Source organism: Leucopleurus acutus (assembly GCF_964270905.1).
Source record: "Leucopleurus acutus genome assembly, chromosome: 1".
NCBI classification, from domain to species: Eukaryota; Metazoa; Chordata; class Mammalia; order Artiodactyla; family Delphinidae; genus Leucopleurus; species Leucopleurus acutus.
Genome location: NC_139142.1, coordinates 73,331,448 through 73,390,978, shown reverse-complemented (window position 1 = coordinate 73,390,978; position 59,531 = coordinate 73,331,448). Strand labels below are relative to the sequence as shown.

Genomic DNA, 59,531 nt, shown 5'->3' with positions numbered 1-59,531 from the left:
GAGACAGATGTTAATTCTAAGGGGCACATTGACCTTCACACAGAAGGTGATGTTTAATTTAAATCTGAAGGGCAGAAAGGTTCACAGAAGTGCTCTGGGAACTGCAGAGTTTGGTATAGGCAGCAAGTAGGGAGGTGGGGGTGATACCACTGGATAAATGGGAACCAGATTATGAAGGACATCAGTTGCCATGTAGTAGGAAGCCTTGAAGGAATTTTAAGCCTAAGAGTGATATGATCTCATTTTTTCCTTAAGGACAAATCAAGGAGACAGTATAGGATTGCAGTGCGGCGGGGTGGGTGGGGGGACTTGGTAGTTAGAGTCAGAAAGACTTGGATTCAGATTCCATTTCTCCTGCTGATCAGCTGTGTGACTTTGAAGAAATGACTTAAGCTCTAAGCCTCAGTGTCCACATCGGTAAAACAGGGCTATTGTGAAACTGAATGAGATTATGCATGTAAAGCTACTGGCTCAGAGCCTGGCACCTGGTGTCCATACAATAAATATCCCTCTCTCTTAATTTTCCAAAGTGAGCTTATGCGCAGAGTTTGGAGAATAACTTGGTGGGAGGGAGAGGGGGTGGCATTTGGAGAGGTGGGATGCCAAGGTGCTTGGGAGCTATTGTTTGATGCCAAGTGAGAGATAAACCCTGAACTAAGGCAGTGGCCAGGGGGAACAGACACAGACTTGAGACCTAATTGTGAAATACAAATCCAAAGTTCCTGCTGTCTGACTGGACGATAAGAAAGGAATAGTCTAGACTGATTCAGGTTCCTCTAGGGCAACTGGCTAGATAGTGGTGCCATTTGCTGAGATAGGGAACCATGAAAGCAGGTGCAGGATCACAGAAGAGATGATGACCTTCAATAGCTTGGCCATGATGCCACCAGTGTGCACATCTTGAAGCCCAGAGAGTGACCAAAGAGGAGCTGTTTGCAGTGGAGTGGGTGGGTATGAACAGAGTTTGGATGTAGGGACTGGAGGGAAGAGTCCCAAATACATACGCATGAGGTTGAGTCCAGGATGGAGCCTGGGTGGAAGAGATGAGGGTCAGCGGCAAGCCCAAGGCTGGAGGCCAGCTCTTTTGTCCCATTATGTTCCAGTACAGAACTCTGAGAAATCTCAGAATTAGGGCTGCTTCTGTTGCAAATAGCAGAAGTCCACTTGAAATTAGCTTGAGCAAGAGAAGAAATTTATTGACTCCTATACCCGGAATTAGGAATCTGTCACTCTCCATCCCTCAGCCTGCTTCCTCTAGCCTGGTTTCCATCTCAGGCAGGTTCCTGCTTTGCAGGGCCAAGCTGACACCCAGCAGCATCAGGCTTAGGTTCTACCAGCCCAGCAACCCCAGCAGAAGGAGGTCTCATGTTGAAAGTCAACAGAAAAAGCCCCAGAAAGAGACCTCATTCCCATTCCTGAACATTTCCACTGGCTGTGGCCAGAGTGACGGACACACAAATTGGCCAAGCTGAGAGCCCACCGGTAGGAGACCCACAAGACCACACAGACTGAGGAGGTGGTTCCCCAAAGGAACATTGGGGTGCTATTACCAGAAAGGGGGAGTGGATGCTGTGCCAATGCTTGCCATAGCCACATTGAGTTTGAGGTGCTCTGGCCTTTGGGGTGATACCCGTGGTCTCAAGCTGAAGAGAGATCTCTGGCTGGAGACATAACTTGAGAAGTTACCAGAGGACTTTGTGGTGGTGGGTGGGTGGGGCAGATGCATTCTCCAGGGGAATGTGGAGAGAATGACCAGGCCAGAGGTCCAAAGAAGAGATTCTGGGGTGGAGAGACATCACCACTTCATGGTAAGGCAGAAAAGAGCCCTCATCACAGGGAGAAGAAACAGGGATTTGGGAGCTGGGGACTGAGGGAACCATGGCATTAGGGCCCTGGACAACAGAAGAGCCTGGGCTCAGAGTACCCAAGCCCCGGGAAGAAGGGGAAAGGCAATGCCCAGCCCCCGGCTTCTAGACTTCCAGCGCCCCGTGGGCTCCTGCCCCTGGCCTCTCTCCTTGTTCTTAGCTTGTTTGTCACCCAACGCCTCCCAGTCGCGTCTCCCGGGAGCAAGAGTCCTCAAAGTTACATCATGAGCAGGGGGCGAGGCGTAGCGGTGGGGCGGGGCCTCGGGGAGGAGGCAGCCGAGGAGAGGACCCAATCCTCCAATGGGAGACAAGGGTTTGGGGGCTAAGATGCAGGAGGTGGGGCTATGGCTGGGCTGACCTGGGGCTGGAGCCCCGGGCGGAGAGAGGGTCGCGCCGGCCCTGCTGGGTCCCGCCCCTTCGCCCGCCCTCCTCCTTTTTAAGCGCCTCCTGCCTAGTCTGCGCTCCCGCTCTCTGCGCCGCGCTCCCTCCTTCCCTGCCTTCCTTGTCTCCCCGGCTCCGCTCCGGTCGCGCGGCCATCCCGCAGCCCCGGCCCAGGTACCATGGCCGCTGTGTACCGCCCCGGCCTGCGGTGAGTGACCCCCAGTCCGGGGCCGACCCGCACCTTCCGCCGCGCTCGCCCCCTCGGGGCTGCCATTTGCCTTCTCCTGCTCGCCCTCCTCCGCCTGGTTTCGCCTCCGAGGAGGAGGAGGCGGGCAGGTGGCGAGTGCGTCTGGATCCACGGCCTTTCGGGTCGTGCGTCTCGCTGGAGGCCGCCCCGGGTCTCTCGGTTTCCGTCCCCACCCCCCACCCCCACCCCCCGCTTTGCTGGTCCCTGACCACACCGTCTCTATCTGCCACCCTCAGAACTTCCTTTCCACTCCTCGCTCGTCCTCGCTGGGCCCGGTCTCCGTGTCTCCTCCTTTGCTTTACAGATGTAGCGCTTGTGCCCCAGATTGCGGTGAGGAGCAGTAGGGCCTTGGGGGTCAAGGGTGCATGAGCCCCTGGGGACTGAGCTCAGAGCTCCCTAAAGAAGGTAGAAGGTAAACAGCCATTCCCCAGCCTCTCCCGCGACTGGATCCTGGCAGACGAACCTGGCGGGAAGCCTAGGACAGCCAGAGGGGCCTGGGGCCCGGGAAAGAAGGGAGGCAAGGTGGAAGAGGGGGCCAAGATGCCTTCATTCTTACCTGGCTGGCTTCATCCCCTGTCCAGGACGGGAACCCCTAGGCCCTGCTTGTCTGCCCTCTCCCCCTTTTCACAGCTTCCTGTCTTCCCTCTGTAGCCTCCCTTCTCAGCTTTTGTCCCAGGGTCTGAGCTGACCCTCTGTCTCTCCCACAGCTGGTTCCACTTGGCCAGCCCTTGTGGGTGGTCTCTGGAGAAGGGGAAAAGGAGAAGGTCCTACTCAGGAGGCTGGGGGGGGAGTGGGGGAGGGAGCTTCCCAGGAGACTTCCTGAGCCAGCATCCCCATGGAGACAGGTTCTCCCCAAGGCTGTCTGCCTTTAAAATTAATGCTCAGGGGAAATTTCTCTCTGAGGGGGAACAGAACCAGGTTCCAGGAGGCTTCCACTTCTGCCCCTGGGGCCACACTGGGTTTCCACCCTGCCCTGCCCAGTGAAGCCACCCAGCTCCCACATTCACGGTCTGAGCCTCCTCCCTTCCCCAGGCTTATTCCCTGTGAGTCTGAGCGCCCTGCAGTCTGATGTTCCACCCCACCACCAAGAGCCAAAGTTCTAGGCATGTGCTCTCTAGGAAAGAGAGCCAAGAGAGGGACAGGGTCATGCGGTGCTGGGCGTGTGGGGCACAGTTTCTGGCGGGCAAGGCCCTGGCATTAGGAGGACAGCTTCTCTCTCTTGGCCTTTGCTCTCTCTGGGTCACTCCACCCTGGGTCCAGGCCAACTGGAGAAGACCTTACTTTTCCCTCTCCTACGGGTGTGAAGGGACAGACTCCAGGGACCCTGTTCTAAGAATTGGGGCATGCACCCCAGCCAGTGACATTCTCCAACAGTAAGCCTTCTACACAGTTCAAAAATACCTACCCAGTGGCAGCACTTCATGCAGTCCTTGTTGGCCCAGGTGGGCAACCGCAGATCCAGTGCCTGGAACCCTGACATCCAATCACCCACTCTCTGCGCAAGGGCCCAAATCTAGAAACCTGGGACTTTCCATCTCAAAGACCTAGTCCTCTGCCTGAGGCTTTCCTAGTCTTACAGCATGCACATCAGAAGAAAAGAATGAAAACAGCTGTCTTTTTGACTTATAAAAACTATACTTGAGAATGAAAAGGACACCAGACACGTGAAGCTGTCCACTGGGCACAGTTTACTGACATTTGGGCCATAGGACACCTGCTCATTTCCAAACATTGACCAGACGTAGTAAAAAATGGGCGTGAGCTAAGCCTCCAATAACATCAGCATGCCTTATACATAGAGCCACACAGCCAGGCATGTGTCTTTATGCTCGTTTGGTGATACCTGTCCCTTGCTAATCAGGAGACACCCTCACTAAGCCTCATAAAGGCCACAAGACAGACGTGGCCTGAACCCACCTTCCTTACCTCTTCCGACCTCTTCATGGTGCCTGTACCCAGACCTACTTTAGCACATCCCCAGCAGCCCAGCTTTCTGTCCCCTTGACTTGCCCATCTTCCACGAGAACACCTGGCCCATTACTTCTCTGTTTCTTCTCTTGCAGGCTTAAATGGCGTGGGCTGAGCCCCTGGGGCTGGCCCTCACGGCGCAGTATCCAGACCCTGCGAGTACTGAGTGGAGACCTGGTCCAGCTGCCTGCTAGGGTTCGAGACTTCGTGGAAAACAGTGCCCGCCTGTGCCAACCAGAGAACATCCACATCTGTGATGGGACCGAGGCGGAAAACACTGCCATACTAACCCTGCTGGAACAGCAGGGGCTCATCCGAAAGCTCCCAAAGTACAACAACTGGTAAGCCCTGAGCCCAGCGACCTGCGAGATGGGGGCAGCTGCGGGGACGGAGGCCACTTTGGGTTTACCAAGACGAAATCAAATTTAAGTAGACCATCCCAATAGAATGAGCAAGAATGGGAGCTTTGGAGGAAACAATCAGGAATTATTGGGATCGGTCTGTATTTTTATGTTAAGTGAATAAGCTGATACAAATAAAAGCCTTTGCTTTTTTTTTTTTTTTTTTTTTACTTACAAGTTCAGGGAGTTTTTGCCAGGGTAGAGGCCATCAGGGAGCTGGGGCCAAGGGAACTACCCCTTAGACTGGGACGAAATCTGGAGAAAGCAACTGAGATGCAAATGGATGGGAAAAAATAAGGCCAACAGAAGACCTAGAGACAAAGTTGGACTTGAAAGAGTGGGTCTGGGATGAGGGAGATCTACTGACCACTATCTTCTTGATATCCGCTCTCCCCCAGCTGGCTGGCCCGCACAGACCCCAAGGATGTGGCACGAGTAGAGAGCAAGACGGTGATTGTAACTCCTTCTCAACGGGACACGGTGCCCCTCCCGGCTGGCGGGGCCCGTGGGCAGCTGGGCAACTGGATGTCCCCAGCTGAGTTCCAGCAAGCCGTGGATGAGAGGTTTCCAGGCTGCATGCAAGGTAACCAGGGCAGGGACACAGAGGCAGGGGCACTGAAGGAATAAACAGGTTGGAACCCTTCAGCCAGGTGGCGTTTTTCCTCCACAGGCCGAACCATGTATGTACTGCCATTCAGCATGGGTCCCGTGGGCTCCCCACTGTCCCGCACCGGAGTGCAGCTCACGGACTCCGCCTACGTGGTGGCAAGCATGCGGATTATGACCCGGCTGGGGACGCCCGTGCTTCAGGCCCTGGGAGATGGCGACTTTGTCAAGTGTCTGCACTCCGTGGGCCAGCCCCTGACTGGGCAAGGTGAGCACCTGCTCTGCCCGGGGTGGGGGGACACAGAGGCCTGCTTGTACTCAGAGGGAACCCCACATCCTACCCATCCTGATTAGTGAGATACTGAATTCCCAAGAGCTAGGGCAGCAGTGCGCTGGGGGTGAGGCTGAGTTGGCAAAGCAGTTTGCTCAAGATTGAGAAGAGTGAATTATCCATGTCCAAGAATAGGGGCATGGGAGCTGATGCATATTATGAGGTGGGAGGCCTTAGCCACCCATTGACACCACCCCTGCTGCCGAGTGTCTTTCCTGCCACCCCCTGATCCCTCCGGCCCCTGACACCCCAGTGCCTGATGCCCCTGCCAGCAGCCCCATGACCCCATTGTCCCCAGGGGAGCCGGTGAGCCAGTGGCCATGCAACCCAGAGAAAACCCTGATTGGCCACGTGCCCAACCAGTGGGAGATCGTCTCCTTCGGCAGCGGCTATGGTGGCAACTCCCTGCTGGGCAAGAAGTGCTTTGCCCTTCGCATCGCCTCTCGGCTGGCCCGGGATGAGGGCTGGCTGGCGGAGCACATGCTGGTGAGGGCCTGGTGAGGATCTGGGCAGCTTCGGGGGGCAGGCCAAGGGTGGGGCCTGGCCAGTCAGCCTCAGCCTCGCCTCTCCACTGCCAGGTACCCAACTGGCGGGCCAGGGACTCTGCGCAAATGCCCGAAGCTTTGGCCCGAGGCTGCTGAATGTCGCGGGTGGGGGGGGCCTCCCCTTGCTGCCACCCCAGGCCCTGTAGCAAGGCAGTGCACCTGTTTCATGAATAAACATTGGTCCTCCCTGTTGACCCCTAGCTGTCCTTCCCATGCAGACCACGCCTAACCTCTGGTGACCTCTTCCTTGCTCCCTCTCCCCACCTGGCAGATCCTGGGTATCACCAGCCCCGCGGGGAAGAAGCGCTATGTGGCAGCTGCCTTCCCCAGCGCCTGTGGCAAGACAAACCTGGCCATGATGCGGCCGGCACTGCCAGGCTGGAGAGTGGAGTGTGTGGGGGATGACATCGCCTGGATGAGGTTTGACAGTGATGGTGAGAGGCCCTTGGATCATACTCGCCGTTCTGGTTCTTACCAGAGTGTAGGATTCCTGCGTCCACTGCTCAGGGTGAACTTTGTCAGTGAGAACCTTCTCCTGAACAACCACCCCTCCCCCATGCCTCCTGGCAGCCCAGCCGCCCTGGAGATGCAAAACCTTTCCCCTCAGATCTAGGGTCCAGCTCGGGGCACGGAGGGGCTGAGCAGGACCTTCCGAGGCTGAACCTCTCGACTCTTCCTGGTTAGTCCTTCCGTTTTTTCACATTTCCTCCCGACAGGTCGACTCCGGGCCATCAACCCTGAGAACGGCTTCTTTGGGGTGGCCCCCGGCACCTCTGCCACCACCAATCCCAATGCCATGGCCACAATCCAGAGTAACACCCTTTTCACCAACGTGGCTGAGACCAGCGATGGCGGCGTATACTGGGAGGGCATTGACCAGCCTCTTCCACCCGGCGTCACCGTGACCTCCTGGCTGGGCAAACCCTGGAAACCTGGTATGGGGCAGGGAGGGGGTGTAAGTCAGCCCCCAGGGCTCAGCACCTTGCTGATGTAAAAGCCTTTTCCTCAACCTGCAGCCATCTTCCAGGGCCTCTGGGACTCAAAGGGAGCTATGCAACCCTAAGCAAGATCTCAGTTCACGTCCCCGTTCAGTTTGTGGCCTGGCTGAGTCGCTTAACCTCCTGAGCTTCAGTTTCCCCATCACATGAATGGGGGTAGTTTTCATAGTACCTATCTTATAAGGTGTTGGAGGGTTAAATTAAATAATGCATGCAGGGCTTCCCTGGTGGCGCAGTGGTTGAGAGTCCGCCTGCCGGTGCAGCGGACATGGGTTCATGCCCCGGTCCGGGAAGATCCCACATTCTGCAGAGCGGCTGGGCCGTGAGCCATGGCCGCTGAGCCTGCGCGTCTGGAGCCTGTGCTCCGCAACGGGAAAGGCCACAACAGTGAGAGGCCCGCATACCGCAAAAAAAAAAAAAAAAAAATGCATGCAAAGGATTCAACGTAGTGCCGAATACGTAGTAAATTCTCAATTAATATAAGCTGGATACTTTTAAGGGAGGGTGTCTTGGAAATTATTACAGAAAGAATTGGACTCAAAGCACAGTCATAAAGTTTGACCCATTAGGAAGAAGCCTGCCCCTCCCCCTGCCACTTGGACCCTCACCCCACCCCGACTCCCCATGTAATAACCATTGCCTAAAGGTCAGTCTTGTTACCCTCACCCTTCCCCTGCCCCTCCAACACAGACACCCCAGTCTTTCCGAACGAAATCAGACCAGCTCTTTAGCCTCTCCTAGAAGCTAGTTTCTCAACCCTGTCATTATTCCCTTGTGCCCTGCAGCCCTGCCCCGTCCTCCAGCCCTGCACTCTGGACCTTCAGCTTTCAGTGGCCTTTGGCATTACGTGAGCCGAGACCTAGGGGTGGGAGCAAAGAGGAGCCTAGCAGGGGAGGGTGGCCTGTGGTCACTGAAGCCTACATTCAAGTTTTCCAGGCTGGCTTAGCAGTCACCCCCCTCATTTAATCATCCTTCATTTTCTCTAACACCATCATTAAGCCCTCCTTAGCCTCCCCACCCAATTGAGAAATCCAAGAAACTTTCATATTTCGCCACAGGCTAGTTGCCCAACCCTTTCACCACCTCTGGATTCAGGGGTGTAACGAGGGCATGTTGTGCTCAGCTTCAGTTCTTAGAATAATACCTTGTGCTAGGTCCTCAACTGGGGGCTGATGAAAGTGCAAGAGAGAAGCATAAGGATGGTTCTTACATGAAAGTAGAGGCAGGAGTTGGGGGGCAGAGGGGAGCAGGGGCGCTGGCTCCGTGACTCCCTTGCCCCCCAGGTCCAACCAGTAACCTTTGGCAGAGAAAGCACTGTGTCCCTTCAGGGCCCCCGTGATGGTGCTTTATACATACGCCACTTACTCGGTCCCAACTCCTCTCCAGGCACCTGAAGGGGCCAAATGACCTGGGCTCCTCAGGTTATGACTGCCCAGGTTATGTCCTCGTCTGAGTTCTTCAAGCCCTGTCACTCCAGCCAGGTCTGAGCAGACCCAGGGAAACCACCAAAACCTCGCTAGCTTTAAAATCAGTTCCTGTTTGCATTCTCATAGCTCAGGAGGTTCTGTCTTCCGCCATTTGCTGATGGAAAGTCAGTTGTCTGTAAACTGAAGAAACAACAAAGACAATAGCAAAGAAGAAAGTCGGTTGTCTGAAATACTGACCTGTCTCAGTTTTTGCTTTAGGTTTGGGTGTTTATTTAAATAATAATCCCGTAAATTAAAAGAAGAGTTCCTGGGGGAAAATTTCCATTATAACCCTATGCCAATATTTAACCTCATTCCCTTGAGCACTGCTCAGTGCCAAGTGGCTGTAGCTTGGCATAAACATTAGTGTCCTGCTAAACACCAATTCCTCTCTTGCTCTTTTCTCCCATAGCTCAGCCAGCAGTATCATTATGGATAAATAACCTGATCTTCAGGGGAGATGTCCTGGCTCCCTTCTCCCTGCTCCTCACCAACCTCCAACCCGAGATTGTGGGGGGCTGATGAGGCAAAAAGAAACTGCGCAAGAGTGTCTGCAAATGTCTCTGTGTATTGGGGGTGGACGTGCCCTTGGAAGTGATAGTATTTGTATTTGCTCTGCCAGGTGACAAGGAGCCCTGTGCACATCCCAATTCTCGCTTTTGTGCCCCGGCTCGCCAGTGCCCCATCATAGACCCAGCCTGGGAGGCCCCTGAGGGTGTCCCCATTGACGCCATCATCTTTGGAGGCCGCAGACCCAAAGGTAAACATCGTGGGGGCTCCATGCCAACTGGGTTAAGGGTTGGGCTCTCTGTCAGGGCCCACCTCCCTCTTGCACTTAAAGCTCAGAGAGCCTCAACCTGGATCGCCAACTACAGCTATCTGCCTCTAGAGCAGCCCCCTGGAGAATGCAAAATCGAGGTGGAGTGGGAGGCATGGGGTTTGAAAATGGGCGGCTGAGGTCCTAGGAGAGAGAAAGAGTCAAGATCACCAGAAGGGATGCGGTGATCGTACAAAGACAAGGGCTGCCTTTGACCACGTGCACTGGTGTCCCAGGAGTCCCCCTGGTATATGAGGCCTTCAACTGGCGCCATGGGGTGTTTGTGGGCAGCGCCATGCGCTCGGAGGCCACTGCCGCGGCTGAACACAAAGGTGAGCTCCACTCCTGTGTGCCCAGCTTGCCTCTTCTCTCCCTTCCTGAACCAGACCTTCCTCCTGCCCACCCCTTCCCACGTGTATCTTTGCCCCATTCCCTTCCCCTCACCCTGCCTTGAGGATGTTCCAGAACCGCCAACATTTCACAGCTTCCACCGGCTGGAGGCGGGGTACCTTTCTCTTCTCCAGTAAGAAGGGAGGTTCCTTACCCATCCTGCTCCCCTCCCCAGGGAAGGTCATCATGCACGACCCATTTGCCATGCGGCCCTTTTTTGGCTACAACTTTGGGCGCTACCTTGAACACTGGCTGAGCATGGAGGGGCTCAAGGGGGCCCGGCTGCCCCGCATCTTCCATGTCAACTGGTTCCGGCGCGACGAGGCAGGCCACTTCCTGTGGCCAGGCTTTGGAGAGAATGTTCGGGTGCTAGACTGGATCTGCCGGCGCCTAGAGGGGGAGGACAGTGCCCGAGAAACGCCCATTGGGCTGGTGCCAAAGGAAGGTGCCTTGGATCTCAGCGGCCTGGGAGCCATAGACACCACCCAGCTGTTCTCGCTCCCCAAGGACTTCTGGGAACAGGAGGTTCGTGACATTCGGAGCTACCTGACAGAGCAGGTCAACCAGGATCTGCCCAAGGAGGTGTTGGCTGAGCTGGAGGCCCTGGAGGGACGCGTGCGCAGAATGTGACCAGAGGCTACAGCTAGCGAGGGAGCATGACCCCCCCCCCCCCCCTCACCCCCCGGCTCCAACCCTCCCAGGAATAAGCGAGCTACCAGACTTGCAGAAAATATGAGCAACTTGACATAACTATCATCTTCTGGGGGCCATGAGACCAGGCCACAGACCCTCCCCCACATGCTGCCCAATAATGAGATGCTCATTTATTTAATATAACATCTGTGCTGTTTTCATTTCCTGCCTGTCTTCACAGGCTTCCCTTTGACACCAATCTCACAATCTTCTCCCAACCCTTCCAAGTAGCTGGTGTCCCAGTGCAGCCTGCCCTGGCACAGCCTGGTGGTATAAGGACCTCTCTCACAGGCATCTCTGCCACCGAGCCACTGAGTAGGAATTGCTGGGAGAAGGCAGTAACTACTCATGTCCTGAGGTCTTAAAAAGGTGGGGCCTCTGTGAGCTGCTCAGTACAGCCTCCAGGCCTAAAATTCCCAGTCTCCCATCAGAGACACAGAAGCCTCTATAACCCCACTCACCAGTGAAGCAGTTCCATTGTCGATTCTCAAACCTGTTCTTCCTCCTGCCTGACCTGAAATTGGGACCCGCAAAGTATTCATGAAAGCTTATTCAATATTAAGGCAGCTTCCATAGTAGCTTCTGTGTGCCAGGTGCTATTCAGGGGTATCAGCTGAGAATAACTTCACCCGTGATCTGGATCAGGCTGAGTGAATGTATAAACTGAGATGGGTACGAGGGAAGTATGTACCCAGAAAATCAGGACAAATTTTAACAAAATAAAAATTACCATTTTAAAAATGGGAATAATAAAACGGGGAATTCCCTCAGAAGAAAACACTGGAGGAGGAAACACTGTTCTCACAGAAAACAGCCAATAACCAGTGACAATGTGTAACAGCAGAAAAGAATCTAAAGGTCAGAGTGGATCACATGCTAAAACACAGCAGTGGAGTCCATTGCACTTAAAAATATCTAGCCAAATCCTCAGCTTCATAAGTAGCATGTGATAACTGAAACAATATGATCAGAGGCAGCATAGTATAGATGTTAGGCACCTAGTAGACTCAGGCCAGGGGTGCCTCTCAGTTTCTTTAGCTGTAAAATGAGGATGTGCCTACATCTAACAGTGTTGTTTGGATTAAGTCAGTGAAGCCAGGCACTCAGAACTATGCCTGACAAGGAATAACCATTGAATATATGTTAGCTGTCCTCACCTTTCCACTCTACACTGATTAGAGTGGGCCCCGTAGGCATACGTTATACATTGCTGGCTTCACAGTTTAAGAGGAAAACAAGCAATGTAAATACAATTTAGAGGAGAAAGAAAAATAGGTTTGGAAATAAGTCCTTCCTGGGAAGAGGCAGGGAACTGGGGTTCCAGACACCTCTCTGGTAACTAAATGCACAGGGGGTAGGAAGGTGTTAGCCTTAAAAATGATTTTGGGGACTCCCCTGGTGGTCCAGTCAAGACTCCACGCTTCCACGGCAGGGGGCACAGGTTCAATCCCTGGTCGGGGAACTAAGGTCCTGCATGCCGTGTGGCACAACCAAAAAAAAGGAAAAGATTTTGTTTCTCCAAAGAAGACATACAGCTGGCCAACAGGCACGTGAAAAAATGCTCAACTTCACTAATTATTAGAGAAATGCAAATGAAACTACAATGCGGTAACACCTCATACCGGTTAGAATGGCCATCATCAAAAAGTCTACAAACAATAAATGCTGCAGAGGGTGTGGAGAAAGAAGAACCCTCCTAAACCGTTGGTAGGAATATAAATTTGTGCAGCCACTATGGAGAACAGTATGGAAGCTCCTTAAAAAACTAAAAATAGAGTTACCATATGACCCAGCAACCCCACTCCTGGGCATATATCCAGAGAAAACTAGAATCCAAAAAGACACATGCACCCCAATATTCATTGCAGCACTATTTACAATAGCCAAGACATGGAAGCAACCTAAATGTCCATCGACAGAGGAATGGAGAAAGATGATGTGGCACATATATACAATGGAATATTAGCCATAAAAAAGAATGAAATAATGCCATTTGCAGCAACATGGATGGACCTAGAGATTATCATACGAAGTGAAGTAAGCCAGACAGAGAAACACAAACATCATATAATACCGCTTATATGTGGAATCAGAAAAAAAAAAAAAAAAAGATACAAATGAACTTATTTACAAAACAGAAATAGACCCACACACAGAAAACAAACTTATGGTTACCAAAGGGTAAGGTTGGGGAGTGGGGGGAAGGGATAAATTAGGAGGATGGGATTAACATATACACACTACTATATATAAAATAGATAACCAACAAGGACCTACTGTATAGCACAGGGAACTATACTCAATATTTTGTAATAACCTATAAAAGAAAAGAGTGTGAAAAAGAATACACACACACATATATGAATCACTGTGCTGTACACCTGAAACTAACACAACATTGTAAATCAACTACACCTCAATTTAAAAGTTAAAAAAAATAAAAACTCTGGAAAAACCCCAGTAAAAATGATTCTGTCAATGAGAATAAAATTGGGCTCTATGCCCTGCAGCTCCAGATAAATGATAAAATATAGTTAACCTTTTTATTTCAAAATAAAACAGATAAAGAAGACCATACAAAACAAAAGTATAGCTTAATAAGCTAATATAAATGGAACAACCTTGAAACCATTACCCAGAAAAAGAAACAACTTTGCCAAACACTAAAAGCCCCCCCACCCCCTTGCCATGCTCCTCATCTTCATCACAGCCCCTCCTTCCTGGTGGAAATGGACACCATGGTTCATGATAGTCACATCCTTGCTTTTTTATTTTTTTTCCCCTGGAGTTGTATTACCCAAATCCAGATCCCTAGACATTATAGTTTTTGTAGTTATAGTCTTGCACATTTAAAAAAATGTATATGCCTTTTAAGTCTCTTTCAATCTACAGGTTCCCCCTCCACTCTCTGATTTTCCCTCAGTTTAACCATTGAAGAATCCAGGCCTAGATGCTCAATGCCTAGATTCATTCATTTATTAGGGATTTCAAAACAGCTGTACTCAAACTCTGTCATAATAGTTGGAATAATTTTACAAAGGGACACTCCTTTTATCTTCTATTTCATCACTCAAAGGTACAGTTTATATAAGAACAGCAAGTAACTGCTTGATTCTTCTCCTTTATTTACCATCTTCAAAATAATGATTTGGCTTCATATTCTTCAAAAAGGTGACCAATTAGTAACACACACACACACACACACACACACCCATTATGAACTCATGGATTTAAACATACTTAATGTTTATTAAATTATCCTTATAATGCTCAAATTATCCCATCTTTGGCCATAAGCTTGGCTTCTGAGTCCTTTTGACATTACCCTGATGATGTTTACTGGCTTCTTTGCTACCTGGAATGGTAAGTTGTTCCATGCTCATCTTGTACATTTCCTACCCCAGACCTAGAATCAACCATTACCCCAAGCTCTGGTTTCTTTCCATGGGAAATGGTATTTTAAGATTTAGGTGGTAGGAGTGTTTATTGCTACTAGATTGTTTCTAGATCTTTTCACTGAATGGGGATAGGAAGATAAAACACCTCATGGGTTCATACTGATAGTTCCTATTCAAACTCAGGGCTAAAGGGTTTTTAACTTCTATATCACATTTGTAACTCCTATCACCACACAAAAAATTCTGGTTCCCAAGGACATAGGAGACAAGAGTATTAGAAATCCCATAATTACTCAATTTCTTTATAGTCAACACATTTTAAGTCCTGGGCAAACTAGCATACTTCCCCCGTTCCTTCTACATCGAACATGCTGCAAGAAGATAAGTTATAAACACACGTCATCCGTCACTTCAGAAGACAGAACTTTCCCTTGTGTTGCCTGAAGCTGTACACGTGTCCCAGGAGCTCTGTGGAGTCACCAGGCTGGGAGCTGGGACTGGGGAGAGACAGGACAGGGGTAGCCAAAGAAAGAAAAATTTGCTTTCCCTCTCTCCTCTCAAGCTCAGCCCGCCCCCTGGTGGAGATGCTAATGAGCCGGGAACAGCCCAAGGCAGGTCAGATCGGAAGTCAACTAGCTGACATGTACAGAGCAGTTACTAGAACCAGTCCTAAAATGGGTGCTAAAGGTAGAAAACCTCTCTGTGGCTTCAAGTGGCTTTAAGTGTAGCTGGGGAGAGTGGAGGCTGCCCAAATGAAAAGCACTTACAAATTGTCACCAAGCAACACGCCAAATTTCAAAATCATGAGAGGGAAGGCCAATAAAGTTTATCAAAATGACTTCATTATTTTTAAAGAAACACCATTGTCTTTCAATGAAACACATTGTATAGCCTAACATATAAAAGCTCATATACATTTTTAAAATAATGTAAGTCACAAGTGACATAATCAACTTCATAGGCTTAAAAATCTTTTTTACATTCAAAAATCAACCAATGGAAAAAAAAAAAAATCAACCAATGGATCCAGAGATGAAATCCTATATTCTTTAGAATTTGATGTTAAAGATTCGTTTTGGCCATAAAACCTCAGATTTTTCAACACTTACCATGACTGAAATGTCTTATTCAATAATATACAAATTCCATATTTCAAAGGCTTGAATTTAGATTTTATTCAGTTTTAAACTGCATTTGTAAATTAAAAAGATTTGTAAGCTAAGGAGGAGAAGAGGAAAGAGGTTAATTTAAAAATGAGTTAAGGGCCTCCATGGTGGCACAGTGGTTAAGAATCCGCCTGCCAATGCAAGGAACACGAGTTCGAGCCCTGGTCTGGGAAGATCCCACATGCCACGGAATAACAAGCCCGTGTGCCACAACTACTGAGCCTGAGCTCAGGGGCCTGCAAGCCACAACTACTGAGCCCACGTGCCACAACTACTGAAGCTGCACGCTTAGAGCCTGTGCTCTGCAACAAGAGAAGCCACGACAATGAGAAGGCCGCCCACTGCAACGAAGAGTAGCCCCCGCTAGCCGCAGAGAAAGCCCGTGTGCAGCAATGAAGACCCAACGCAGCCAAAAATAAATAAATTTATTTTTAAAATTTAAAAATAAATCATAAAAATGAGTTAAGATGAGTGTAACAGAAGTTTTTGTTTTCTGTGGACCTCAGGTGGTCGAATTGTGTTAACCATGATGCTTTGTTCATACTGTATCTTTGTCATTAGTTCATGCAAGGCCTTCTCCATTTTATTATTTGTTTAATGATGTAATGAGCCCAGGTATTTTTATACTTTTTAAATGCAAATTTAAACCATATTGTTTTTGCATCCACCACATGTCACCAGAAGAACTACCACCTTTTTTCAACCTAAAAATGTAACTTGCACAATTTCCCACAGTGTAAAAATAGAAGACTACATAATTTTAATGGCTCCCTGGCATTTTTGTCTACCATATGGACCATCATTTATTTAACCAATCCCATTCCGTAGCAGTGTGTTTGGATCTATTTTGTTTCCAGTGTTTTACTACTGTCAATAATTGCTCTGCTGAACATAAACATTTTTGCTAGACTTAGCATAGAAGTCAGGGCTAGATTTCTTAGAAGTGACACCACTGGGTCATAAAGAAGGGAGTCTGACTGGTAGAGATAAAGCTTCCCCCAGATAAGAAATTCTTCTGGGAAGGTGCAGAGGGGGAAACAAGCAAGGAATTTATGGCCATATTTGCTTGGCAGAAGTAACAGAAAAATGAGGCTAGTAAAAAAGACAACCAGGTTTGGAAGTTTGTATTTGAAACAATAAACAATAGTGAACCATTTGTAGGTTCTTAAGAACTAAATGCTATTAGAGAAGAATATTTCTAGCAGATCAACTAACTAGGAGAGGCGTGACATAATGAAAACTTGATGTTGGGTGATGACCCTGAAAAACCACCTCAACTAATCAGCTAAGAATCCACAGGACTTGAAGAACTGAATTAAAAGGGCAAAGAGGAGGGAAAGATCATTTTGGAAAATGATTCCAGATTTTCCAGGCTGGACAACCCAGAAACCAGACTCCTAAGATTCTTTGATTTATAATTATTTTATAATTTATAAATTTAGAATTTATTTCTAAATAAAGCTAAGATTTATTGAGACAATACTATAGGGCAGATAGTAAGTAACCTAGCAATAGGAGATGGCTGACTGTTAGAGCCGGCTACATAATTAGTAGAGCCCAGAGCAAGAGGAAACTGTGGGGCGCTTGCTCAAAGACTTTTAAGAATTTCAAAAGGTGACGGTAGAACGTTAAGGCAAGTGTGGGCCTCTGAAGCCGCCCTGGTGACAACAGATACTAAGGTCCAATCTAGCGATCTAGAAAACAGGAGGCATCACCCGAAGGGCTAACCACACCCTCTCCGAGCGAGAGCGAGCCCCAGAAGGAGATGCCAGGGAATCCAAGGGCCCCCGCTCTCCTAAGCAGCACTTCTAAGAGAGTGCGGGCTGGGGGCGCTGAGGTGCAGCTTGGACCCTGGGCCTATGCTCCCGGCACGGTAGCTCGACCCACCCCCGCCACCCCACCCAGCACGGGCGAGGATCCCGAGGTACACAAGTCCTGGCCTTGGACTCAGCCGGGTTACTCATAAACCCGGAGGAGGGGGTAGGAGGCGCCGCGCGTGCACAACCCGGACAAGCGGCCCGCGGCGGAGAAGCACCCCAAGGACAGATGGTCTAAGAAAAGTCCGCAAATCCCTGAAGGCCCAGGACGAGTCTGAGTGGAACAGACGAAAGGCGGGCGGAGACACTTGGGGTTGCTAAGGGAGCGTCTGCAAAGAGCGCGGAGGGAAGCCAGGGGTCATCTAGAAAGCTGCCAAAACGGCTAACGGGCGGTCTACAAAGGGCGGTCCCCACAAGAACAAGGCTTCCGGAAGCTAAGCCCGGAAGGGCGGGTGCGAAGGCCTGTGACTTGAGCACATTCCAAAAGCCCCGGGCACCCCTTAGGGCAAGGACGGCTGTAGCTGCAGCCGGCGAAAAGAGAAAAGCTAAAGCCGGACAGGGACCAGGGGAGGAAAGAGTAGGCCCTTAGAGATCGCCTGAAAAGTGCGAAGCCCAATTAACCTAAGGGACCGACAGCAAATTGTACCCCTTGCTAAGCCACCTCTCCGAAGCACACCAACTTCTTTTGTAAGCCCCGCCCCTCGTCCATTAAGTCTAGTTCCGTTGTCTCTGATTCAGGAAGTAGCCGATTCCCTACTTACTCCTCCCACAACAAGGAGCTACTGCCCCTACTGGGTCGCGCGCTTTCTCCTCCCCTCAAACCCCTTGAGCACTTTCTCCCGCCCATCTGTCAATCACCGCGCTCAGCTGTCCAGTGAGCGGGCCAAGGGGGCGGGGCCACCAGGGGCGTCGCGTGACGTCTGCAGTCAGCCAGCCGCGGAGCCGGGAGATGAGTGTCGAAGGAGGCGCGTGACGGAGAAGCGGTTGGCCGACTCCGCGGCGGCAGTCGTTGTAAACAAGGCCTCGCGCCGCTCCGGGCCCTACGACCGCTCCTGGCTGGTGGGTGGTCTCGCGCGGGGCGGTAACCGCCGGCTTTGTGGGAGGTGCTTCTCGGCTTTTTCCCTGCCTACCCCCGCTTAGTGTACACACCCCCGGTACACCACGTGGGCGTGAGGCAAGGAAGGAGGGGGGCTGTAGGCCGAATTTTAACCTCATTGGTTGTTGCTGCCCCCGGCTTTCGCAAGGGAGTTCTCTGATTGGCCGATAAGGGGGGCGTCGGGGGGGGGGCTCTGACTCCTAAGGCTTCTGATTGGTTAGATGGGGTAAGCTAATGAGACGCTTTCTTCCGCGAGGGGTTTTGATTGGCCGGCCAGAGAGGTTACCTGGGAATCCACCCCCACCCCAGGGACTTTGATAGGTGAGTTTGAGGTAGAAACTGAGAAATTCCTCTTCAAAGGATTCTTACTGGTGAGCTAGGGTCGTGCCCTAGGCTTCACTCTGCTTTTTTTGCTTCACAGGATCGGGAAAGGTTTGTGTTCCCGAAGCCTTGGGAGTTGTTACAGGCTAAGGAGAAGGGATCTCAGTCTCTAGGAAGGGTCGCCCTCCTAGAGACAGCTACTATCGTATCTCAGGACGCTCTGGTGTTTCTAGAGCAGGCTTTGCTTTCACCAAATCCAAGGAGGTGACAGGAGGAGTCCCTGCACAGGACTTAAGGATGCTGTGACCAGAAGATGGGATCACGGAACAGCAGCAGCGCAGGAACTGGGTCCGGAGACCCTTCCGAGGGCTTGCCCCGAAGAGGGACTGGCCTGCGTAGGAGTGAGGAAGAGGAAGAGGAGGATGAAGATGTGGATCTGGCCCAGGTACTGGCCTATCTCCTACGCAGGTAACTTACCCCCTGGTGTTTCCCCACCAGGTGCCACCACGGCCCCTTGATCCCAGCTCCAGTCAGGGGAGTTACAGAGAATAGGGAATGAGATTAGCCCAGGACAGCTGTTCTGTTTGAGCAGAACAGCTTTCCCTGCTGGACACTCTCCGCACTCAGCTTCATACCCAGTAAGAGTGGTTCTTGCCTAGGGAGGGTCAACAGGATGGCTGGCTCTTGTGTTTGAGGGGACTGTTCAAGGTAGTCTCTCTACCTATGACTACACAAATGTAACCTATTTTCCAAGTAAGTAAAAAAAAAAGGGGGGTGGGGGGGTTCCCTGGTGGGAAGGGAGTGATGTGAGGGGTGAAGAAAAGAGTTAGGGAAGTGGGTGTTGAACTTAAGTGAAGTTATTGACACATGATATGAGGCCACGTGGATTTACTTGAAAAACAAGTTTAAATTAACCTAACTCTAATCCTGTTCTTGAGGAAAGAATGCTTTGAGGGAAGTGACCACCAGGAATTGACTGGAAAGGGGTGCAGCTGGCTTTGGTTCTTAGCTGTGGCTCCCTGGGGAGAAGACGAGCTTGGGAATCCCTTCAGAAAAGCACGTTCTATGCTGGACTCCTTGGGCAGAGGCTCAGAAGGAAATGCTCTCAGAATTTTTAGCTCTCTGGGAAATCAATTTAGTAGATCTGTCAACATCCATGCAATGTTGGGGTTTTCTACTCCTGCTGCAAGAGTGAGAATTAGTTTCCCAGTGTGTCTTATAGGAGACAAAATAACAGCCAAGGTCTAGTCAGCCTCAAACCTCAAAATGGGGACAGTATGAGGGTTTGAGGACAAGGTGGTCTAAGAACTACATAGCTATTGACTCTGAATTTGGTTGATTTGGGGAAGGGATCCTCCCCTTTATCATGGGGGGGGTCTCTCCACAGAGGCCAAGTGAGGTTGGTGCAGGGAGGAGGTGCAGCAAATTTACAGCTCATCCAGGCCCTCTCGGACTCGGAGGAAGAGCATGACAGTGCCTGGGATGGTCGTCTTGGAGACCGATACAACCCACCCGGTAAGACGAAAGTCAGACTGAGACATAATATCAGAGGACTTCCATTAGAAAGCCTTTTTTAAAACTAACTTCGGCAAAAATTGAAAGAAAAAGATGAGATAATTCAGGGAATGAGGGAGTCTTTGCAGCCCCAGTATATTCAGTCACATTGAGTAGACTGAGCACAGCTCTGCTAACTGTCCTCTGAGGCTGGAAAAGACCTAGGATGAAACTTGTGTTTGGTACTCACAGTGGATGCAACCCCTGACACACGGGAGCTGGAATGCAATGAGATCAAGACACAAGTGGAATTGGCCACAGGGCGGCTGGGGCTTAGGCGGGCAGCCCGGGAGCACAGCTTTCCTCAAATGCTGCACCAGGTAGGCCTCTCTACTTCCAGCCAGCCTGGCAGCAGGCCTATCAATGCAGCCAGAAGCTACAATCCCAGAGAAGAGGGAAGTAAACTTCCCAAGGATGCCTCAAGTGCTGGAGCTGGAGAGCTCTTAGCCAGCCTGAGCTGGAGTTTGGTGGGACATACTACTGTGTGCGGGGTTCGTTTCTGTAGCAAGAGCAATATTTTTGGAGGACGGGGGTTGGTGTGGCTGAAGTGGCCCTCTGTTTCTGCTAGCAATATTCCCCAATCCCTTCCTTTAGAGAGAACGGGGCCTCTGCCACCAGGGAAGCTTCTCCCTTGGAGAACGGTCTCGAATGATGTCTCAGTGAGTATGGGGCTTGGTGGAGAGGTTCCAAGGGCCAGATAGGTCTGATTTCCTAAACTGTGAAGGGATCAGTGTTAAAGGATCCTCAGGGATATTAAGTTTAGGTTATGTGGGGTTGAGGCTTTGAGAGTGAACAAAGTGGAAAAGTATAGCAATTGAGAGGATGATAGAATGATTCAAAGAAAGGGGCTTATACCCAAAGCCAAAGGGAAGAATGCCCTTGTACTCACATCCAGCTCTGTTAGGATTCTGCAAACTGGGACATTCCCCATCCTGAGCTCCCCTTACCCTCACTTTCCCTCTGCTTCCCAGCTTCTTGCCCAATGATCTGGGCTTCACTGATACCTACTCTCAGAAGGCTTTCTGTGGCATCTACAGCAAAGATGGTCAAATCTTCATGTCTGCTTGCCAAGGTACCAGACCCTAGTCCTACCAACTGCCCTAGAACAACAGACGTTCTCCCTGACTGAGGCTAGAAAGCCCCAGACCCGGGGAGCTCAGACCCTGGCTTAGGGATGCTTAGCTAGAACACATCCCATGATCAAGGGAAGATTCCACAGATGAGTGGTGAGTGAGAGAGGTCTGATCTAGGGAGGATTCCAGGAGGGTGTTCCCTAATTCTGTCTGATCCCCACTCACACAGACCAGACAATCCGACTGTATGACTGCCGGTATGGCCGCTTTCATAAATTCAAGAGCATCAAGGCCCGGGATGTAGGCTGGAGCGTCTTGGATGTGGCCTTCACCCCTGACGGGAACCATTTCCTTTACTCCAGCTGGTCTGATTACAGTGAGTGTGCCCCAGACCACCATCGTCTCTTCAGCCTGGGACCTGAGGTCTCCAAATGCCCATCTCCTCCATGCCATGACTCCACGCCTTCTCCTGGGCAGATCACTCCCAGGGTCCAACATCCTTCCCTTTTGTTCCATCTCCTCCCTAGCTTCACTTCCACCCTCCTAACCTCAGCCCTGAAAGATTCTTGTTTCTCTTGCTTCTCTTAGTTCATATCTGCAACATCTACGGGGAGGGAGACACACATACTGCCCTGGATCTAAGGTACTGGCTTCCTTTCCTGGTTAGACTCATCAGAAACTTCTCAAGGAAGGCTCTCCAGGAGCAAACCTCTTGAACTGGAACTCCTGCTTAGAGGGAAAAGTACACTGGTTGCAAGTTTCTCTTTGTGGATTCCTGGGAGGGGACCACCCAGCCTGTCAGCCAGAGGACCAGAGTAAAATAGATGGCTGCAGGATTCTTCCCGCCTTCTCACTGAGGTGCTCCACCTTCTGGCACGTGCTGGCACGACTTCTTTTTCTCTCAGCAGCGTGCCCCACGGCTCTCATCAGATTCTGTATAGATTAACCAGGGCTAAAGGGAAGTCCACTTAACGCAGCTCCTCCTTTGCTCTTTTCAGGCCAGATGAGCGTCGCTTTGCTGTCTTCTCCATCGCTGTCTCCTCAGATGGGCGAGAAGTGCTAGGAGGGTGAGTGTTTGTGGGGATGCCTCTGTCACTTAATGAGATAGGAGTTCTCCCAGAGACCAGCTCTGCCGTTACAGAGACTGCACTGGACACCTGTACCCAGGCAGCTGTGCAGAACAACCAGGCCTTCTCCGGGGCCAAGGTTTATGAGTTGCTTCACTTCTCACTCACAATTTCTGCAGCATGAGATGGGAGGTCTCAAACCTCCTTGCAAACACAGCTAACTCTTCTCCCACCTCCTGTATAAGAAGAGAGAAGGGCTCTCCCCTCAGCAGGACTTCGAGACAACAGTCTCTCCAGAGCACACGTAGCATGGGTCCTCTCGGTCCTGGCTCCAGAACCCTCTTTTTCCGTTCCCTTTCAGGGCCAATGATGGCTGCCTGTACGTCTTTGATCGAGAACAGAACCGACGTACCCTTCAGGTATTGCTCCCGAGACTTGAAGCCTCTGCCTCCTGGTGCTTGGCCGATTGGAAGACCTAGAAAGACCTGGCCCCCTTCTCCCCTAGATTGAGTCCCATGAGGATGATGTGAATGCGGTGGCCTTTGCTGACATCAGCTCCCAAATCCTGTTCTCCGGGGGTGACGATGCCATCTGCAAAGTGTGGGATCGACGCACCATGCGGGAGGATGACCCCAAGCCCGTGGGTGCGCTGGCTGGACATCAAGATGGCATCACCTTCATTGACAGCAAGGTGGGCGTAGAGTCAGGACTGCACAGCCAGGCGACTGAGGTTGTGATTGTCCAGGAGGGTGTCAGAGTGGACGGGTGTGGGAACTCGCCAAGCTCCTCATTAGCCAGGGTTTGCAGGAGCTGGAGTTTAGGGAAGAGGTTTAAGCCACGAGAAGGGAGGTCCATCGGTACCCACCATCTCTCAAGGAGCAGGGCTTTCTGTACAAGAAGAGTAGAAGACGATCTGACCCAGTATAGAACAGGAGCCCAGCCAGCGCCCCAGGCAAAGAAGGGGAAACCTAGCCAGGGTGTGGGGTCTGTGGTAGGAAACCAATGGTGAGGCCCACCTGGATGAAGAAAGAGGCAACCAAAGTTAAAGGACCAGGGTTCATACCCCTGAGCTGGGGAAGGGGGAGCTGGACTGACAGACACTGACATCTGCAAGCTCCGATGCTTCATTATCCATCTTGGGATTCACAGGGAGACGCCCGGTATCTCATCTCCAACTCCAAAGACCAGACCATCAAGCTCTGGGATATCCGACGCTTTTCTAGCCGGGAAGGCATGGAAGCCTCTCGCCAGGCTGCCACACAGCAAAACTGGGACTACCGCTGGCAGCAGGTGCCCAAAAAAGGTGAGAGCGGATGTAGAACCCGAGATCTGGAGAGTGAAGGGTCGGGGGTGATAGTTAAAACATTTAACCCCTGGCAAGGCCTGGCATGGGCGCCGTGGATGGGCCAAAGCCTGGAGCCCTCCCCCTTGCCAGGCATTAACTCTTCGTTTGCTGAACCATGGGAGAGCCAGGGGTTCTCAGTGTAGGGGCTGGGGATCCCTCCAAATGTACGAATGCAAAAGTATTTCAGCGTCTTGACCATCAGCAGAGCCGTATTGGTGTGTATCAGCTGACTGTTAGATGGGGAAAGAGCCACCAGTTGGGAATTGAAAAGGCGATTGTCTTTGAGCATCAGTCTTTGCTGAGGACCAGTGATCCAGACTCCCTAACCCAGGGCTCACCCTGCATCCCTCCCCAGCCTGGCGGAAGCTGAAGCTCCCAGGGGACAGCTCCTTGATGACCTACCGGGGCCATGGGGTGCTGCATACCCTCATCCGCTGCCGCTTCTCCCCCACCCATAGCACCGGCCAGCAGTTCATCTACAGTGGCTGCTCCACTGGCAAAGTGGTCGGTAAGGACGGTGTCTGAACAGGGGGCCTCGGGAAGGGCAGCCGTGTTCCCCTGGCATTCTACCTGTAACACCAGCGACTACCTTAAGAAGCCCAGTGACAATTACAAGTGAAATTTCATTTAGCCTGGAGCAGGGAGGCTTAAACGGAGAAAGAGAAAACATTCTATTCATCAGCATTTTAAATTAAGAAAAGGAACACAGAATTCTAGTCAGTAAATACACTAGATTGCCAAAAATATACTCAGTTCTGTTTTTCAGCCAGCCAAGGGAAGAGATTGCAGATGAAAGGTAGGAGGGAACAGAGACAAACAGAATGACACAAGAAGACAGCAGCAAGTAGTAAAAGATGTACAGCCACTGAAGTAGGAGGAATGCACGAAAAGAAACACACAGTCACAGGAGCCTAAGACAGTGCCAAGCCTAGGGAGGCCCTGACATGGAGGCCTATCCGGGGAGAGAGAAAGGTGCACCCACGTCCAGAAAAGGAACAGCACGTTCACATGTCTGTGGAGACAGCCCGTTGTTCACTTTTGTGGTGTCTTCCATATCTTGTGGGCTTTTAAGAAAATGGCTACTTTAAAGCCACATTTCATTTTCTTAACTGTAGACCCTGTGACATTTAGCTAAGGGCCAGAGATACCCAAGCTCTGCTAGACCATACCCTCAACCTGAGGTAGGGAAAAGAAACTAACACCATCCTCGGGCATGGGCTTTGCTCCCCTGGGAAAACGGGAAGTTGTCTGAGAGGCAGGTAAGTGGTGCTGCTCAGAGAGAGATGAGGGGTGGCTCGAAGGTCTTCTGGCGGCCCCTCTCCACTCTGGCCTTTCCTGGACAGTGTACGACCTCCTCAGCGGCCACATCGTGAAGAAGCTCACCAACCACAAGGCCTGTGTGCGTGACGTCAGCTGGCACCCCTTCGAGGAGAAGATTGTCAGCAGTTCGGTGAGGATGCTGTGGTTAGGGGGGCCAGTGTGTGTCTGGGACTTGGACCCGGGAGGGAGCAGTGCCTCCTGACTACTTGCCATCTTCTGCCCCGCAGTGGGACGGGAACCTGCGTCTGTGGCAGTACCGCCAGGCTGAGTACTTCCAGGATGACATGCCAGAGTCTGAGGAACACCCGAGCACCCCTGCCCCAATGTCCCACCCCTCTACAGCCTTTTCCTCACCCCAGTAGATCTGACTTCCAGCCCCATTCATGGGTGAGCCTTCTGACATCTCTATGCCTCCTCCCTTTCTCCCTTCTGGGGGATCTTTGGGGAATCAGTGGCATTGGGTGGGGAGAAACAGAAGCCCAGGCTTCGGCCCTCTAGCTAAGCCCCGGGAGGGAGATCCTCCCCTTGGGGCAGAGTGGTCTTCTCACGTGCTCACACCCATCAACTTGGGTCTCCGTCTCTGGTCAGGGTCTGGCAGGACTGCCATTATCTGGTCAGCAGGAGTAACGTCCTGAGTGTTTTTAATCTTGTTTGGTTGTTAAGTCTTAGCTCCTAGAGTAGATGCCTGGGGCCAGGTCTGAACTGAACCAGGCCCATTGCCCAGGCCTTCGCGCGTTGAGGACTGAACTGGTCAATCAGGGCCAGGCGTCCTTGCCTTTCTTCCAGAGGTCCTAATGGCTAGAGCTCTAGCCCCTCGGGGGAGGGGGGAATGGGGAAGGTGTGTCCTCAGCACCCTCCCTGGCTGGGAATTACGTCTTCTCTCTCACGTGTCTGGGTCTTTGGGGTAGGCAGGCTGTGGTGTGAGAGGCTCCGTGTGACCCCACACAGGGCGGGCCCTCCCCTCCCCGAGTGTTCCCTCGTTCAGGAGGCCAGCAGCTTCGAGGAGGGATGTTGAAGTAGGACTCCTTCGTCCTCTCACTGGCTTTGGCTCCCTCAATAAACTCTCTGTGGGAACCTAGCTTAGTGTCCGTCTGTCTCTCTCTTCTTCCTGTCTGAGATCTTTTATCCTCTCACTTCAAGAAAACAGTTTCAACAGAGCTTTCAGATATGCTCCTCTGTGGGAGAAAACACTGCTTTGATGCCCCAAGATGAACGGAAATACCAGAATCATTAGTTAACTGAGCTTTGCAACAGGGAGTCCCTCACCAACCTCAGAAACTTCCCAGCAAGCAGAAGTAGAGATAACAGGAAATAAACACATTTTAGATGAGAACCTGGAACACCCACATCAGCTCTGCCCTGGAGCTGGTCCAGTCTATGGAAGGAAGTAGCCCAGAGCCAGAGAGCACCTGCTGGGCACTGATGCCAGGTCCCATCTGGGCACTTCACACTTAGAACCTTATCCACCTCACAGCCACCCTTTTTTACAGGTGAGGAAATGGAGGTGTGCAGAGGTCAGGCACCATGCCCCAGGGCAGACCCATGTTATGGTCAGTAGGGGAGCAGCTCTGATTGATCTTCCCCATTATCTCTAAGGAACCTGGATGCACACCTCCAGGGGGGGTCTTAAAGACACAGCAAGGGGTTAAAAGATGTACCTATTCAGCAGCAAAGCAGGTAGTTTTAAAAGAATAAAGGGACTTCCCTGGTGGTCCAGTGGTTAGGACTCTGAGCTTCCATTGCAGGAGGCCCGGGTTTGATCCCTGGTAGGGGAACTAAGATCCCACATGCCTCGCGGTGTGGCCTAAATAAATACATAAATAAATTTTTTAAAATAAAAGAAATTGTCCAGATGCTTGGCCTCCATATGCTCTCTTTCCTCCAGTTGATCCGCTTGCATGAAACTGTCATGCAGATCTCCTTTCCCACCAGCCCTTTTCGTTCCCCCTCTGCCTCTTCATCCAGAGATGCCAACCTGTCTCACCCAGAACTGTTTTACCTCTAGGATGCCAAAGGTAGAGGCCAATTAAAATTATTAGTGTCCTCAAAGCCTCATTTAGTCAAGGCCCCAAGGGCCATCTATTCTTCTCATTAAGAAATGCATTTCTGGGCTTCCCTGGTGGCACAGTGGTTAAGAATCCACCTGCCAATGCAGGGGACACGGCTTTGAGCCCTGGTCCAGGAAGATCCCACATGCCGTGGAGCAACTAAGCCCATGTGCTGCAAGTACTGAGCCTGCGCTCTAGAGCCCGCGAGCCACAACTGCTGAGCCCGCATGTCACAACTACTGAAACCTGTGCACCTAGAGCCCATGCTCCGCAACAAGAGAAGCCACCGCAATGAGAAGCCCATGCACCGCAACGAAGAGTAGCCCCCGCTCACCACTACTAGAGAAGAGCTCGCGCGCAGCAACAAAGACCCAATGCAGCCAAAAATAAATAAAATAAATTAATTTTTTAAAAAAGAAACCTTTATAAGTTCCATTTGAAAAAAATGCATTTCCAATACAATTTTAGTTTATTATTAATTATCAAACTGTGTGGAATGTTTGTTGTACAAATAATACATTTTGTACTACTAACAATTTTGAAATTTGTACTAGTAAAAAATAGGAAATTCAATACAGAAAAAAAAGTTTAACCTTGTGATCACAGGAAATGTGTAAAAATTGTTTCAAATTATCCTTTTGGCAGAGAAGTGTGATCAATGAAAGACTTTCAGGCATAAAAACATTAGGATAATTTCTGTGGGGAAAGAATGGAAGTGTTATTTCTGACTCTTAAGATCTTGTCACATGTTTTTAAATGAAAAACCGTGAGGTATATAATCACTGTAGTGTTTAGATTCCATTGGATATATTTAAAAGAGTGATAAAGATAGCTTTATTTTTGAAATGTCAACATATACGATACACTGGAAATTATGTCCTTTGCAACTATTTAAAATTACAATGTAAAATTTTGTGTCAACTTAAAAACGTGTGAGTGCTTCTGTAGGTCTTCAGGTATAGGATCCCTGAGCACAGACTATGTCAAGGTGTGGGCTGTAGGATCTGCAAGGATCCTGGTTGGTTAATCCATCTCGGTCAGTTTGCAGATGATGGCACTGAGGACCAAGGATGGTTAGTTGATTTTCTCAAAGTCGCAGAGTTGGGCCAGAACCCAGGTGCCCTTTCTTGCTCATTCCGTTCACTACTTCACGGGCCTCCACTGTGCTCTGAGATCCCACCACCAGTTTTGAGGAATGAGGAAGGAAGACAAAAAGGGATCTCAAAACAGTTACTGAATATCAGGGACTTGCCTTGGGTAGGTTGCTCACCGCCCTATGGGTCCAGCCTCAGTGGTAAGGCTGGGAGGCCAAGTCCCAGGGTAATTGGTTGGGGGACACAACCTTAGGATTTGATGGACTCCAGGCTGGGGATCTTCCTTCTAGGGTCTCCACCACCCACTATCACCTGGGAGTGAACCTGATCTTCGGGGCTCTGAGAGTCCGACCTGGGTGGGGTGGGGGTGACTTTGGCTGACCAAACAGAGACAGGCAGACCCAAACAGGCTTGGCCAAAAACATCCCATGTTTCGGTCGTGGCCCTGAAACATGAACTAGGACATGGTTCCAGCCTAGAGGGTCAAGGAGGCACAGGACTAACAGGGAAGGACACAGGCTGCTGTCAGGACACACACCCAAGGCAAGAACACTGCTGACGTGGCAGCCCTCCGCCCCAGCCTCTTACTGCCCCCCGCCCCTCTCCCCCGCCTGCCAGCTGCCAACAGGGCTCTGCCCTGTGTCTGCCACACCTGTCACTGTCTGTCCTTGTCGAGGGGGAGCCCCATCAGCCCCTCCTCAGCTGCCCAGCAGAGCAAGCTGTTAGTGGGGAGGGGAGGGAACATGGAGCGGGGGCCGGCGGTGGGGGCAGGGCGGGGGGCCGGGGCCCAGATCTGGGCACTGCTGGGCTGCTTGGTCAGGGTGCTGCTCTGGGTGGCCTCTGCTCTGCTATACTTTGGAAGCGAACAGGCTGCCCGCCTCCTGGGCAGCCCCTGCTTACGGCGCCTCTACCATGCCTGGTTGGCAGCAGTGGTCATCTTCGGGCCCCTTCTGCAGTTCCATGTCAACCCTCGGACCATCTTTGCCAGCCATGGCAACTTCTTCAACATGTGAGTCCACTAGAGGCCGTGGGCGCTGGCTCCCTGGGCTCTGGGATCCCAGCTCCCTCCTCCAGGTTTCTGTGTTCTTGCCAGTCCAGGACACTAAAAATAGGCTAGGAGGTTGAGAAGGTCAGAGGGGGAGGGGAACAGAGTCATGGGGGTACAGGAGCAGCGCCGAAGAGGAAACATGGGCCCTAGAAGGCTGAACAGGCCGCTAAGGAGATGGCCAAGTTCAAGTGCATGGGGGGAGAAGGGGGAGAGGGCCCAGGAAACAGAGAACCGGGAACGACAGATGCGACTGGAGGCAGGGCCGTGATGGGAACGTAGAGCAGGGTGGGGAGATGGGGCTGAGGGGGTCTCAGCAGCCCTCCCTCTTCTCTGCCACAGAAAGTTTGTGAATTCAGCATGGGGCTGGACGTGCACCTTCCTGGGGGGCTTCGTGTTGCTGGTGGTGTTCCTGGCTACACGGCGCGTGGCAGTGACTGCCCGGCACCTGAGCCGCTTGGTGGTTGGGGCAGCTGTGTGGCGGGGTGCCGGCCGGGCCTTCCTGCTCATCGAGGACCTGACGGGCTCCTGCTTCGAGCCTCTGCCCCAGGGCCTGCTGCTCCGCGAGCTGCCGGACCGCCGCAGCTGCCTGGCGGCCGGCCACCAGTGGCGGGGCTACACCGTCTCCTCCCACACCTTCCTGCTCACCTTCTGCTGCCTGCTCATGGCCGAGGAAGCAGCAGTGTTCGCCAAGTACCTGGCCCACGGGCTGCCCGCCGGCGCACCCCTGCGCCTTGTCTTCCTGCTCAACGTGCTGCTGCTGGGCCTCTGGAACTTCTTGCTGCTCTGCACCGTCATCTATTTCCACCAATATACTCACAAGGTGGTGGGCGCCGCGGTGGGGACCTTTGCCTGGTACCTCACCTACGGCAGCTGGTATCATCAGCCCTGGTCTCCGGGGATCCCGGGCCATGGGCTCTTCCCTCACCCCCACTCCAGCCACAAGCATAACTGAAAGAAATAAAGGCACTTTAGGCCTGGCTCTGGCTCCGCTCATCATTGGGCTGGCGGGACCTGCAAAGGGTGGGAAGGGTAAGAAGAGAGTGTGATGGTCGCCAGGTTTCCTCAGCAAGACCTTGCTGTCGCTGACCTTGAATGCCCTTGTGCTTGATGGCTATCCCTCCTGTTCTTTCAGTCTCCTAGTCCCTGCAGACATCAAGCTCTTTGGGGCTCTGATGTCAAGGACTGGCACTGCCAGGTCGGGTAGCAGTGCCCTTAGGTATGGGTGGCATTCCCACTGAGCAGATGCTCCATCTCCAGCCTGGTTGATTTGTTTTCCCTGCCTCCAGCATTGAATCCCCCTCTGCCATCCTCAGGAGCCTGCCTATCTGGGCACCCTACTCACAGTCGCTTCCTACCCTGTCTTCCCGTAGGGAGTCTATATGTGCTCATTTACTTAAAAGATGTTCATTAAGCCAATGTGAATAAGAAAGACAAGGTTTCTGCTGTTTGGGGGCCCATGGGTTACTGCCTGATGATAAACTCATAAATAATAACAGCAAACACTTGTGCTTACTGTGTGTTGGGCACCATTCTAAGTGTCTATAAATTCGCGCGTATTTAGCCCTCACAACACTATGAGCTAGGGCTGGTAGCGTTCCAATTGTACACTTGTGAAAATGGAGGCACAGAGTTTAAGTAACTTTTTCACAACTAGTAAATATCGGAGCCAGAATTATTAACCCAGGCATTATGGGTCTGTTGTCTGTGTTCTAAGTCAGGGATCAGCAAACAACAGCCCTCCTGTGGCCAGTGTTTGAATGGCCTGAGAGCTAAGAAATGGTTTTACAATTTTAATGGTTGAAAAAAAATCAAATAAGAATATTTCTTGACAGGTGAACATTACATGAAATTCAAATGCCAGTGTCCATAAATAAAGTTTTATGGGAACTAGCCACGCTAATCCATTTAACTGTTTACCTGCTACAATGGCAGAGTTGAGTAGTTCCTACTGGCACTACAAAGTCTAAAATATTTACTATCTGGCCTTTTATGGAAAAGGTTTGCCAGCCCCTGGTCTAAACCACACCATCCCCCAAAAATAAACTGGCTAATATCAGAAAGATAGTGCTATGAAGGTACTAAAACAGGCTGCTTTCTAATAGACTTGTAGGGAGTTCCTTTATAAGGAAGATAGAGTTCTCTCTGAAGAAGTGACATTTAAAAGCTGAGAACGGAAAGACATCCTGAGGCAGGGGAAGGAGAGTGTCAGGCAAAGGGATTAGCAAGGACAAAGGCCCTGAGGCAGGAATGAACTTGTTGCAAACAGGTTTGAGAAACAGCTGGAAAGTCCAGGTATTTATAACTGAAATGAAAGAGGGAGAAAGCAGTGGAAAGTGAAGTTGAAGGGGAACAGGTGCCAGACAGGCCTTTTGGGCCAGGAAAGTCCTTTGGATTTCATCCTAAGGTCAACAGGAAGCTGAGAAAGTTTTAAGCAAGAGCAAGGTGGAATCCTGCTGCTGTGCGGAGAGTGGGTTACAGAGGAATGGAGCCCACAAGGGTCATAAGAGAGCTGACCCTCTCTTATGACCCTGTGATGGGGCGATGCCAGAGTCTGAATGTCACTGAGCCAGATGATGCCCGCGGAGCCAGGGGTCCACGCTGGCAGGGCAAAGGAAGGGAGGCAAGGTCTTGCTCCAGCACCGAGAAAAGAAAGAAGAGAGCCAGATAAGGCTAATCACTGTCCCAGGAGGAGCAGGGAAAGAGAGCCAGAGGGCTGTCAGGAGGCAGGGAGATGGGAGGCGGGGAGTTCAGAGGTGGGCACTGGCCTTGGGGCCGGGAGGCGGGGGTGTAGAAGGCAGGGCGGGGAGGGAGGAGGTGGGTTGGGCGGAGTCGGTAGGCGGAGAGTCGAAAGACTGGCAGCGGTGGGGAGGCGGGGAGGCGGGGAGGCGGGGAGTTCAGAGGTGGGCACCGGCCTTGGGGCCGGGGAGGCGGGGGCGTAGAAGGCAGGGCGGGGAGGGAGGAGGTGGGGTGGGCGGAGTCGGTAGGCGGGGAGCCGAAAGACTGGCAGCGGTGGGGAGGCGGGGAAGCGGGGAGGCGGGGCGCTGGAAACGCGCCTCTCGGGCTCTAGGGGGAGCCGCGGCTGGGCCGCCTCCCTGAGCCCCTCAGCTCCTAGCCTTTCTCTGGTCTGTCCCCGCCTCCTCCAGTGCCTCCACTCCCACTACCCAGGAGGGCAGTGCGGGGAGCGAGTGCTGCTTTCGCTTTCCCTTCCCCGTGCCCACTCCTCGCTCCGCGTGCGGCCCTAGGCCGCCGCCCCGGCCATGGCCACGCTCAGGGTCCTGCCCGAAGCCCAAGCCAAGGTGAGCGCTGCGGGTTCGAGGAAGGGCCCATCAGGGAGGCGTGGCCCCGAGAGGCTGAGGGCGTCCGTGACCCGCTCCCACCCAGCCCCCCGACTCGAGTCGGGGTCAGTCATCCGAACCCTCGTGAGCCTCCGTGCCCAGAGCACCTGAGCCCGGGGAGCCCGGCCAGGTCTGCCTGCCGGGAGAGAGAGAGGCGAGGCGGCCGAGGTTCAGCGGGGTGAGGTGAAGCGGAGCGCTGGCGTGGAGGGGAAGTACGCTGGCCCCGGGCCCAGGCCCACACACAGACTGGGAGCGGACCCTGCCCTGCCACCACAGGAGGCTCCGGAGCCCACTCCACAGGGCACTCCGCCCCTTCCCCAGTCGCAGCGGCTCTCTTACATCCCTCCTCCCACAGCCCAGGAGACACTAGGGATGTTTCCGCTTGAACCCTTCGCCCTTCAGCTCCAGGAATGTTCTCATTTCCCAAATCCCGCCCCACCTGGGTCCACTCCACCCTTCCCCAAGTCAGACCCTACACAACCCTAAGGATCCTTGAGTCCTTGAATAGACTGGCCATAAAGCCAGTTGTCTGAAGGGCTGCCTGTGTCCCACAGGTGGATGTGTTCCGTGAAGACCTATGTACTAAGGTAAGACCTGACCCGTCATCACCCCACCCCTCCCTACCCAATCCCACTGCTCAGCCCTTCCTTGCTGGGCAGTGGCAGCCCTGCTTCACTGCCTAGGAGGGGCATTTGATTCTGACCGCCATCCTCCCCTACCCTTACCATACACACAGACAGAGAACCTGCTCGGGAGCTATTTCCCCAAGAAGATTTCTGAGTTGGATGCATTTTTAAAGGTACTGGGGCTGGGCAGGGAGTAGAGAGTAGGGGCCAAAGGGAGAGCCTGCTGGGCCATGAGAGTGAGGAGGTGAGAGCCCGCCCCTGCCTCCAGCCCTTCTACCCCCCTGCACCAGGAGCCAGCTCTCAATGAAGCCAACCTGAGTAATCTGAAGGCCCCGCTGGACATCCCAGTGCCTGATCCAGTCAAGGAGAAAGAGAAGGAGGAGCGGAAGAAACAACAGGAGGCAAGTTGGCAGGAGCTGGGAGGAGGGACCCAATACGGGGAAAATCAGCCTTAGGCCTGCCTAAGAGACCCCTTCTCCCTACAGAAGGAAGACAAGGATGAAAAAAAGAAAGGGGAAGATGAAGACAAAGGTATCACTGTGGTGAAAGGGACTTGTGTCTCACCTCCCAGGAGCTCCTCCCTGAGGATGCCTCTTCCCTGCCCGGCACGGTCCCAGTCATGTGACTGACCCAGTGCCCACCTCCTAGGTCCTCCTTGTGGCCCAGTGAACTGCAATGAGAAGATCGTGGTCCTCCTGCAGCGCCTGAAGCCTGAGATCAAGGATGTCATTGAGAAGCTCAACCTGGTGAGCCCTCCCACTTCCACCCCTACCCTTTGTCCTCCTTCGCCCCTGCCAGTTGGGCATGGCACCTGCCAGGTCTTAGCAGGAGAGGGCATAGCAAGTGAAGCCAGAATTCCAGGCTTTGGGGTTCAGGACAGACGTGGCATACTTCCACCCACCGTGAGCAGGGAAACAAAGGAGGACAGGAACCTGGGAATTGGGTTGGGGGCTGATGGGCTTTCAATGCCGTTCCCTCCTCCCAGGTCACCACCTGGTTGCAACTGCAGATACCTCGGATTGAGGATGGGAACAATTTTGGAGTGGCTGTCCAGGTGAGGACACTGCCCCACTCCTCTGCCCTCCTTATTTCTCCCATCCATGCTGCTTCTACGCTTTCCTCCTCGCTTTCTTTCCCCAGGAGAAGGTGTTTGAGCTGATGACCGCCCTTCACACCAAGCTGGAAGGCTTCCACACTCAAATCTCCAAGTGAGTGGTTGCCCACCGCTCTGCCTTTGGCTGGGACCGAGGCTTGTGCCCCCTCCTCCCCCTACTCCACACCCTTCTACTTCCCACAGGTATTTCTCTGAGCGAGGTGATGCTGTGACCAAAGCGGCTAAGCAGCCCCACGTGGTAGGTGAGGCGCCGGTCAGGGTGCATGGGAGGAGGGACACCTTTGAAGTCAGGCCTGACCCGAGTCTCGCACAGGGTGATTATCGGCAGCTGGTGCACGAACTGGATGAGGCAGAGTACTGGGATATCCGGCTGATGGTCATGGAGATCCGCAACGCTTATGTGAGGAGGCGAGGGCAGGGGTGGGCAGAGGCAGCTTTCCCAGGCCACCCACTCCCTGACCCTGTGGGCTGGGGGTGAAGGGTATCAAAGCTCAACCTCTCCACAAGGCAAGAAATGGGGCACAGAGCCACTGGGGACCTGCGGCTGACCCCCACTCCTCCCTGGCCCCATAGGCTGTGTTATATGACATCATCCTGAAGAACTTTGAGAAGCTCAAGAAGCCCAGGGGAGAAACAAAGGGAATGATCTATTGAGAGCCTCCTCTCATTCTGTGATTGGTCCAGCAGAGACCTTCCTGACTTTCACAGGAGACTCCAGACTTTCCCCACCTTCTGTCTGTTGAGGTTTCTTCCTCACCTTCCCTCCCAGGCACAATAAATCTAGTCATACCATCGCCCAACAGCCCAAGTCTCTTTATTGGATCCTGAGCCTCCCCTCTGGCCCTGGCTCAGGTATTTCCATTTGTGGGACCAACCCACTGGGTGATTTGGGCGTTGAGCTGCTGGTTGGTCCAATCCTCCCGGATGTCGTCAAGGTGGCAGTCAAAGTCCACAAGGTGCTGGTGGGCCCGGCCTGCTAGTAGTGCTCCCACCATCTGCCGTGACTGTTCCCAGTCCCTCCACATCACTCTGAAATAACAACCCCCATGGAGGTCAAACTCAGCAGGCAGAGGGGCCAGACACTTGGCAGAGGTTAGTTTCTAGAGAAGGACGCTTAGGGCAGAACCAAAAACAGGAGGCTCAGGAGCTGTGGGCTTCCAAGAAGAGGTGGAGGGAGTGGGGCACTCACAAGTTCTTGTCCTTGGGGACCCAGCAGAGACCATGGCTCTCCAGGACAATAACTGGGGGCACGTGAGGCTGTGGCACCAGTTTCTGATTATCCAACTGTGTGGACAAGGAAGGGCAGGTGAGGGTTTCGAGGATTCCCCCTTCCTGCTTTCTTTCCAACTCCCCACTCTGAAACCCAAGCCTCACCATAATAAGTACTGCATCAGGGAAGAATTCTGCAATCTGCCCAGCGATTTTCAAGGCCAAGGGCCCAGGGCTGTGTAGAAGGAAGATCAGAGCTGTGAAGAGCCTCCTGTGGGCAGACCCTGTCCATCTGAGCTGTGGGCAGACCCCGTCCATCCCAGGGCCCATAGACTTGGAGGCAGTGACGGCCTTTCCCTGTAGTTGGCCTGGGGGCATCAGGCCTGCCTGACTGCTTTGTGCAAGACTTATGCTTGAGCGCTGTGGGAAACAGGTGCTCAGATACTGCTGGTGAGAGTGGAAATCTAAGATGGTCTTTTTGGAGAGTACTTTGGCATAACCATCCAGATTTATATTGTATGTTAACCCAGAAACCCTACTAACGAAGAATTTACTGTAATAATAGGACAGTGTCTGTAATAAAAAAAAAAAATTGGAAACAACCTCAATGTTTAATGTAAGGCACTAAATAAATTATGGTACATCCATGTTCATACTGTATAGCTGATAGGGTAAGGTAGATATTAGTGTAGGGATGGAAAGATGTCAGATATTTATTAAGGAGAGAAAAGCAAATTACAAAACAGTATAATTTGCTCCAAATACATGACTACTGTATAAGTAGATAACTTTTTCTGTATACAGTTGACCCTTGAACAATGAGGGGTCTAGGGGCCACAGAGCCTCCCGCAGTTGAAAATCTGCAGGTAACTTTACAGTGCGCCCTCCCTATTCTGGATTCTGCATCGGGATTCAACCAACCTCGGATCCTGTAGTACCGGAGTACCTATTCAGTGAAAAAAGTTCGCCTATTTGTGGCCCCAGGTAGTTGAAACCGGTGTTGTTAAACGGTGAACTGTATATATAAAAAGAAACTTCCTTTTTTTAGAAGCTGCTGGTTGGGCTTCCTTTGTGTTTTCAGCACTTGGGGGGCATCTCAGTTACAGCAGGTGTCAGCCTGTTATTGTCCTTCCCACCCCACCGCAGCTCCTCCAGGAAAATAACATTTCTTTATATTTTCTCACCGCCTACCCAGCCTAGTAGGTACCTTAGCTCTACAGTGGCTAAGCCCTGGATGAAGGAAAGATGGAAGGAATGACCAAGAGGGGCTCTCTTGACATCCCCCACCCCATAATCCTTAGCCCTCTGCCTCTGGCTTCCCCACTCACCTCTGGTCGTCCAAAGCTGCATTGGCATGGTAGTACCCTGCCACTACCAGCCCGGCCTGCGCGCCCCACACATCCACCTGCCATGGGAAAGCGCCGTCAGTAACTAAATCGTGCCGCCCGCCCTATGGGTGCGCACTACTGCCAAGAGGCCAGGGTTGGCCTTGGGCTAGGGGTGTTGGGGGGTTTCGCGGTGGTCGGTGGGCGTCCAGCGGCGGCACCTGGTTGAGGGCGACCTCCAGCATGACAGACAGGGCCAGGTGGCTGTGGAACAGGGGCACACAGTCGGTGAGGCACAGGCATTCTCTCGACCGCGGCGCTGGCGCCAGCAATAGCCCGTTGACAGCGGCGTGCGGGTAACGGGCGGCGTGCAGGCACATCTTCACGTAGGCCCGGGCCGAGATCTCCACCTCCCCCATGGCGAGCGGGGCCCCAGCTCGCGTCCGCGAAGCCCCCTCCAGCGCCCCCAAGCCCTCCTGGGCCCTTCCCCGTGCCCCCTCACTTAGGTTCGACGGTGACGCTGACTTGACTCGAAGGCAGCCCGCCGGCTCCGGCAGACCTCAGCCCGGCGCCCGGTCCCCGGCCCCCACCCGGCCCGGAATGCAGGCGGCCGGGATTGCATGTTGCAGCACAGAGCTCCGCCTCCCCCGCCCCCAAGCGGCGGCAGCAGAGCTGCGCCTGCCTTGGGGACACATAACCAGAGCTCCAAGTCGGACCGGCTTCTGGAGTCCCGCCCACTTGGTGCTCTTTGATAGGCTTAGAGAGTCTCGTTTTGCCAAATCAGCATCCAACACTGTCCCGCCTTTGACTGTAGAGAGACACCCGCACGCTGATTGGCTAGGCTACCCCACTTCGGCTCTTGATTGCAAGATGGCTGCGTCTGTTACCTCTGCCTCCCGCCCCTACAGGCCCCGCTGTGCCACCTGGGTGGTGCCCGCGTCCCTCATCTGGTGTCTCCCCGAAACGCGGAGCTTCGAATGTCGGTACGTAGCGGACAGCTTGGCTCCAACTATGGAATGAGTGGATTGGTACTCTAGAGCGGCTTTGTCACTTACTAATAAGCCGTGTCACTTTTGCAACTGCAGGTTATCTGGCCCTTCCTTTCCTCAATGTAATGACTGCAGAAACAAAGACGGCATTGGCTGAAGGAGGAGGGTAAAGGTCAAAAAGAATTTTATTGAACCATCCTTCCCACAATGTCCTGTAGTATAATTTCCTTCGCCTTAATGCCTTGGAAGCGTTTTTGCCCCTCCCAGCCCTTGAGAAGGAGTCCAACCATTTACCCATAATTTTCCCAGTGAAATCTCATTCTCCCTCCAGGTGTGCTCTGAGCTGAAGAAAGGGTTGTGCCTTTCTTCATTCCCTGACCTCAGCCTCAGAGCTTTCCCCCAGTCTCTCCAAAGCCTGATTATTCCTATAAGGGCTCTGCCCAGATGCCATCTCTTCCAGGAAGCACTCATGACACCTCCAGATGGAAATAATCTTGTGAAATTCCCCAATACAGGTTATTTTCATGGCTGTCATGGCATGTAACAGTTCCCACCCTGTTCTTTAGGATGACTTCCTAAGAACAGGATGCGCCTTTAATTCATCTTCGTCTTCCTGGCACCCCTCCCTTTCTCATCACCACATTCATTCACATTTAGTGTCTGGATATAGGTGACACTCAGTAAATGTCTTTGAATGAATGACACACACCAGAGGTTATCCACACAAAGTATAGGTCATTTATTTCCCTTCTAACCCTGGGCTCAGTACATAGATGGCTTCTCTTCACCCTTTGGGTTGACAATTTTCTCCAGGTTGCTGCTTATAATATGGTAAAGCTCAGCCTGGAAGAAGGCCAGAGGGCAACAGTCAGGTTCTTGGCCTTTCCCCTGCGCCCCTCATCCACCTCCCTTAGGGGCTTACTCCACACTCACATAGAAGGCCCTGAGGTCCAGCACCATGGCCCTGAGCTCTCCATAGGCTGCCTCGTCTCGCTCGTGCACCAGGGCCCGGTAATCCATCTGGGATGTGGAAGGCAAAGCTGAGTCAGCCCCATGGAAGGTTGGGACATTAGTCTGGTTTCCTCATACAGGGAATAGGTAACTTGAGGAATGAGCCCCTTCTCAGCCAAGAAATGGGATCCCAGAGGATCAAACAGAGAAAGGGGTCAAGGTTTTTGAAGCCTAAATCAGTTTTCCTGAGCTTAATATTCTCCACATTGGGAAGGTCACAAATGAGACAAAGAGGACCTCTATCCCCCACTTTCTCATCACCCCCCATCCCCAGCAGCCTCAGCTAAAAGGCTGGTGGACTGTCCACTTACTACATGGGTCTCCTTAGAGGCCTTGGCCACAGCATCCCCACGTTCTGAGAAGTACCTGCCAGAAGCAAGAGGAGTAACCACAGGAATGGATGTTCAGAGAGAGGTACTCCCTCAGACCCTTCCCAAAGCACCGCTTCATCCGATAGGCATGCCCAGCTTTGGCAGTCCCAAAGAAATGTCCCTGCAGACCCCGGCGCTGGCCTTCCAGCTGTCCTTACTTGGAAATGGTTGTCTGGAAGGCTTCCACTTTGGTCTTGACTGCATTTACCCTCTCCAGCACCTTTTCCTGTGGAGACAAAAGAATGGAAAGCAAAGACAACCCTTCATCTCCTCCCTCCTTCACTCACCGTCTCCCTCCTCCTCCCAGTTCTTGTCTAGCTCCTATCCCTTACTCCCCAAGTCTCTCCCTGCTGTCAGCATTCTCACACACCCTTTCTCACCTGGATTGCCACCCCAAAGTCATTTCCATCCTCAATTTTGGGGATGAGGTGCTGGATCCATGTGATCACCTACATTAAGAGATATCATGTAGGAATCATTCAACAAACCCTCTATTCTGATTACTGCTACTTCCTAATAATAGGTACATTTAACTGAGTACTTATTATATGGCAGGCACTGTGCTATGTATTATATATCTCATTTAATCTTCACAACAACCTTTCAAGGTATATATTCTTTTTTTTTTTTTTTGCTTGTTTCAAAGTATATATTCTTATTGTACCCACTTAACAGATGAAAAAACTGAGTCACAGGATGTCTAAGTTACTTACTTAAAGTAACCAGTTAGGTAAGTGATAGAGTCAGGATTTGAACCAAGGCAGTCTCCCTCTAGGGCCCAAGTTCTTAAACCAACTCACTGTATCATAGCATCTGTACTCTGTACCTGGTACAGCAGTAGGTTCTCAGGTTATAGAGGTGGATGTAGCACAGTCTAATTTGGGGATATCATTGTGATAGAGAACAAAAGGTATCTAAACCCAAGGCACAGAAGGAAGCTTCCTATTTGGGGAATAGTTTCCTAAATGAAGGAATTGAATCTCTGAAGGAGACCAGGGCCTGGCCTTGCTCGTTTTCTCTGTCCCCCAGTTCCCAGGCTTACCAGAATGCATTTTTCTTTGAGAGTCCAGACTTCTGGCTTAACCAGGGCAAGCAAGGCCAGGACCTTCTCATTCCCAGGGAGAAAGCCGCACTTAGGGACTGTGAGAAAGAGGGGACTTAGACCCTTTCTCATCCAGTAGTCAGTGTGCCATTTCCCTTTTCCCAGCCACCCCTTCCTCTCTTACCTTCTTTCTTCTCTTGCTTATCCGTTTCCATCTAAGGAAAAAAGGGGGAAAGTAGCTTTAGAAAAGTCATGGAGGTTGGAGGGCCACTTACACTGGGTTTATAGCCCAAGCCCTACACCATGAGTCCCTCACCTCATCATCCTTGGGTGGAGGGTCTGGGATGGGGATGTCCAGCGAGGCCCGGAGAGAAGTCATGTCAGTCACGTTGAGGGAGTCCTCCTGCACAGAGCTCACTGTCAGGGGCTGCCCAACCTCTTCCCCTCATCCTGAGTCAGAGCCTTTCCTCCACACATCCCACCCAACCTCTGCCTCCTAACCTAGGCTCAGGCCTCACACTATCCTAATGTTCCCAGTCTACCATTTGCGACTGTTCTCTGCATTCGGAGCCCAGTTGTTAGCTAGAGAGGGTGGATGGAGAGGAGAGAGGCCATGGGATGGGGCAGGAGGGGTCCACACTACTCACTTGCAAGAGCTGATTCAGGTATATGATTTTCTGAGGTAAGAATCTGTAGAGGAATTCCTCAGCCTGTGGGTTACATTGCAAGGGTCGGAATCACAGAAGACGTTCAGTGAGATGTCTGAGAAGTGGGACTGGAAGGGCCCTTGGAAATCATTGACTCCAGTACTTATAAATGAGGGAACTGAAGCCCTGAAAATTGAAGGGAATTCCCCAAGCTGGGATGCAGCAGAACCAAGGTTAGAACTGTGGTATTCCTGCTTTGGGGCCATGGCTTTTCCCTCCACACCAAAAGAGGGGAGAGGAAGTGGTGGAAGTGCAGAAGGTATTAAGAGGGGTACAGGTAAAAGCAGAGATCAATAATTAAGAGCTTATCTTAGATGGGGGCTTAATAAGTGAAGTAAGGCGCGGATGGAGGGTGGGTTTGGGGATCAGTCTGAGAAGTTGCAACCCTCAAGTATTGGCCTAAGATTCTGGGTCAAATCGCTTGAATCCAGAAGACTTACCTCCTGGAAAAGATTTTGCCTGAAGACATCCACCTGCACAGAGAGCGGTACCCGGATGTTGGTTAAGGGTCTCAGTTGTCCAGAGTAAGATCCCACCCCCAATAGGATGCCCTCCAACTTGGCTCAGTCCTTCCCCACCACATGCCAGACTTCCCTGGAAGCCCATGCTCAGTGCAGAGATTGTCCGGAGGGCAGGAATCTGGTAATCCCCGGGCAGAAGTGAAAGCACTTAGAGAGGTTGGGAGATTTCTCTGGCACGGCCTTGGTCCCTCGGAGCACCCAGTTTGGCCTTCATTTAGGAGGGCTCCGCGGCGCCTTCCTGGCCTCCCGGTCCCCCGTTACCTGTTTGCGGGCTTCCCCGCTCAGGCGCACCCCACAAGACTTGGCCATGTTGCTCCAGTTGCTGCTAGGTCTCCGGTCTCCCTGTTCGCCGCCTGGGCTTTCGCTTTCACTCCCCACGTCCAGGCCCGCCCCCCTCAGCCCCACCCCCTTCCTTCTTTTCCCCCTCCCCCTGGAAGGCCGCAAACCGTAAGGAGCCCCTCTGCCATTCTCGGCCTGTGAGACTAGAAGAGGCGGTGCTGACTCGGTCACAAACCCAGGGGCTGTCCGGGGGAGGGGCTAGGACAAGTGGGACCGGCGGAGATTGAACAGGGGCTGTCCCTCGGAGAAGGGGAGGGGCTTAGAGAGAGGGAGAAAGAACCGTCCAAGGACTGTCAGGGGTGGGGTGAGAAGGGTGGGAGAGTGGGAAAGGGGGTGTTAAGTGGCGGGGCTCCCCCAGGAAGGCTTGACTGCGGGGAAGGGCCAGAGAGGGATCAGAGTGGGCGGGAGAAGTAGTAGGAGGGAGAAGGGACAGAGGATAGGAAGGGAGAAGGCGCGGGGGCTTCCTCCCGGAGGGCGCCCTATCTTCAAGACTGACTGGAGAAGGGGCTTGAGTGGGGCTCAGGCCGGCCAGAGTTGAGTACCCAGCTGAGTGGGATTTCCCCTGTGGGGTCCCGGATAGAGAGGAGGGCTTTGAGGGGAGTAAAGTAACCCCGTACCAGGGTCTATCCGGAGAGGGGTGGGACCAGCCTGGACCAAGGAGGGGAAGAACGCCGGAACAGGGTTTGCTGCCTAGGCGCTCTGGGGGAGGAGCCATGGATTATTTATCATTATCATTGGCTGGGACCCTGGGCCACGCCCCCCCGATTTCTTGGCCTCCGCCCTTCCTCAAGCTTAGACCCCGCCCCTTCCCCTGAATTTGGGTTGCAGTCCCGCCCTCTTTCCTAGTACTTCCTGTTCCCGCTAACCCTGGCGTTGGGCCCGGGGCCGAAGAGTGACCGTGCTGTGAGTGACCCGGGGCGTCCGAACCGACCGGGTCGGGCCGCGAAGCCAGACCCCAGGCGCTACTGGCGGCGCTCGGACCGCGCACAGCCTGCGCCGGGTCCCGTTGGACAGCGGGCTGGGGCTGACTCCTGTCTCAGGATGCCGGGGGAGGAGGAGGAGCGGGCCTTCCTGGCGGCCCGCGAGGAGCTGGCGAGCGCCCTGAGGAAGGATTCCGGGCAGGCGTTTTCGCTGGAGCAGCTACGGCCGCTACTGGTCACCTCTCTGCCGCCAGCAGCCCGCTACCTGCAGCTGGATGCTGCACGCCTGGTCCGCTGCAACGCTCATGGGGAGGTGAGGCCCGGCCCGGGTTGGGAGGAGGACAGAGGACCTGAGGCCGGGTCGGGGCTCACAGCTCTCTGCTCTCTGACTGCTCGCAGCCCCGAAACTACCTCAACACCCTCTCCACGGCCCTGAACATCCTGGAGAAATATGGCCGCAACCTCCTCAGCCCTCAGCGGCCCCGGTACTGGCGCGGGGTCAAGTTTAATAACCCTGTCTTTCGCAGTACGGTGGATGCTGTTCAGGTGAAGCCCCTGGGCCCCTAATGGGAGAAGGGAACTTAGCCTGGGCTGGGGATTGACTAGAAAGGGCCTGAGGCTGTGCTGAATGGTTTGAGGTCCAGCCCTATTGGGAAGGGGACCTGCTGGGCGGTGACTGGTTTGAATGTGTGGCAGGGGGGCCGGGATGTTCTGCGATTGTATGGCTACACAGAGGAGCAGCCAGATGGGTTGAGCTTCCCTGAGGGCCAGAAGGAGCCGGATGAGCAACAAGTTGCTACAGTCACACTGGAAGTACTGCTGCTTCGGACAGAGCTCAGCCTGCTGCTACAGGTGAGGTATCTCTAGTCCCAGCCTAACAACAAAGCCAGTGTGGGGACTCCCATGCTGCTGAACCATAGGCATAGTCCCCACAGTAACTTAGGATCTCTCTGTACTTTTCACACTGTGAACGTTGGGGGACCAGGGCTTTGAGGGAGGGCCTTGTTCCAGGGCTCTAGGTGGGAACTCCTCTTACCTTGTTTGCAGAATACTCATCCAGAACCACAAGCACTGGAGCAGCTGCTGAAAGACAAGGTTGAAGATGATGTAAGGAAGGCAGGAATGGGGCTCTGGGGCCTGGCGAACAAAGGGAACCTGTTGTGGGCCTCTGTCCCCAAGCCCTTGCTCATTCCCTGTCCTTTTTCCTCAGATACTGCAGCTCTCAGAGTTTGCCCCCTTACTGAGAGAGATTGATCCTGGCCCCCTCACCACACCCTCTGCCCCAGGTATTAATGTCCTGTGTTGGGGGGTGGGAATGCTAGTAGATCATACTGATGGAAATTTCCTGTCTTCTTGGTTATCTTCCTTTTGTATAGATTAAAATTGTTTCCTTGGGTTGAAAAAATATGCTGAAAAGATGTCTGTGATTTGTCCCCTCCACAGCAGATTCAAATGTAACCTGGTCTTTTTTAGAAAGATGTTCTATTTTTTCCTGTTCTCCAGCCTCCATTCCTGGTCCCTGCTTCCTCTGTGGTTCTGCTCCAGGCACATTGCACTGCTTAGCTTGTAAACAGGCCTTGTGCCCAACTTGTGATTGCCTCTTCCATGGACACCCAGACCGTGCACATCACCTCCGCCAGACCCTGCCTGTGGCCCCCCAGGCCACCCACCTGACCCCCAAGTGAGAGGCCTTTTCTCCTGAGTGGGAGCGAAACTGAGAGAACTTAAAATTATTTGAGTATCTACTATGTGCTGGATTCTGTGCTAAAGACTGTCTCATAGAGAGCAAGCAGCCAGTTACTGCCTTCCAGGAGATCATAGATATACATGTCAAGCAAGTAGCAGTCATAGCAAAATAGATTATTTGGGTGTGCAGATAGGTAGTAGGAGGATGCAGCTTAGTCAGAAGGATCAACTCAATCAGTTGGTAATATTTTAAGCACCTAATAGGGGTCAGACCCTATGTTAGGGATATTTACCAGCCAGATATGGACTTTAGGCTGTCATTTAAATGTTGAAGAGGCTATGGGTATGGCAGTGTTCCAGACATGTGCAAAGGCCAGAGCCATGTGTTGTCCTGCAGGGAATGAGGGATGCCCATGGGTAAGGGTCCCAGGCACCCCCTCAGCAGGCCGTGTCTGCTTTTCCATTACAGCTTACCTGCCTCAGCTCCACCACAGCCTCAGTCAACCTCCCTGCCGGCCCTGGGAGACAGCTCTGTTTCTTCCCCTGATCCTGCAAGTGCCCGTCTTCCCTGGCACTGTTCTGCCTGCGCCATGCTGAATGAACCTTGGACAGTACTCTGTGTGGCCTGTGATCGGCCCCGAGGCTGTAAAGGGTTGGGGCTGGGGATTGAGGGTCCCCAAGGAGCTGGGGGCATAGAACCCGAGCTTGCACGGGGTCACTGGGCCTGCCAGAGCTGCACCTTTGAGAATGAGGCTGTGTTTGTGCTGTGTGCCATGTGTGAGCGACCTCGGCTGGCTCAGCCTCCCAGCTTGGTAGTGGATTCTCAGGATGCCGGCGTTTGCCTGCAGCCCCTTCAGGTAACCTGTTCCTGGCCTTCTCAGCTCTTTATTTGCACCTGTTACCACAGGCCATGCTCTACTTCTTCATTCCCTATTTTCCTTCAGTTCCCCGGTATCTTCCCCCCAGCTTCCTGTATTTACATCTTGAGCCTCAGCCAACCTTCAATGGGATAATTCTTTCTGCCTTCCCAGCAGGAGGATACTTTGCTCTCCTCTGCCCAGACTCCAGTGTGGTACTGCATTCACTGTACCTTCTGCAACTCGGGCCCTGGCTGGGTGTGTGCTATGTGCAACCGGACCAGCAGCCCCAACCCAGTACAGCATACCCCTCAGCCCCTTGCCAGCTCTTTGGAAGAGCAACTCCCTGAACCAGGGCCTCCACGACGCCTCAGGGCCCCCCTGGCCAGTTCCTGTGGGGACCTTGAGAAGCAGCGCCAAGACAAGATGCGGGAGGAAGGTCTCCAGCTAGTGCTCAAGATCCGGGTGAGGATTTGGGCCTGGGATAAGCTTGTGGGGGAAGAGAGAGGCTGCAGTTGATTGATGCAAGTTCTCAAAACCTGTCATTGTTAGCAGCAGCTGCCTCTTATTGAACCCTTCCCCCACGGCAGGCATCATGCTGTGTCCTGCTCACGTGATCCATGATCCATGACAGCTCAAGCACTGTCAGCATTTTGGTTCGGGCTAAGGGTGGGTGGGGTGTGCCCTTCCTGATGGGCGCCCTGTCTGGGCGGGACTGTGCCTTAGGAAGGGGAAGCCGGAGGCGCCTGTCCAGAGGAGGTCTTCTCAGCTCTGCAGTACTCGGGCACCGAGGTGCCCCTGCAGTGGCTGCGCTCAGAGCTGCCCTATGTGCTGGAGATGGTGGCTGAGCTGGCTGGACAGCAGGACCCGAGGCTGGGTGCCTTTTCCTGTCAGGAGGCCCGGAATGCCTGGCTGGATCGTCACGGCAACCTGGATGAAGCTGTGAAAGAGTGTGTGCGGGCCCGGCGGAGGAAGGTAGCAGCAGCTGTGCTGGAGCGGGTGCAGGATTGAGGGCTGTGGATCTCAGAGCCTCTCACATTCTTCTTCACTCCTTCTCACCCCTCCCAACTCACAGGTGCAGGAGCTCCGGTCCCTGGGCTTTGAGCCTGAGGAGGGGTCTCTTCATGCCTTGTTCCAACATGGAGGTGACGTGGCACGAGCCCTGACTGAGCTACAGCGCCAGCGCCTAGAACCTTTCCATCAGCGCCTCTGGGACAGTGGTCCTGAGCCCACCCCTTCCTGGGACGGGCCAGATAAGCAGGTGCTGGAAGGAGGTGAAGAGCCCACTTAGTAGGGCTGAGGGCAGGCTGAGGGGTAGGCTCTCTGCGGTCTGACAGCCACTTCTTCCCTCTCCACCTGAATCGCCTTGCAGAGCCTGGTCAGACGGCTTTTGGCAGTCCACGCACTCCCCAGCTGGGGCCGGGCAGAGCTGGCGCTGGCGCTACTGCAGGAAACACCCAGGAACTATGAGTTGGGGGATGTGGTAGAAGCTGTGAGGCAGAGCCAGGACCGGGCCTTCCTGCGCCGCTTGCTTGCCCAGGAGTGTGCCGTGTGCAGCTGGGCCCTGCCCCGCAACCGGGTAAGTCCCTCCCCACTGCCCCTGGCCTTAGAATTGCTCTGTTCCCTTTGGATCCCCACTCTACCCCAGCCCGTCTCTGATCTTGTCTTTTGCTCTGCAGTTGCCCATGTGCCCCTGAAGGCTTCTGGGAAGGGGAGGGCAAGAATAGGCCACCTCCCTCTCTTTTTTTTAAATGTTCTATTACGGGAAATTTCGAACATGCAATAGTAGAGAAAACTGTATAATGGATTCCACTCTCCCTCCCCCCACCATGTATTCATCATCAGCCATTATTAATGGATGACCAATCTTTACTTCATCTACACATACATAGGATTCTTTTTTTATTTTTATTTTTTGCGATACGTGGGCCTCTCACTGTTGTGGCCTCTCCCGTTGCGGAGCACAGGCTCCAGACGCGCGGGCCCAGCGGCCATGGCTCACGAGCCCAGCCGCTCCGCGGCATGTGGGATCCTCCTGGACCAGGGCACGAACCCGTGTCCCCTGCATCGGCAGGCGGACTCCCAACCACTGCACCACCAGGGAAGCCCCTACATAGGATTATTTTGAAACAAATCTCAGATGTCAGATAGTTTATCTGTAATATTTCAATATGTATCTCTAAAAGATAAAACTCTTTGAAAATATAACCACAAATACCACTGTCACACCAAAAAAATTACCGTTATTTAATGTGATCATCAAATACCCACTTGGTAGGAATAGGCCCCTCTTATCTCCTGAGCCCCTTCTGACTTACTCTAGGTCAGAAGTGGCAGTTCTTTGGCAAAATACAGCCCAGTTTAGTTAGGCTGGCTCTGTATGTTTTTTGTTTTTACTCTTTATTTTAAAATAATTGTAGAGTCACAGGCAGTTATGAAAATAGTACAGAGTCCTGTGTGCTCTTTATCCACCCCCTCCCAATGGTGACATCTTGTATAATCATAGTGCAATATCAAGACCAAGAAATAGATATTGGTACAATGTCAGCTAGACCGCAGGCTTTGTTCATTTTGTGCATCAGTGTGTATGTGTGTAGTTGTATGCCATTTGACCCCACATGTAGATTCATGTAACCACCACCACAATCAAGATACCACAATGCAACCCCCTTGTGCTACCGCTTTATAGTTGGAACCTTCTTCCCCTCCTCCTGTCATATGGCAGCCACTAGTCTGTTCTCCATTGCTATAGTTTTGTCATTTCAAGGATGTTGTTTGTGTTTGCTTTTTTTTTGGCCACGCCACACAGCTTTCAGGATCTTAGTTCCCCAACGAGGGATTGAACCCGGGCCCTCGTCAGTGAAAGTGCGGAGTCCTACCCACTGGACCACCAGGGAATCCACCACCACCACCACCCCTCACCCCACCCCCGGCTTTATTTCCTTTTTAAATTAACTTTAAAAAAATTTTTATTTTCTACTGGAGTATAGTTGATCTACAATGCTGTGTTAGTTTCAGGTGTACAGCAAAGTGATTCAGTTATTGTGTGTTTGCTTTTAATTGAATGTGGATGCCTTTAGAGGGCATTCTTCCGTTTACCTCAGGTCTCACCATTGTCTGTTTTTTTCCATCTGAAGTTCTTCAGACATTTAGGTTGCCCGCCCAGTTGTTAATTAGACCCCGGTTTCATAGCAGACACCTGGCTACTGCCCCCCCTCAGCTGGCAACTGTAGCTTCTTACCCTCTTCCCTCCCTTCCCTTCCCCTCCACCAGATGCAGGCTCTGACCTCCTGTGAGTGCACTATCTGTCCCGACTGCTTCCGCCAGCACTTCACCATTGCCTTGAAGGAGAAACACATCACAGACATGGTGTGCCCTGCCTGTGGCCGCCCCGACCTCACCGATGATGCACAGCTGCTCAGCTACTTTTCCACCCTCGATATCCAGGTACTGAAGTCCCTAGGACTCAGGGTGCCCTGGGCTTTGAACAGGAGCCTTGCCCACCCGCCACTTCCACATCCTGTTCCCAGCTTCGAGAGAGCCTAGAGCCAGATGCCTATGCGCTGTTCCACAAGAAGCTGACTGAGGGCGTGCTCATGCGAGATCCCAAGTTCTTGTGGTGTGCCCAGGTCAGAGGCCTGCCCAGAGCTGCTGACCGGAGGGACGGGTGGGGAGTGGTGCCTGGTCAGGCCTCAGACAGCTTTATGCTCTTGCACCCACAGTGCTCCTTTGGCTTCATATACGAGCGTGAGCAGCTGGAGGCAACATGTCCCCAGTGTCACCAGACCTTCTGCGTGCGCTGTAAGCGCCAGGTGAGGCACACATCCATCCTTTTGGAAATACCTGCTGAGCCACCGCAGGTACTGTTAGACGCGGGGTGTGCTGGAGAACAGAACAGACATGAGCTCTGGGCTCAAAGAGTTACAGGCTAGCCAGGGAGGGAGGGAGGAGGGGTGAGGGAAGGAGAGAGAGCAGAATTATACATTGCCGTGAGTTGTATGAAGAAAACAAATAGGAATCTGAGGTTAGGAATAACAGGATGGACCTACCTAGTACACAGGATCGAGAGGTTAGACAAGTCTTCTCTGAAATGGCTGGATTTAAGCTCAGGCGTGAAAGTTAAGAAGAAGCCAACTATGCAAAGAGTATTTGGAAGAGAAAGAACAACACATGGAAAGGCCAAAGTCAGAAAAAGCGTTGTGTGGCTGGAGCCTCAAGAGCAAGGGTGAGAGCGGCTGGCGGTCGGAGAGGAGCTAGCTGCCAGGTCAGGAGAGGCCGTGAGGCCAGTCCAGCAAGGGATCGGCCTTTCATTCTACGACTGAGCAAGGGGTGATGCTCTCTCATTTACCTGTAGAAAGTTTAATATTTGATACCAAAAAGTTGCATCTGTCTTTTTTTTTATCTTATTTTAATTAATTTATTTACTTATTGTTGGCTGTGTTGGGTCTTCGTTGCTGCGTGCGGGCTTTCTCTAGTTGAGGTGAGCAGGGGCTACTCTTTGTTGCCGCATGCGGACTTCTCATCGTGGTGGCTTCTCTTGTTGCGGAGCATGGGCTCTAGGCGCGTGGGCTTCAGTAGTTGTGGCACATGGGCTCAGTAGTTGTGGCTCGCGGGCTCTAGAGCGCAGGCTCAGTAGTTGTGGCACACGGGCTTAGTTGCTCTGCGTCATGTGGGATCTTCCTGGACCAGGGCTTGAACCCATGTCCCCTGCATTGGCAGGCGGATTCTTAACTACTGTGCCACCAGGGAAGTCCCTGCATCTGTCATATAAAACATCATAATAAAATGAACACCTGCGACCTTACCACCAAACTTCCAAGCTAGAACACTCCCAGTGCAGTTGGTTACATGTTCAAAAGCACACTGGCTGCAAGGTGGAGGCTGAACCATAGGGGAGCAGGAGTGGAGGCATAGAGACTAGGAATCGAGACGAGACCTGACCTGGCCCAGAGTAAAGGTGGTCAGAGTAGGGATGAAGAAAAGGACAGGGTTGAGCTAGGCTTGGGTGGTGGAAACAAGACTTGCTGGTGAATGTTTCGGGTGTGAAGAGATGAGAGAACCAAGGCTGGCCCCTCGGTTTGGGATTTGAGCAAACGGTGGATGGCAGTGCCATACACTAAGCCAGGGACCGCTGGATCTGAGTGGAGGGGCCAGCAAGAAGGGCCTAGGATAGAGCTTTCATGGGAAGCTCGTTTCCTTCTGGCAGTGGGAGGAGCAGCACCGAGGTCGGAGCTGTGAAGATTTCCAGAACTGGAAACGCACCAATGACCCGGAGTACCAAGCCCAGGGCTTGGCGATGTACCTTCAGGAAAATGGCATAGGTAAGATTGCCTGTTTGCCCAGTAATCTCTCATTGCCAGCGGCTCTCTTCCTGAGGGCCTGAGGAGCAGTGGCAGCCCCGAACCCTGACCTGCTGTCCCTTGCAGACTGCCCCAAGTGCAAGTTCTCGTACGCACTGGCCCGAGGAGGCTGCATGCACTTTCACTGCACCCAGTGCCGCCACCAGTTCTGCAGTGGCTGCTACAATGCCTTTTACGCCAAGAATGTGAGCCCAGAGAACGGGGATGGAAGGGCTAGCTGGGTGGGGCTGCCATCGGGAGTGAGGGAGTGAGGGGTGGAGGCCGTTGAGGAACACCCAGAGGAAGAAGAGAACAGTGGGGGGTAAAGCACCTCTCTGTCCTCTCTCCCCTTCTGCTTGCTCCAGACCCTCCAATGTCTCATCTCCCCCACCCCTACACCCCTCACGCAGGGGTTCCTGAGAGGCCAGGACCCCAACAGTCTCCAACTTCCCCTCTCCCATCTGGGTTTCCGCCAGAAATGTCCAGACCCTAACTGCAGGGTGAAGAAGTCCCTGCATGGCCACCACCCCCGCGACTGCCTCTTCTACCTGCGGGACTGGACGGCTCCTCGGCTCCAGAAGCTGCTTCAGGTCAGGGGCGGCCAGCCTGGCTGGTTTGCCAGTCACCCAGGAGAGGAGGCAGGGCACAGGGTGGCAGGAAGGGAAAGGCCTGGATGCCGAGAAATCCAGCAGGCTGGCACCAAGGGAAGCTAACGCCCATCCTTCTGTCCTCCTCAGGACAATAACGTCATGTTCAACACAGAGCCCCCAGCGGGGGCCCGGGCAGTGCCTGGAGGTGAGTGTCGGGCCTGGGAGAAGGCAAGAGGAGGGGCCGGGCTCCCCCTGTATGATGGATGAAGGCGAGGCTTGGGTCTGGGGTTGGACAGGACGCAGGCCCATCCTGTGCTTGCCTGTTGTGCTCTTCGGTGACTCAGCCTCCCCAGGCTTGTTTCTTCCTCTGTAAAGTGGGGGCCACATCCACCTTGCAGCCAGGCTGTTTTATGTGAGGCCACATTCAAGCGCCTGGCACCTCGATGCTAATTTTATTCTCCCATTCCCAAAGGATAGTGATTCATTAGTTAACTCAATGACTATTTAATTAAAGACTTACTAGTTGCACTGTTTTAGGTTCCATGAGGGCAACAGAAAGATGTTATATATGATTCTAATCTGCCCCACTTCTTACCATCTGTGTAGAGTAAGACCTTCACAGAATAAGCTAACCTCGCAAGAGCTAAATCACAACCAAAAGAGCTGTCTCAAGGGAGTATATGATTATATGGGCCAGAAGTCAGCTTGGTAAAAGCAGGGACAGCAAGGTCCCTGCTTCTGTGTCGGAAGTGGTCTGCACGGTGGCATCTCTGGCACAGCTGTTAGAGCAGGGGCTCTTGTCCTCAGTCCCCTCCCTAGAGGCTGCCTCCCGTGCCTCCATTCATATCCTAGTTCTCTCCTGGGCCTTCGTGGTCAGTGGCCCCCTCCGGACAAAGGGACCCTTCCTTCCCTTACCCCTAGGTGGCTGCCGAGTGATGGAGCAGAAGGAAGTTCCCAACGGGTTCCGGGACGAAGCCTGCGGCAAGGAGACTCCTGCTGGCTATGCCGGCCTCTGCCAGTGAGTGCCAGGCAGGGCGTGGAGCACGGCGTCGGCGGCACAGGAGCACTGGGGGTGTGCCTGGGCAGAAGAGTGGGTCTCTGCAAGCAGTAGGTCCTGCAAGAAGTGGGAGGGAGGGGCCTCTCTAGGCGAGGGCACAGAAAGGTGGTGTGCACAGGTTGGCAAGGGCCCACAAGAGCAACTGGCGAGGGGTGTCGGTCTTGTTCATCTGAGTATGCTAGTGCCCAGCACAGTGCTGGACACACTCAGTTGATATCAGTCAAACTTCAGAAGAACAGTATTCCACCCTCTCATCTCCCCAGGGCGCACTACAAAGAGTACCTTGTGAGCCTCATCAACGCCCACTCACTGGACCCAGCCAGCCTGTATGAGGTGGAGGAGCTGGAGACGGCTGCCGAGCGCTACCTGCATGGGCGCCCCCAGCCGCTGCCTGGGGAGGATGCCGCCACCTACCACGCCCGCTTGTTACAGGTAAAGCCTCCCCCAGCCTCACCTCTGACCCCACTCTCTAGAAGTCCCCTGTCCAGACTGTGTCTGAGCCCCAGGCTTCCAGTATCATCATCTTCTCTCTCCTTCTACAGAAGCTGATAGAAGAGGTGCCCTTGGGACAGAGTATCCCCCGCAGGAGGAAGTAGCTGAGGGCAAGGGTCCCAATGAAGGTCCCGTGATCTGACTCCCCGGGAACACCTGCAGCACCAATAAAGAGGCATTTCCTTGCCCAGGCTTCTTGGTGGTCCTTCTTCCTTCCTGACCCCACCATCCTGGGGCACCAGGGAAAGGGGTGTGTGTGAATAGAGCTTTGCTAAAGGCCCGCTGCAGCCTGCCACCTGACCCTCTCTGGACTCAGGCAGAAGCAATTGATGCTGTGGGAGGCCAAGGGCAGCCCTCCCCATCCAGCCACCTGGCCTGGGCTTCCTCTTTCCCTGCATCCGTTCTTCTTTCATTGAATTCAGCTGATATTTGGGGGTGACCTAGTAGGTACCAAGCAGGCATCGTGGGGGAACACAGATGCACAAGTGGTACAGAGCTATCCAGAGGCCCCAGGCCAGACTCCGGGACACTGCGGCCTCCCTGGGGAAGCAGCAGTGTCATAGAGGTGGTCTGATACAAGCAAGGAGTATCTTGAGGGAGGAAGGGGAATGAGCCTGAGGCAGTAGGGTCCCTCCTCCAGACTCTGACCGCAGGATTCCTACGATAAGATTCTCAGATGCTGCTTCCCCCTGGTGGTAACCAGTTACCCTGCAACTCGGAGACCACGTGATTTCGGGGAAAAGAACCTCCCTGGAGGAGAACTGAAACTTAGGGTGGGGACTGTAGAAAGGGGCGGAGAGATCCAGGAGCTGCCTAGCCAGGAGCTGAGCTGAGGTCGGCTGAGCCCTGGGACAGCCTGCAGAGCAGCTCAGGTAAGATTAACCAAAAATAGGTGTCAGCCTGGGTCTAGGTGGGAAGGCCCGGCTAGATTGGAGGTGGTGGGTAGAGGCTCCTGGGGACCCCTCTGCTAGACTGAGGAATAGACAGAAGGCCTGTGAGCCGCGGAGCTGGAATTTGGCGTGAGTGAAAGACTGATGGGGAGGCCGGTGTCCCAAGCCCTCTAGGCAAAGGACAGGGGCACCTACTACTGGGTTTGGGGAAGAAGACTGCTGCTCTCCCCTGATTGTTTTCTTGCCTCCTGGTTCTGCCCACTTTCGCCCGCCCACAGCTCTGCCCCTGCCCCTGCCCCCAGCTCCCTGCCCCACCTACCCCTGGGACAAGGGGGGGGGAGGTTGGGGGGCATCGAAGGATAGGTTGTGGGGGTGGTGAGTGAAGAGGGTTGAAGAGGCATCTCACAAGCAGCCACTGTGTCTGTAAATACTTGGGGATCCAGACAGGGCCTCTCACCAGGAGCAGGACACCAGGGGAACGATAGATTCCTGAAAAACCTTAAAATTAAGACCTATGCCTAAGGTTCCCTTCTAGATGTCACAGCTTGGGCTGTTAAAAAGAAAGTATTTTTGGTCATCGCTAGTGACGGCAGAAATGAAACAATTCAGCCTCAGAAGTTTGAGATTATATCTATAGAGGCAAAAAGATGGATGAGATCTCTAGCAGCCCTTGCCGGAATCCAACCCCAAGGGCCAGGATCTCACTCTTCCCAAAGTATCAGTTCCCCTGACACTTCCTGCTGCTTTTATCCCCAGGATGGCATCAGGCAGGGCACGTTGCACCCGGAAGCTCCGGAACTGGGTGGTGGAGCAGGTGGAGAGCGGGCAGTTCCCAGGAGTGTGCTGGGAAGATGCGGCCAAGACCATGTTCCGGATTCCCTGGAAGCACGCAGGCAAGCAGGACTTCCGGGAGGATCAGGATGCCGCCTTCTTCAAGGTGAAAGGCCCGGAAACCAGCCCCTTGGAGGGAGGGATGGAATATACACTGGCACTGTCACCCTCAAGCGCTTACATCCACCTGGGTTTCAGATAAAGGGGAGGTTGCAGGGTAGAACCAGCTACATTCCGTAATTGTCAGAGCCCCATGCAAGATGAAAATGCAAACCTTAGTATGGACCTCAAGGTGGCAATAGCTGAGCATAAACCTAGCAGAGGCCCTTCTGTGTGAGCGCTCAGGCCACACATCCGTGAAGCCAGCCTTGGTAAAGGATCTGCGGTCCACAACATGCTGCCTCTTCTTTACTTCTGCTGTGTCCTAGGCCTGGGCGATATTTAAGGAAAAGTACAAGGAGGGGGACTCGGAAGGCCCTGCTATCTGGAAGACTCGTCTGCGCTGTGCTCTGAACAAGAGTTCTGAGTTCCAGGAGGTTCCTGAGAATGGCCACAGGGATGGGGCTGAGCCCTACAAGGTGTACCGGCTGCTGCCACCTGGAACCCTCCCCGGTGGGTGTCCCTTTGCCCCGCCACTTCTAGAATCAGCAGCCTGGGGAGGAAGGATGGAGCCCTGCGCCTCCTGGGAGGGTGGTGGCCTCCCTCCAGGCCCCTCGGTCAGAGTTCTGCCCTGTCCTTGGGGAGCAGGTTCCCTGCCAGTCCTGCCCATCCTTTCACTGCCTCCTACCTCTCCCCTTCCCTCTGTGCCCACTTAAGGCTCTGACCTTCCTCTCCCTCTCAACGTTCCACAGCTCAGCCAGGGACCCAGAAATCACCATCAAAGCGACACCACAGTTCTGTGTCCTCTGAGAGGAAGGAGGATGAGGTTACCACGAAGAACTGCATACTCAGCCCCTCCTTGCTCCAGGACCCCCTCAAAAATGTGAGAGCCGCGGAGGGAACCGGGTGGACCTGAGGGCAGAACAGTAACTGGGGGAGAGATGGGCCAACGATAGAAACTGTGTCTGTAGGAGCTGGTGGAGACCAGTGGGGGAACGACCTATTCAGACTCCGGGAGCAGCAGCAGCAGCAACAGCCCTGAGCTTCAGGAAGGTACCAAGTGCCCTGCCTCCTGTGTTATCCTCCACGTCACAGCCTCTGGCCCTTGGACTCCCCAGTCCACTCTGAATGACCAGTGCCTCTGCCTCCCCCCCAGGTAGGGACACAGCTGAGGCCCCTCTCCAAGGAGATCTGGTGTCCCCAGAGCTTCTGCCCCCTCCAGGTTCAGGTACTTGGCATTTGACTCACCCCTGCCCCCGTCCTCCCTTGTCCTCCTCTGGCTACGTATGTATCTAATCTGTCAGGGCTTGCAGCAAACCGGGGCCACCTTACTCAGAGGCACTGGTTTCTAGGCAGTGCACCTGCCACCACTCCAAACAGCTCACTTCTCATAAATACCCCCTACATGCTGTGTTCCCTGGAAATCCACTTTGAGACATTGATTCTGTGGGTTAAGTAGAGGACTGATCTCTGGGACCCTCTTGTAAACTGTAAGGCCCTGGCCATTAAGGCCTCAGTGAGCATCTGTATTAGCTCTTCTCCTGAGTGATGGGAAAGTATGATGGGAAGCCCTCTGGGCTGCCGAGGGTTGGCAGGAGGATGAGGAGGGAGGGCGCCTTCTCTATCCTTAGAAGGTGCAGCTGCCGCCCCCACCTTGCGGCCTGCTTGGTCCTGCTTGGTCCTCACCAGCCCTTACCTGGTTTCTCTCTCTGAGCCTCACGTTCCTCGCCAGCAAAATGAGGATGCTGGATTTGCAGGAAGCCCCTCTTCATTTCTCCAGAGCCTCTTGCTGGCCAGTGAGCCCCTGGGGAGGGGCACCGGTGCAGCTGGCCTTTCTTTGTCCACAGACTACTCTCTGCTGCTCACCTTCATCTACGATGGACGTGTGGTGGGTGAGGCCCAGGTGCAGAGCCTGGACTGCCGCCTCGTGGCTGAGCCCTTGCGCTCCCAGTGCGGCATGGAGCAGGTGATATTTCCCAAACCCGGCCCACGAGAGCCCACCCAGCGCTTGCTGAGCCAGCTCAAGAGAGGGGTCCTGGTGGCCAGCAACTCCCAAGGCCTCTTTGTGCAGCGCCTTTGCCCCATCCCCATCTCCTGGAACGCGCCCCAGGCTCCACCTGGTCCAGGCCCGCACCTGCTGCCCAGCAACCAGTGCGTGGAGCTCTTCAGAACCGCCTATTTCTGCAGAGGTGAGGCTGCTCCCGCCGAGCCCCTGAGCCCCTTCCCCCACCTCTGTTCCCCCTCCATGGGCCCGGCCACCACCCTGCGCTCCCTCCAGCACATCCCCCGTCACAGCCCAGGCATGGCCCCTGCACTCGTGCAATGCTCAGCCCTGGCAGCCCCCCTTCCCCAGCCAAGGCCGTGGAAGATGAGGACCAGGTAAGCCCAGCACGAGGCTGTCATGCCTCGGGAGCACCACCACACGGGAGCGTACAGTAATCATGGGAAGGTGCGCCTCGTGACACCCCCCACTGGACACACCTGCCCAGCGACCACTCACACATTCGCGAGAGCTGTGTGCATCACGTGCCCTTGCCCACCGCTCAGCCGCCCCTCAGCTTGCCCCTCTCCCATCCACGCTTGGAATCCCACTTCCTGCCTCCATTCCACTGTCAATTGGACTTCGGGAGTGAGGGCCTGGAGTATAGGGGACCCAGGGCCACGGGGTGCCCTAGTGCAGGGAGGCTGTGAGCAGGCAACAGAGGTGTGGCACAACTGTGTTAGCAGCCAGGGCTGCCGCCGAGAGGACTCTTAAGCTCCCCCAGCTCCCCCAAGTTTCAGGTTGTGTGACGACTGGCTACCTCCAAAAGGCGGCCCCTTTCCCTATTTGTCCACAGGCGAGTAGCAGCTCAGTTCCTAACATTCCCCTGGCACCAGTCAACGGCCTCACCACCCCGAGGCTCCTGCTCTGGCCTTGGTCTCTGAGTGGCCCCACTGCCACCCCTCTTTCTCCATTATGGGATCCTCCCCAATCCCTCCCTGCCTGAGACCCTCTGTCTTCTCTTCCAACACTTGACCTTTTCTCTCAGACCTGGCCAGGTACTTCCAGGGCCTGGGCCCCGCACCCGAGTTCCAGGTGACACTGAATTTCTGGGAGGAGAGCCCTGGCCCCAACCACACCCCACAGAGTCTTATCACAGTGCAGGTGAGTCGGGATAGGGCAAGAACAGCCTGCCTGCATGGGAGCGGGGTGTTGAGGAGGAAGAGGGCCTCCCGGGGAAAGAGCCCCTGGGCGTAGTGTCCGGCCCTGCCTGCCGTGCTCACAACCCCCTCTCCTGACCTCTTCGTGCAGATGGAGCAGGCCTTTGCCCGACATTTACTGGAGAAGACTCCAGAGGATCAGGCAGCCATCCTGTCCCTGGTGCAGAGCCTGTAGGACCCAGCCTCCTTCTCCTCTCTCTGTTCCACCTATCTGCTTTGAGAGAGCCTCTTCCTCCACGCTCTCGACCTGCCTCCCACGGTGATCATTCTCATCGGTTGTCTGTGGTGATTTAGTCCTTGAACTCCTCATAGACCCTGGTTGGTGGGGAACACAAGGGTGACTTTTTTTTTTTTTTTTTTAATTTTGCGATATACCCTCTTTCGTCTCTGAGGAACTGAACTGGGCAAGTACAGATGGCGCGAACTCAGGGGGCCTTTCCCTCTGCCCGCAACCCTAAAACCTAGCACTTTATATTTTCTTCTTAGATCTTCACTAAGGATTGAAAATAAAATTTTATTGAAAAGGAATCAGCATCGGACTTGTTGAGAGAAGAAGGCAGCAGGGTCACAGAGAGATGATGGGGATGTAACCTGAGGGCAGGGCACTCGGGTTCTCTTCCTGCTGGCATCTCTGGGCCTCTTTCCTCTCCTTCAGACACAGGTTCGGGCTAGCAAGCTGTCTGGGCTAGGAAGCTTCAGGTTCTGGGCCTGGCTCTCTACCCTCTAGGCAACCAGGATTAGGGAGAGGGTTGGGGTCAGCCAAAAAGAGGGGCACTGAGCCTATGACCACTGTAGCCACCTTCATAAGGGAAATCCGGTGTCCACAGTCCTTGGCTAGAGGGCTCTGATTCCGCCTAGGGTTGGACTCTGGCCTGGAGGTCTCAATGAACAGACCTGAAATGATGAGCTGGAGGCCCTGGGGCCTGGCAGGGGAGGAAATCAGAGGGAAGAGTGGCTGAGCCTCCTGTGCCCTGGGCAGACCATGCCCTGGTGCCTCTTCTCCCGGTACCTGGGGCACTGTCACCCCAACTGAAGGCTGCTCCCAAACAGGTCTCCTCACTCTACCTGAGCACCATGACAGACAACATGACCTAGACTGCCACATCACTAGCACTCTGTCTGCTGGGATCCCAGGGGTCCAGATCCACCAACACCACTCTCCCTTGCCCCGTGTTTATCTTGCTCCCAAACTGGTAGTTCTTCTTCACAAGGCCACCGGTCATCCTACCTCATGCTACACTCATCTCCACCAGACTAGTTCACCACTTAACCCGACTGCCACAGCCTCCAGCTTCTCGCTTCCCGTACATGACACCAAACTGGCGGAGAGGTAGCCTCCCAGACCAGCTCCTTCCTGTCATGTCACTTTTATAAGCTTTGAGTGGCTCACTGACATGATCAAATCTGGATGTCTAGATTCTTGAGGAACTTCTTGCTGTCTCACCTGACAAACTTCACTGCTTTTGAGCCTTTCTGCCTCCTTGGACCTTCCTCATTGTCATCCTGAGAAGTCAGGAGCCCCAACAGGCATCTGCATAGGCAGTGAGGAAATTGGGTACTGAGTGTGCAGGTGCACAGGCCCTGCTGAAATCCCTCCTGCACTTTCACTTCATTTTCTGTTATACCCCACATCCAACCCATCAGCAAATCCTATCATTCCTTCCTTGAAAATCTATCCAGAATCTGACTCTGCTTCCCTAACCAAGACTGGTTCAAACACCATCATCTCTCACACCTCTTCTTTCTGCTTCCTTCCACATCTTTTCTGCTTCCACTCCTGTCCACCTTCAGCCCATTCTCAACACAGAAGAGATCCTCTTAACACATAAATCTTATCATGTCATTCCTCTGCTTGAAATCCTCCATTGGCTTTCAATTCACTCAGGGTAAGAGCCCAAATCCTTACAATGGCCTTCAAGGTGATA

At 53.2% G+C, this 59,531-nt stretch overlaps 8 protein-coding genes across 17 annotated transcripts; 6 read left to right on the top strand and 2 right to left on the bottom strand.

The window, feature by feature from the left end:
* The first annotated feature begins 2,347 nt into the window (after positions 1–2,347).
* Positions 2,348–10,852, top strand: PCK2 (phosphoenolpyruvate carboxykinase 2, mitochondrial). Its single transcript, XM_082854203.1, has 10 exons — positions 2,348–2,454; positions 4,557–4,802; positions 5,261–5,445; positions 5,533–5,736; positions 6,098–6,285; positions 6,616–6,778; positions 7,061–7,279; positions 9,431–9,568; positions 9,862–9,957; positions 10,191–10,852. The coding sequence occupies exons 1-10, from the start codon at positions 2,426–2,428 to the stop codon at positions 10,643–10,645; spliced, it is 1,923 nt and encodes a 640-aa protein (XP_082710329.1). The 5' UTR covers positions 2,348–2,425; the 3' UTR covers positions 10,646–10,852.
* A 7,184-nt stretch (positions 10,853–18,036) lies between these two features.
* On the top strand, positions 18,037–27,270 carry DCAF11 (DDB1 and CUL4 associated factor 11). Of its 6 annotated transcripts, none has more exons than XM_082847191.1 (15): positions 18,037–18,148; positions 18,768–18,974; positions 19,894–20,021; positions 20,253–20,380; positions 20,655–20,719; positions 21,032–21,132; positions 21,363–21,509; positions 21,722–21,776; positions 22,132–22,200; positions 22,562–22,619; positions 22,706–22,891; positions 23,350–23,503; positions 23,901–24,053; positions 24,889–24,995; positions 25,093–26,190. In XM_082847191.1, exons 2-15 carry the CDS (start codon positions 18,820–18,822, stop codon positions 25,225–25,227), a joined length of 1,641 nt encoding a protein of 546 aa, XP_082703317.1. In that variant the 5' UTR covers positions 18,037–18,148; positions 18,768–18,819; the 3' UTR covers positions 25,228–26,190. The 6 variants fall into 6 exon arrangements, with proteins under 6 accessions (XP_082703317.1, XP_082703316.1, XP_082703315.1 ...); XM_082847190.1 differs by having other exon boundaries at positions 18,745–18,974; XM_082847189.1 differs by having other exon boundaries at positions 18,740–18,974.
* Positions 27,271–28,612: 1,342 nt separating this feature from the next.
* On the top strand, positions 28,613–30,007 carry FITM1 (fat storage inducing transmembrane protein 1; the record flags this gene model as incomplete). Its single annotated transcript, XM_082833378.1, has 2 exons — positions 28,613–29,016; positions 29,395–30,007. The coding sequence occupies exons 1-2, from the start codon at positions 28,751–28,753 to the stop codon at positions 30,005–30,007; spliced, it is 879 nt and encodes a 292-aa protein (XP_082689504.1). The 5' UTR covers positions 28,613–28,750.
* A 2,216-nt stretch (positions 30,008–32,223) lies between these two features.
* On the top strand, positions 32,224–34,932 carry PSME1 (proteasome activator subunit 1). The gene is made up of 11 exons (XM_082839113.1): positions 32,224–32,351; positions 32,945–32,977; positions 33,127–33,189; positions 33,307–33,417; positions 33,502–33,547; positions 33,665–33,762; positions 34,002–34,070; positions 34,157–34,224; positions 34,314–34,368; positions 34,444–34,530; positions 34,704–34,932. The coding sequence occupies exons 1-11, from the start codon at positions 32,313–32,315 to the stop codon at positions 34,782–34,784; spliced, it is 750 nt and encodes a 249-aa protein (XP_082695239.1). The 5' UTR covers positions 32,224–32,312; the 3' UTR covers positions 34,785–34,932.
* EMC9 (ER membrane protein complex subunit 9) lies at positions 34,924–37,251 on the bottom strand (the record flags this gene model as incomplete). Of its 2 annotated transcripts, XM_082839127.1 has the most annotated exons (6): positions 34,924–35,159; positions 35,320–35,414; positions 35,505–35,574; positions 36,668–36,744; positions 36,886–36,928; positions 37,167–37,251. In XM_082839127.1, 5 exons carry the CDS (start codon positions 36,907–36,909, stop codon positions 34,979–34,981), a joined length of 447 nt encoding a protein of 148 aa, XP_082695253.1. In that variant the 3' UTR covers positions 34,924–34,978. The 2 variants fall into 2 exon arrangements, with proteins under 2 accessions (XP_082695253.1, XP_082695252.1); XM_082839126.1 differs by lacking the exon at positions 37,167–37,251 and having other exon boundaries at positions 36,886–37,083.
* A 1,125-nt stretch (positions 37,252–38,376) lies between these two features.
* On the bottom strand, positions 38,377–41,670 carry PSME2 (proteasome activator subunit 2). Of its 2 annotated transcripts, XM_082840538.1 has the most exons (11): positions 41,567–41,670; positions 41,225–41,257; positions 40,725–40,787; positions 40,394–40,480; positions 40,262–40,292; positions 40,078–40,175; positions 39,416–39,484; positions 39,194–39,261; positions 38,976–39,030; positions 38,587–38,673; positions 38,377–38,496 (listed from the first exon to the last, which is right to left on the bottom strand). In XM_082840538.1, the coding sequence occupies exons 1-11, from the start codon at positions 41,612–41,614 to the stop codon at positions 38,416–38,418; spliced, it is 720 nt and encodes a 239-aa protein (XP_082696664.1). In that variant the 5' UTR covers positions 41,615–41,670; the 3' UTR covers positions 38,377–38,415. The 2 variants fall into 2 exon arrangements, with proteins under 2 accessions (XP_082696664.1, XP_082696665.1); XM_082840539.1 differs by lacking the exon at positions 40,725–40,787.
* An 860-nt stretch (positions 41,671–42,530) lies between these two features.
* RNF31 (ring finger protein 31) lies at positions 42,531–52,754 on the top strand. 2 transcript variants are annotated; one of them, XM_082836231.1, is made up of 21 exons: positions 42,531–42,877; positions 42,964–43,110; positions 43,261–43,416; positions 43,612–43,671; positions 43,775–43,850; positions 44,068–44,245; positions 44,720–45,107; positions 45,285–45,572; positions 45,834–46,082; positions 46,183–46,368; positions 46,480–46,686; positions 48,381–48,554; positions 48,638–48,736; positions 48,830–48,919; positions 50,314–50,428; positions 50,534–50,652; positions 50,923–51,036; positions 51,184–51,241; positions 51,958–52,054; positions 52,357–52,525; positions 52,636–52,754. In XM_082836231.1, exons 1-21 carry the CDS (start codon positions 42,686–42,688, stop codon positions 52,687–52,689), a joined length of 3,216 nt encoding a protein of 1,071 aa, XP_082692357.1. In that variant the 5' UTR covers positions 42,531–42,685; the 3' UTR covers positions 52,690–52,754. The 2 variants fall into 2 exon arrangements, with proteins under 2 accessions (XP_082692357.1, XP_082692356.1); XM_082836230.1 differs by having other exon boundaries at positions 45,282–45,572.
* Positions 52,755–53,348: 594 nt separating this feature from the next.
* IRF9 (interferon regulatory factor 9) lies at positions 53,349–57,899 on the top strand. 2 transcript variants are annotated; one of them, XM_082841612.1, is made up of 9 exons: positions 53,349–53,457; positions 54,232–54,412; positions 54,735–54,918; positions 55,158–55,288; positions 55,377–55,458; positions 55,562–55,633; positions 56,253–56,594; positions 57,435–57,550; positions 57,698–57,899. In XM_082841612.1, exons 2-9 carry the CDS (start codon positions 54,233–54,235, stop codon positions 57,779–57,781), a joined length of 1,191 nt encoding a protein of 396 aa, XP_082697738.1. In that variant the 5' UTR covers positions 53,349–53,457; position 54,232; the 3' UTR covers positions 57,782–57,899. The 2 variants fall into 2 exon arrangements, with proteins under 2 accessions (XP_082697738.1, XP_082697739.1); XM_082841613.1 differs by lacking the exon at positions 55,562–55,633.
* The last annotated feature ends 1,632 nt before the right edge of the window (positions 57,900–59,531 follow it).

Bases quoted from the DNA above. Each gene is read 5' to 3' on its own strand.
- IRF9 (XM_082841612.1), top strand. From the start codon at position 54,233: ATGGCATCAGGCAGGGCACGTTGCACCCGGAAGCTCCGGAACTGGGTG. The intron at 54,413-54,734 runs GTGAAAGGCCCG...GCTGTGTCCTAG, and splicing joins AGGATGCCGCCTTCTTCAAG to GCCTGGGCGATATTTAAGGA. The intron at 56,595-57,434 runs GTGAGGCTGCTC...CTTTTCTCTCAG, and splicing joins AACCGCCTATTTCTGCAGAG to ACCTGGCCAGGTACTTCCAG.
- RNF31 (XM_082836230.1), top strand. From the start codon at position 42,686: ATGCCGGGGGAGGAGGAGGAGCGGGCCTTCCTGGCGGCCCGCGAGGAG. The intron at 43,672-43,774 runs GTAAGGAAGGCA...CTTTTTCCTCAG, and splicing joins AAGACAAGGTTGAAGATGAT to ATACTGCAGCTCTCAGAGTT. The intron at 51,037-51,183 runs GTCAGGGGCGGC...TGTCCTCCTCAG, and splicing joins GGCTCCAGAAGCTGCTTCAG to GACAATAACGTCATGTTCAA.
- PCK2 (XM_082854203.1), top strand. From the start codon at position 2,426: ATGGCCGCTGTGTACCGCCCCGGCCTGCG. The intron at 4,803-5,260 runs GTAAGCCCTGAG...GCTCTCCCCCAG, and splicing joins CTCCCAAAGTACAACAACTG to CTGGCTGGCCCGCACAGACC. The intron at 9,569-9,861 runs GTAAACATCGTG...CTGGTGTCCCAG, and splicing joins TGGAGGCCGCAGACCCAAAG to GAGTCCCCCTGGTATATGAG.
- PSME2 (XM_082840538.1), bottom strand. From the start codon at position 41,614: ATGGCCAAGTCTTGTGGGGTGCGCCTGAGCGGGGAAGCCCGCAAACAG. The intron at 41,258-41,566 runs GTAACGGGGGAC...CTCTCTGTGCAG, and splicing joins GCGGGGAAGCCCGCAAACAG to GTGGATGTCTTCAGGCAAAA. The intron at 40,481-40,724 runs GTGAGTAGTGTG...AGCTCTGTGCAG, and splicing joins ACCTGAATCAGCTCTTGCAA to GAGGACTCCCTCAACGTGAC.
- DCAF11 (XM_082847188.1), top strand. From the start codon at position 18,820: ATGGGATCACGGAACAGCAGCAGCGCAGGAACTGGGTCCGGAGACCCT. The intron at 18,975-19,893 runs GTAACTTACCCC...GTCTCTCCACAG, and splicing joins CTGGCCTATCTCCTACGCAG to AGGCCAAGTGAGGTTGGTGC. The intron at 20,720-21,031 runs GTGAGTATGGGG...TCTGCTTCCCAG, and splicing joins CGGTCTCGAATGATGTCTCA to CTTCTTGCCCAATGATCTGG.
- PSME1 (XM_082839113.1), top strand. From the start codon at position 32,313: ATGGCCACGCTCAGGGTCCTGCCCGAAGCCCAAGCCAAG. The intron at 32,978-33,126 runs GTAAGACCTGAC...CCATACACACAG, and splicing joins GTGAAGACCTATGTACTAAG to ACAGAGAACCTGCTCGGGAG. The intron at 33,190-33,306 runs GTACTGGGGCTG...CCCCTGCACCAG, and splicing joins AGTTGGATGCATTTTTAAAG to GAGCCAGCTCTCAATGAAGC.